Source organism: Cetorhinus maximus, chromosome 13, assembly GCF_964194155.1.
Source record: "Cetorhinus maximus chromosome 13, sCetMax3.hap1.1, whole genome shotgun sequence".
NCBI classification, from domain to species: domain Eukaryota; kingdom Metazoa; phylum Chordata; class Chondrichthyes; order Lamniformes; family Cetorhinidae; genus Cetorhinus; species Cetorhinus maximus.
Genome location: NC_135891.1, coordinates 9,946,459 through 10,018,547, shown reverse-complemented (window position 1 = coordinate 10,018,547; position 72,089 = coordinate 9,946,459). Strand labels below are relative to the sequence as shown.

At 43.6% G+C, this 72,089-nt stretch overlaps 1 protein-coding gene across 1 annotated transcript; it reads left to right on the top strand.

The window, feature by feature from the left end:
* The first annotated feature begins 12,179 nt into the window (after nt 1-12,179).
* Nucleotides 12,180-64,628, top strand: samhd1 (SAM domain and HD domain 1). Its single transcript, XM_078554879.1, has 15 exons — nt 12,180-12,324; nt 18,714-18,752; nt 20,660-20,820; nt 24,571-24,686; nt 27,746-27,816; nt 32,919-33,083; nt 34,785-34,885; nt 36,217-36,325; nt 46,075-46,166; nt 46,722-46,837; nt 53,788-53,927; nt 56,261-56,347; nt 61,004-61,108; nt 61,429-61,566; nt 63,274-64,628. The coding sequence occupies exons 2-15, from the start codon at nt 18,735-18,737 to the stop codon at nt 63,328-63,330; spliced, it is 1,476 nt and encodes a 491-aa protein (XP_078411005.1). The 5' UTR covers nt 12,180-12,324; nt 18,714-18,734; the 3' UTR covers nt 63,331-64,628.
* Nucleotides 64,629-72,089: the final 7,461 nt, after the last annotated feature.

Sequence of the window (72,089 nt, the reverse complement as noted above, 5' to 3'; positions counted from 1 at the left end):
AAGTAATGAAGTCTAAATCAGGGTTACGCTGCATGTATGTGAATGCACAGAGTATAGTTAATAAAATTGGGGAGTTACAGGCACAGATTGCCTTATGGGATTATGATATTGTGGCGATAATGGAGAACTGGCTTAAGGAAAGGCATTTCTGGATGTTAAATATTCCTGGTTACAAGGTGTTCAGAAAAGATAGGAAAGGGAAAAAAGCCAGAGGGGTCTTTGGTTAAGGAGAGTATTGCAGCACTAAAGAAAGAGGATGTGTTGGACAATTCAAAGACAGAGTTGATTTAGCTAGAATAAGGAATAAGAAGGGTGCAATTATATTTCTCGGTGTAATATATAGACCACCAGCTAGTGGGAAAGATTTAGAGGGACAAATCTGCAAGGAAATTACAGAGAGGAGTAAACATGATAGAGTGAATGGGGGACTTGAATTACCTGTATGTAGACTGGGATAGTGGTAGTGTAAGGGGCAGTAAGGGATAAATGTTCCTAGATTGTGCTCAGGAGAATTTCCTACAACAGTATGTGTCTAGTCCAACAAGAAAGGAGGCACTGCTAGACCTAGTTTTTGGGAATGAGGTGGGCCAAGTAGATCAAGTGACAGTGATCATTGTATCATAAGGTTTAGGATGACAGTGGACCATGACACTGGTCAATCCAGAGTAAGAATAATCAACTGGTGGAGAGTGGACTTCAATGGGGCAAGAACAGAGCTGGGCCAGATAGACTGGAACCAAAGGTTGGCGGGAAAAACAGTATCACAGAATCACATAGTGCAGAAGAGGCCCTTTAGCCCATCAAGTCGGCACCGACACATGAGAAACACCTGACCTACCTACCTAATCTCGTTTACCGGCACTTGGCCCATATCCTTGAATGTTATGATGTGCCAAATGCTCATCCAGGTACTTTTTAAAGGATGTGAGGCAACCCGCCTCCACCACCCTCCCAGGCAGCGCATTCCAGACCATCACCACCCTCTGGGTAAAAAAGTCTTTCCTCACATCCCCCCCTAAACTTCCTGCCCCTCACCTTGAGGTTATGTCCCCTCGTGACTGACCCTTGAACTAAGGGGAACAGCTGCTCCCTATCCACCCCGTCCATGCCCCTCATAATCTTGTACACCTTGATCAGGTCGCCCCTCAGTCTTCTCTGCTCCAACGAAAACAACCCAAGTCTATCCAACCTCTCTTCATAACTTAAATGTTTCATCCCAGGCATCATCCTGGTGAATCTCCTCTGCACCCCCTCCAGTGCAATCACATCCTCCCTATAATGTGGCGACCAGAGCTGCACACAGTACTCCAGCTGTGGCCTCACCAAGGTTCCATACGACTCCAGCATCACCTCCCTACTTTTGTAATCTATGCCTCGATTGATAAAGGCAAGTGTCCCATATGCCTTTTTCACCACCCCACTAACATGCCCCTCCGCCCTCAGAGATCTATGGACACACACGCCAAGGTCCCTTTGTTCCTCAGAACTTCCTACTGCCATGCCGTTCATTGAATACTTCTTTGTCAAATTACTCCTTCCAAAGTGTATCACCTCACACTTTTCAGGGTTAAATTCCATCTGCCATTTATCTGCCCATTTCACCATCCCATCGATATCTTTCTGTAGCCCAAGACACTCAACCTCACTGTTAACCACCCAGCCAATCTTTGTGTCATCCGCAAACTTACTAATCCTACCCCCCACATAGTCATCTATGTCGTTTATATAAATGACGAATAATAGGGGACCCAGCACAGATCCCTGTGGTACGTTACTGGACACTGGCTTCCAGTCACTAAAGCATCCTTCTGTCATCAACCTCTGCCTCCTACAACTAAGCCAATTTTGAATCCACCTTATCAAATTACCTTGTATCCCATATGCATTACCCTTCTTTATAAGTCTCCCATGTGGGACCTTGTCAAAGGCTTTACTGAAATCCAAATAAACTACATCAACTGCACTACCCTCATCTACACACCCGCTCACCTCCTCAAAAAATTCAATCAAATTTGTTAGGCATGACCTCCCTCTGACAAAGCCATGCTGACTATCCCTGATTAAACTTTGCCTCTCCAAGTGGAGATTGATTCTCTCCTTCAGAATTTTCTCCGATAGTTTCCCTACCACTGATGTGAGACTCACTGACCTGTAGTTCCCTGGCTTATCTCTACCACTGTAGCTGAACAATGGGCTACCTTCAAAGCGGAGGTGGTTTGGGCACAATCCAGATATGTTCCCTCAAAAGGGAAGGGTAGGACAAACAAATCCAGAGCCCCCTGGATGACAAAGGTGAAAGAAATTAAGTTAAAGAAGAACAATATGTGCTTATAACTGGTGTCATGTAGCAAAAACAGTTGAGAACCAAGCTGAATACAGAAGGTTCAGAAGGGATGTGAGAAAGCAGATAGGAGAAGCAAAGAGGGGTTATGAAAAAATACTCGCAGCTTACATAAAAGGAAATCCTAAAGTATCCTATAAGCACATCAATAGTAAAAGGGTGGTAAAAGGAGGAATTGGGCCAATTTGGGACCAAAAATGGGATTTACACATAGGCATGGCTGAGGTGTTAAATGAATACTTTGCATCTGTCTTTACCTACGAGGTAGACGCTGCCCAGGCCATGGTGACAGAGGAGAAAACTCAGTCACTAGAAGGGTTTAAAATTGAAAAGGAGGAGGTATTGGATAAGCTGTCGGTACTTAAAGTTGATAAGGCACTGGGACTGGATGAGATGCATCCAAGAATATTGAAGGAAGTGAGAGTGGAAATTGCAGAGGCACTGGCAATTTCAATGTTCCCTGGATTTAGCGGTGGTGCTGGAGGACTAGAGAATTGCAAACATTACGCCCTTGTTCAAAAAAGGTTATAAAGATCTGCCCTACAATTACAGACCAGTCAGTTTAATGTCGGTGGTGGGGAAACTTCTGGAAATAATTATTTGAGATAGAATTAATAGTCACATGGAAAAATGTGAATTGATTCAAAAGAGTCAGCATGGATTTGTTAAAGGAAAATCGTGTCTAACTAACTCGCTGTAGTTTTTTGAAGAGGTAACAGAGATGGTTGATGAGGGTAAGGGCGTTGATGTGGTGCATATGGACTTCCAAAAGGCGTTCGATACAGTGCCACACAACAGACTTGTGAGGAAAGCTATATGTCATAGTATGAAAGGGACAGTAGCAACTTGGCTACAAAATTGGCTGTGGGATGGGAAATAGAAAGTCATGGTTAATGGGTATTTTTTGGCCTGGAAGAAGGTTTGTAGTGGAGTGCCCCAGGTGTCGGTATTGGGACCCTTGCTCTTCCTGATATATATAAATCTTGGATCTTGGTGTGAAAGGGACAATTTCAAAGTTTTCAGATGACACAAACCTTGGGAGAATTGTAAACTGTGAGGAGGACAGTGTAGAATTCCAAAAGGACGTTGAACATTGGTGGAGTGGGCAGAGAAGTGGCAGATGAAGTTCAATGCGGAGAAGTGTGAGGTGATGCACTTCAATACAAATGGAGAGACAGTATAAAATAAAGGATACTATTCTAAAGGGTGTGCAGGAGCAGAGAGACCTGGGTGTATATGTACATAAGTCATTAAAGGTGGCAGGACAGGTAGAGAGAGCTGTTTCTAACCCATACAGTATTCTAGGCTTCATTAATAGGGGCATAGCATACAAGAGCAGGGAGGCTATGATGAGCTTATATAGGACACTGGTTAGACCTCATCTCGAGTATTGTGTGCAGTTCTGGGCATCACACTATAGGAAGGATGCAAATGCATTGGAGAGCGTGCAGAAGAGGTTTACCAGAATGGTTCCAGGGATCAGACACTTCAGTTATGAGGAAAGACTGGAGAAGTTGGGACTGTTTTCCTTGGAGAGGAGAAGGCTAATACGAGTCTTGATAGTTTTCAAAATCATGAGAGGTCTGGACAGAGTAGATAGGGAGAAACTGTTCCCGCTCGTGAACAGATCAAGAACCAGAGGGCACAGTTTTAAAGTGTTTTGCAAAAGAAGCAAATGCGAGGTGAGAAAAAGCTTTTTCACACAGTGAGTAGTTAGGGTTTGGAATGCACTGCCTGGAAGTGTGGTGGAGGCAGGTTCAATTGAGGCATTCAAGAGGGAATTGGATGATTATTTAAATACGAACAATGTGCAGGGTTACAGGGAAAAGGCAGGTGATTGGCTCTAAGCCAGTGCAGACACGATGAGCTGAATGGCCCCCTTCTACACCATAACAATTCTGTAATTCTGTGCTTGGCATGGCCAGAGACCTGAAAGTGTGCTTGGAAGGCGAAGCTTAAGTGTACGCGGAGCTCCAGGGGAAAGGAGTCTCAGAAGGCTAGATTGAAACCCTGGAGGTGGATCCTTGTTGAAGCCGTACGAGTGGGAGTGACATTTAGGGAGAATTGCGAGGTGAATTCTTCAAATGTGGAGATTGGAAACCCTTGTGAGAAAGGCAGAGTTTCAGTGAGGCTAGTTGGCTCACAGTATGACGAACGTCTGGCAGGGGGGGGTTGTTGAGGAATCCATCAAATCTGCTTGAGTCACATCTGTCATTTACTTTGGAGTGTGCTGTGTCTGACCACAGTTCACCGGTTGATTCACATGTACCACATACTCACCTTGAATATTAGAGTATAGAATTGATATTATAAGTTGTCTTATCTTTTTAAATCTGTGTGTGTGTCTGTAAAGAGATAGCTGGAATGAAGGAATAGCAAATATTTGAATAATTTTCTTGTTTGTATTGAGATCTTTCCAGCCTTTTTGTCCGGTGTAATATAATTCATTTTCTTGTTTAATAAATATTTTATTCTTTGTGCTAAAAGTTCATCAGCAGACTCCTGTGAATTTGTTCAGTAACTTTCCTCCACGGTTTCAAAAAAAAGTTAGGATCTATCAAGCCAGGTTTCACTTCAAGATATAACTTGTCGAGAATTAACATCAGCTGGGATCGTAACAATATTAACATATGAACTTGGAGCACGAGTAGGCTGTTCTGCCCCTTAGGCCTGCTCCGCCATTTGATAAGATCATAGCTGATCTGATTGTGTTCTCAACTCTACTTTCCTGTCTCCCAACTATACACTTTGAATCCTTTGTGAATCAAGAATCTATCTAACTCAACCTTAAAAATATTCAATGACCCAGCCTCCACTGCTCTCTGGAGAAGACAATTCCATAGACTAACAGCCCTCAGAGAAAAATTTCTCCTCATCTGCATTTTAAACGGGAGATCCCTTATTTTTAAACTGCGTCCCTTAGTTCTAGTCTCTCTCACAAGGGGAAACATCCTCTTGGCATTCACCCTGTCAAGTCCCCTCAGGATCTTATGTTTCAATAAGACCTCTCAATCTTCCAAACTCCATTAGATACAGGCCCAATCTGTCCAACCTTTCCTCATAAGATAACCCGTTCCCCCACCATCTCAGGTGTCAGTCGAATGAACCTTCTCTGAACTTCTTCTAATGCATTCATATCCTTTCTTAAGTAAGGAGACCAAAACTGTACACAGTGCTCTAGATATGGTCTCACCAATGCCCTGTATAATTATAACAAAGCTTCCCTACTTTTATACTTAATTCCCCTAGCAATAAACGCTAGCATTCCTTTTGCCTACCTGATCACTTGCTGTGGAGGCACAGTGAGCTGGAAAAGGATCCACAGCTCTCTGTGATTCCGCCTGAACCTGCACAAATTAACTCCAATGTGTCCCACTCTGTTTCATGTTGTCTGCACGCCCCCTACTCACATCATTTGCAGCTGGCTCAAGGGGGCAACTTCGTTACATTTGTTCGATTTTTTTCTCTCTCTATCTCTGATGGTTTCTGATAATCTTTGAAAGTGTGGGGTTTGAGTTCTGCATATTGGAGTAGGGAGTTGGGTCCCTTATCCTCCCTTTTAACCCTCAACAGCTTCAGTTGAAGAGTTCTAGAAGAGTAAGAGTCGACTTAATTGAAACCTTTAAGATCTTGAGGGGTCTTGACAGGGTGGATGTGGACAGATGTTTCCTCTTGTGGGAGAATCTAGAACTAGGAATCACTGTTTAAAAATAAGGAGTCGCTCATTTAAGACAGAGATAAGGAACGATTTTTTCTCTCAGAGGGTTGTGAGTCTTTGGAACTCTCTTCCTCAAAAGTTGGTGGAAGCAGAGTCTTTGAATATTTTTAAGGCAGAGGTAGATAGATTCTTGATTAACAAGGGGGTGAAAGGTTATCGGGGGTAGGCAGGAATGCGGGGTTGAGGTTACATTCATATCAGCCGTGATCTTATTGAATGGCAGAGCAGGCTCGAGGGGCCAAGGGGGCTACTCCTGCTCCTAATTTGTATGCTCATGCTGCACTTTGGGTCCTATCGAATAGAATAATGCAGTACGGTAGGAGGCCATTCAGCCCATTGAGTCCGCGCCAATTCTTTTGAAGAGAAATCCAGTCAATCCTACCACTCATCCCACACATGCCCCTTTTCCTATCATTTTAATCTCCAGGCACTTATCCAATTTCCTTTAGAACACTAGTTTGAATCTGTATGGGGGAGGGGGGGGGTTGCGGGAGGTGGCGGGGGGGGGGGGGGGGAGGATGTGGTTGGGGAGGGGGAGTGCATTCCAAATCCTGACCACTCTTCATGTAAAAGATTTTCCTCATGTCACCTTTGGTTCTTTTACCAATCAACTTTAATGAAGTTAAATCTGGGCCATCTGATTATAGATCCTTCAGCCACTGGAAACAGTTTCTATTTTTCTTATCTAAACCCTTTGCCATTTTATAGACGCCATCAAATCCCCTCAGGCTTCTTGACTTTAAGGAGAACAACACAAACTTCTCCCTAATCCTTCATCCTTGGAGTCATTCCAGTAAATCTCTTCTGAAACCCACTACAAAGCCTTCACACCCTTCAGGTGCCCAGAATTAGGAACCATGGTCACCGTAGGGGTCAAACTGTTTTATAAAGGTTCAGCAAAACTTCTTGGCTTTTGTGCTCTATGCCTCTATTTATAAAGTCCGTCGAAAGCTCAGGTTTCAGTATGATGACAACCACAACTTTGTCAGACAATTGCATACAACTTGGTTGTTCATTTAATGCAACCAGCTCTGATTCTTTGAACCTGGCCCTATGCAATATCTGGACAGCAACGCCCAAAATACCTGAACCTCACAAGAACCGCAAACAACAATGAAAATATTTTGAATTAACAGTGAGACATTCAATTGGTGCATGACTTCTGGTTTCACTTCCAAGTTTAAAAATGGCAAAACCTTCCAGTAAATTAGAATCAACCAATTCACTTGCGACAATGTCCTATTTCTACCCACATAAGAGAGTTTTTTTAACAGAAAAATTGCTTTGCATTGATTGATAAATATTTTCTCATTTTAAATTGAAACTTACCACACTTACGAATGCCCAGCATGGAAAAGATAATAAAAGAGCAAAGTCCTGCAGATGCTGGAAATCTGAAATATAGATAGAAAATGCTGGAAATACTCAGCACGCCAGGCAGCATCTGTGGAGAGAGAAACAGTCAATGCTTCAGGTTTACGATCTGCACTAGTTCTGACAAAGGGTCACTGAACCCTGTTTCTTTCTGCACAGATAACGCTGGACGTGCTGGGCATTTCCAACACGTACTGTTTCTACTGGAGCAATAACAACCCCTTTTGCCAGCTCCCCAAAAAGGCAATCAGACTTCCTGTGAGCATCTCATTTCCCTTCAGCAAGAAACCCAACAGCAGTTGCCTGAGATCTGGTTTGGAATGTGGAATGAGACAGGATTAATTAATGATCTCATAGTTAAGGAGTCTCATGGTAAGAGGGATCATAACATGTCAGAATTTCACATTCAGTTTGAGGGTGAGAAATGTGGATCTGAAACTAGAATCTTAAACTTAAAAAAAGGCAATTGCATGGGTATGAAGACAGAGTTGACTAAATTGGACTAGAAAAATAGATTAAAAAGTGCTGCACTTACCAATTGGTCAATTACCGCCCCATCAGTCTACCCTTGATCATCAATAAAGTGATGGAAGGGGTCATCAACAGTGCTATCAAGCAGCACTTACTTAGCAATAAACTGCTCACTGATGCTCAGTTTTGGTTCAGCCACGATCACCCAGCTCCTGACCCCATTACTGTCTTAGTTCAGACATGGACAAAAGGGCTGAACTGCCGGGGTGAGATGAGAATGGCTGTCCTTGACGTCAAGGCAGAATTTGACCGAGTGTGACATCAAGGAGCCCAAGCAAATTTGGAGTCAATGAAAATTGGGGGAAAGCTCTCTGCTTGTTGGAGCCATACCCAGCACAAAGGAAGATGGTTGTGGTTGTTGGAGGTCAGTCATCTCAGTTCTAGGACATCACTGCAGGAGTTCCTCAGGGTAGTGTCCTTGGCCCAACCATCTTCAGCAACAATCTAACTTCCATCAAAAGGTAAGAAATGGGGATGTTTGCTGATGATTGCACAATGTTCAGCACCATTCATGACTCCTCAGATACTGAAGCAGTCCATGTCCAAATGCAGTAAGACCTGGATAATATCCAGGCTTGGGATGACAAGTGGAAAGTAACACTAGCATCACACAAGTGCCAGGCAATGACCATCTCCAACAAGAGAGAATCTAACAATTGCCCCTTAACATTCAATGGCATTACTATCACTGAATCCTCTGCTATCAAATTCCTGGGGGCTACCATTGACCAGAAACTGAACTGGACTAGCATATAAATACTATGGCTACAAGAGCAGGTCAGAGGCTAGGAATCCTGCGGCAAGTCACTCATCTCCTGACTCCCCAAAGCCTGTCCTCCATCTACAAGGCACAAGTCAGGAGTGTGATGGAATACTCTCCACTTGCCTGGATGAGTGCAGCTCCAACAACACTCAAGAAGCTTGACACCGTCCAGGACAAAGCAGCCTGCTTGATTGGCACCCCATCCACAAACATTCACTCCCTCCACCATCAACGCACAGTAGCAGCAGTGTGTACCATCTACAAGGTGCACTGCAGGAGCTCACCAAGGCTCCTTCGACAGCACCTTCCAAACGCATGATGGTTACCATCTGGAAGGACAAGGGCAGCAGACTTATGGGAACACCACCACCTGCAAGTTTCCCTCAAAGCCATTCACCATCCTGACTTGGAAATGTATTGCCGTTCCTTCACTGTCGCTGGGTCAAAATCCTGGAACTCCTTCCCTAACCGCACTGTGGGTGTACCTACACCACATGGACTGCAGCAGTTCAGGTAGGCAGCTCACCATCACCTTCTCAAGGGCAATTAGAAATGGGCAATAAATGCTGGCCTAGCCAGCGATGCTCACATCCCATGAATGAATAAAAAAGGAGGGATAGAGAAAAGAAAGATTTACAGTGCAGAGAGCACAGAGAAAAGAAACGGTGTTTCACATGGGTTCCAGCATCCAGAGTCAAAGTTCAATGAGGTTTTCCTTCACAGAGGTTGCTGAGCTGAAAACCAATGCTGGATAATTCACTTTTCTGGTGCTGGTGACTTCGCATGATGAGATAAGCCATGTATAGATGAATCACTTCTGTAGGCAATGGTACAGAATTTCTAGTAGAAGCCGTGTAGATGGGGCCAAGGTGTCCAATCTGGCCAGAGCTCCTTGTCTGTGAGGCTGCTAGTTAGATGGTAAAATGGCAGGCTGACTTAAGGCAATATTACTGGTTCCACAACCTAAGGGGCCCATGTCACATGACTCACCCTCTCCACTCTGGATTTGACAAGGGATGTGTATCCCTCATCTGGGTCCTCCAGGTTGTAGAATGTTTAAACCATTAAGAATTGAAAGGGAGGTTGCAGGGCCCTTTATCTTAGCAGACAAGTTGACCCTGTTGGCCAGCCTGGTTTATGAAATGCAGATGGCCTTGGTATAGTTCTCTTTGAATTTGGTCTGTGCAGCCCACAATGTGTCGCTAGTGTCTATTCAGAGATAATGACCTGTGAGTTTCCCTGATACTGCTAGTTGGCTCCTTTAATTTGAGGGTCACAGACAGACATAGATTAGTGTTAAATTTTTAGAGATAGCAATGAGCATATCTCTATATATTTTTAAAAGAAAAATATGCAGGGTGAAGTCTTAGTCCCTCACAATAAAAACAAACAATTTCGCAGGTGGTGCAGGAGCAGAGGGACCTAGGGGGTATATTTACACAAATTGCTGAAGGTGGCAGAGCTGGTTGAGAAAATGGTTAATGAGGTATATGGGATCCTGGGATTTATAAGTAGAGGCGTAGAGTACAAAATCAAAGGAGGCTATGGTGAACCTTTATAAAACACTGGTTTGGCTGCAACTGGAGTATTGTGTCCAATTCTGGACAGCACGCTTTTAGAAGATTGTAAAGGGATTGAAAAGGGGGCAGAAAAAAATTACAAGAATGGTTCCATGAGGAACTTACATGGATAAATGGGCAAAGTTTGGGCTTTTTTTTAATTTATGGGATGTGGGCATCACTAGCAAGGATAACATTTATTGCCCATCCCCAGAGGGTATTTAAGAGCTGTGGGTCTGGAGTCACACATAGGCAAGGACAGCAGGTTTCCTTCCAGTGAACTAGATGGGTTTTTCCAACAATTGCCAATGGTTTCCATTAGACCTTTAATGCCAGATTTTTATTGAATTGAAATTCCACCATTTGCCATGGTGGGATTTGAACCCTAGCCCCCAGAGCCTTACTCTGGGTCTCTGGATTACTTGTCCAGCAAAAATGCCAGTACGCCATCATCTCCCCATGTGTATATATGTATATATATGTTCTCCTTTGAGGCGATTGAAAGAATGCTTGATCGAGGTGTTCAAAATCAACATGATTTTGATCTTTTGAATGGCACCTTTGCAGTATGGAGTATAGCCTCAGGAATTGCAAAGTAGGTTTACACCAGGGAGATTGTCCTACACAAGCTTGAATTGTTTTGCTCTCTCTTTGTGTAAATAGCATACTATTTATGTCACGATGATTACATGTTTAAGTGGGTGAGTTAATGGCAGGGGAAGGGCCACCTGATGCAATGCAAGATGGCTTCGTTCTCCCTTTCTTCCATTGGAGTTTATTTTATTTATTTTAAACTGAATGGTTCACCAGAGTCAATAGGATAAAACTGCTCCCATTGCCAGAAAGGTCATGAACAAGAGGACACCAAATTTAAGGTGATTGGAAAAGAACTGGAGGTGACATGGAGAAAAACTATTTTTTACCACGGCAAATGGTTAGGATCTGGAAGGCACCACCTGAGAGTGTGGTGGAGGCAGGTTCAAACGTGGCTTTCCCCACAGAATTGGATAATTATCTGGAGAGAAAAGATTTGCAGGGCTCCAGGGAAAAGGCAGGGAGTGGGACCAGCTGAGATAGGCTATCAGTGATCTGCAACGGACATGTTGGGCTATAACCATTCGACGTTTCTATTTTATTATATTATGAAAGTTTAATCAGTTGATGCACTGCCTGACCAGGAAATTCAATAATAACTTTCAAAATACAATTAGAAGGGGGGAATATTTGCAGGAATGTGGTGAGAGGACAGAGGACTGGGACTGATTGGATAGCTTTTACAAATGACTTCCTTCTGTGTTGATATGATTCTATAAAATAGTTTACAACAACAACTTGAAATTATCGAAGCCCCTTTAATGTTGTAAAGCGCCTCAAGCAGCTTCACAAGAGCTTTGGTGAGTAACATTTGGGACCAGAGGAGCTACCAGGACAGGTGATCAAAGTTTGAGTCACAAAGGTCGATTCAAAGTGAAACTAGATATGTACATGGGGGCAAAGGAATAGAAGCATATCTGAAGAAGGATCATAGAGACTCCAAACATTTAACCTCTTTCTCTCTCCACAGATGCTGACAGACCTGCTGAGTTTCTTCAGCATTTTCTGTTTTGAAGTCAGATTTCCAGCATCCGCAGTATTTTGCTTATGTCTAGATAGGGTTGGATGGAGTAGGATGAGATGAGGCTCGTGTGGAGCATTAACACTGGCAGGAACCTCTTGGGCCGAATGGCCTCTTACAGTAACTGCTGTGACAGTAACCCCAGGGCCGGGTGGCCTTGAAACAGGGCTGGGCTCCGGGTCTGATTGACAGAGAGAATGGACACGGTCCATCCAATCAGCGGCCAGAGGCGGGCCGATTTTTGCCGGATAACTTGGCAATTGCTGAGCTGTCAGAGCGCAGAGAGCTGTCAGCGGAGAGTGAGTGAGTGAGAGAGGGAGAGCCAAGCTTCACCGCGTTCACAGAGCTCCAGGACCATCCAGTTACCAGGACTGGGATGTGAAGGAAATCTGCTGCTTAAAGAGTTGGCGAAGGTGTACCGAGGTAAGTAGGGAATAATAGAACGCTGCAACACAAAAGTAGCCCATTCGGTCCATCACGTCCGTGCTGGCTCTTTGAAAGAGCTCTCAAATTAGCCCCATTCCCTTGCTCATTCCACATAAACTTGCCAATTTGCTCCCTGCACTTGTGTAAAGCAACCTGCATTGAGAAGTGGTGTGGGGGGGACACTTCCTCTGAGATGTACCTAATCCCATTGCTATTTAATTCTGGTGAATTAATCACATCCAAATTAAGGATTATGTTTGATTAATGTTTTATGAGCCTTGTTTCAGAAATATCCCAGGAAAGTGTGTGAGAGATCCTCTTGGATCATTTTTGGAATCCTGAATAATTTTAGTTTCTCTACAGATGGTCCAAATCTGCATTCTGACTGGATTTAGCCTGTTTAATTTATTTAATTCTTTTCATGGGATGTGGGCTTCGCTGGCTGGGCCAGCATTTATTGCCCATCCCAGCATTTATTGCCCATCCCTAGTTGCCCTTGAGAAGGTGGTGGTGAGCTGCCTTCTTGAACCGCTGCAGTCCCTGTGGTGTAGGTACACCCACAGTGCTGTTAGGAAGGGAGTTCCAGGATTTTGACCCAGCGACAGTGAAGGAACGGCGATATATTCCCAAGTCAGGATGGTGAATGGCTTGGAGAGGAACTTCCAGGTGGTGGCGTTTCCATCTATCTGCTGTCCTTGCCCTTCTAGATGGCATTAGTCGTGGGTTTGGAAGGTGCTGTCAAAGGAGGCTTGGTGAATTCCTGCAGTGCAGTTTGTAGATGGTACACATTGATGCCACTGTGCATTGATGGTGGAAGGAGTGAGCGTTTATGGTGGTTAATGGGGTGCTGATCAAGCGGGGGGCTTTGCCCTGGATGGTGTCAAGCTTCTTGAGTGTTGTGGGAGCTGCCCTCAACCAAGCAAGTGGAGAGCATTCCATCACACTTCTGACTTGTGCCTTGTAGATGGTGGACAGGCTTTGGGGAGTCAGGAGGTGCGTTACTCACTGCGTATCTCCCAGCCTATGACCTGCTTTTATAGCCACAGTTAATAGCATTAGTAACACATTAGATGTGCTATGTTTGTTGTAGACTCTTAACTTGGGTGACACAAAGGATGCTTTTCTTTGGCTCTTTTCACATGGAAATCCTGTAAATCTAGCAGGCATGTTTTGTGTAAATTTTAAAGGACTGACAAATTACCAAAACACACTGGGCTGAATTGTTGTTGTGTGATTATACAGGAAAAACCAGACAAATTATTTATTTAAATAAGTGCAACATAAAGATAATATTTTGTAGTTAGGCAACCGTGGTCATTCAATGACATCATTGGATGTCTCAAGCTGATATGATAAACTTGTATGGACTTTAACCGGTCCACATCTAGATTAGTGTGAATTGTTCTGGTCTCCCTATTATATAAATGGTTTAGAGGCATTGGAGAAGATGCAAAACAGATGTATGAGGATCATACCTTAACTGAGAGGTTACACCTCATTAGGAAAGATTGAACAAGCTATGGCTTTTTTCTCTATAAAAAGAGAAGACTGAAGGGTGACCTGATAGAGGTCTTTAAAGTTATGGGCTTAATTTTCACCAAGTCAGGGAGCCCTTTAAAAATGGTGGGTGGGTCCCAATTCCAGGATTCCTGACCCCATTCCTGAGCTGCCTGATTTTCAGGAGTCCCTTTAAAGGGTGCAGGCTGGTCCCTGTCAAGAGCCCGCACCTGTTACTCCTGACCTGGCTGGCTCCATTACGGAGATAGGCATGTGCGCAATATTCATGGAGTCAGGCCAGGTTCCTAAAGGGTCATGGTTCATGGCCCCTCAGAAGAGTCATGAACGCTAATTTATATGAGGTGACCTTTTTAAAGGTGAATTTAGAAGGTCCTCCTCATGCTTCCTATGACAAGTTATGACCCTATCCACCCCCATGGCCCCCATATCCTCAAGGCCAAGCTATGGCACTTCCATGCCCTTTGACCCACTATACACTGTATAGAAACAATGGACCCTATGGTGACAGTAGGACATTTTAAAAAAGGTTTTCCAAAAGTAACTAATTCATAACTTCCCACTAGGTTAAAAAAAGGCATTTCACTACAAGGCAATAAAAGTGTCAATCATCCAGACTCTTTAAAGTATCAATAACAAGAAACACAAGCCTTCTCTTGAAACCACTTAACCTTGTATAAATAAACATTGTGAAATTGACTGCAGAGCTCAGAGAGCCAGAGCTGTCAATCAAACAATGTTTTCCCTGGGATGCAGCTGTTTCAACAATAGTAATGGGTGTCTGGCATCTCAGCCAAGCATACATAATGTACCACAAGTACAGAATTTACAGCAAGTACCCACTCAAAACTTAAGCTCATAGAATTCTAGGCTGACACATCATTGCAGAATTTTGGGAGTACTGCATTGTTGTAATGACACATATTGTTGGTAATGTTAGATCAAGGTCCTTCTTGCTCTACTGCTTTAGGCGGATGTTAAAGATCCTATGGCACTATGGCAAGAGGAGAACAGATTCTGTGGTCATTTACACTGAAACCAAAACAAATGGGCCATTCATCACATTGCCGTTAATGAATGCAGTAATGTTAAGGTTACAACACAGATTACAGACCATTTGGTCCAAACAGTCCGTGCTTAGTCTCCACACAAACAGTAACCCTAATTCCATGTGTCTGCTCTATTCCCATTCCCCTTTGTACCTCTTTTCTTCAACCAACTTGTTATGACCACGGCTGAAGTTATTTGCTGTGAAAACCAAATCCGAGAGGGAAACTTGGTTTATGGGCCATACCTTTTTTCTTTGTATTCTGAAAACAAGAAGAAGATGTACCAATCTCAGCAGTAAGAGGCCCATTATCACTTTTGGGATTTTACAAATTAGAAGTAAAAGTTTCATAAACAAGGATAAAAGAACACATAAACACACAAGGTTACGGTTAAACAATTAAAATTAGTCTTACAAAACATTTCCTAAAAAGACTGTCTACTTGGTCAGACCAACAAGTAAACATCTCCAGGCAACACTCCCTTATGGATGTTAACTATAAAAAAATCCAGTAATATTACACAAGGAAAACTGCTGTAGCTTCAATAAAGGCATTTCACGTGACCTCTACCCTCTTCCACTCTGCCGTGGAATCCACTTCAGAATAAAACTGCTTGTTTCAACCCAAGACTTTTCTGGCTTGACTGGATGGTTGGTTCAAACAGCATTCTCTCCCAGCCCAGAGCTCCAGCTATAGCCCAACAGCTCAAACAGCTTTAGCTACCTCTATCCTAAGCTCTTCACAGCAACTCTAAAATACTTTTCTTCTCCCTTTCATCTCACGTTCCATTGTTGTCACACCTCTTTGAGTTTGAAATTCTTCCAAATATAAAATATTTTATGTCTCTATCTTGTCTTTGCTTTTGGGTCAATAAAATATCATATCTCCACTACTATTTACCTAAGGAGTTCCTACAAGATGCAAACATGTTTATTGTTACCTTTGACTCCCCTTTGATATTCAAACAAACTCTCAAACTTATCTAAAAATGCAAATATTAGGTCTAACCGTTTTACTTGTACCTCAAACTTAATACCTATATCCTTTTCATGTTTTAAACCCCCCAGACAAGATGATACTTATTAATCTTTGTCCAGCTTAGTTAGATCATACACACACATACAAACACCCAGCCTTCTTTACAAAATATTCCCCTGAAATATTTCTAAAATAACATCCATTCTCACAACCTGCCTAACTACTTTTTGCCTATTGACATGGCCTCTGCTTCAATCACTAAATATCTGCAAAAAGAACAAATTGTTTCTTGTGCTCACAATTAAATATCTTCCATGTGCTGTTCTATTTCTATCCCCTTAGGCAAGGTAAACAATGTCCTTTCCACCTGTTCTCTGCTATTCCTTCGCGACTTTAAATACCCCTGTCAAAGTGCAGTGAAACAAAAACAGCCCCAGTCCCTATTTACATTCCCTGATGTAAATCTCCTGAGTGACTGCTAAATTATTAGCCAGCAAGCATTATTTCATTCCGAAACTGAACTTGTTTTGTTTTCAGCATGCACGGTCTTTTATTGTGTTTATTCCTGCTTTTCTGACTCTAGGTGATCAGAAAGAGTTTCTCATTTTCCCTCTATATGTTAGAGGGATTTTATACTTCTCAGTGTAATATTTGTAAAAGAGAAACCAATGATGCAGCAGTTATTACATGTATTGTAATAAATTTGAACATATAAGTAAGGATATTATGCTTCAGTTATACAGGGCATTGGTGAGACCACACCCCAAATATCGTGTGCAGTTTTGGTCTCCTTATTTAAGGAAGGATATAAATGTGTTGGAGGTGGTTCAGAGGAGGTTTACTAGATTGATACCTGGAATGAGCGGGTTGTCTTCTTGAGGATAGGTTGGACAGGCTGGCCTTGTTTCCACTGAATAGTGAGGGGTGACTTGATTGAAGTGTATAAGATCCTGAACATTTTGACAAGGTGGACGTGGAAAGGGTGTTTCCTCTTGTGGGTAAGTCTAGATTTGGGGACACTGTTTTAAAATTAGGGGTCGCACTTATAGTACAGAGATGAGGAGAATTTTTTTCCTCAGAGGATTGTTCCTTAGAAGATGGTGGAGGTGGGGTCATTGAATATTTTTAAGGCAGAGGTAGGTAGATTCTTGTTAGTCAAGGGAATCAAAGGTTGTCAGGGTTAGATGGGAATGTGGAAATTGAAACACCAGAAGATCAGCCATGATCTTATTGAATGGCGGAGCAGGCTCGAGGGGCCGAAAAGCCTACTTCTGCTCCTGTTTTGTATATTTGTAAATTTAAAGTCACTATATCTGACATAATTAGTAACAATTATGACATTTAAAAAAATTCCTTCATGGGATGTGGGTGTCGCTCGCTAGGCCAGCAATTTTATTGCCCATCCCTAATCACCCTTGAGAAGGTGGTGGTGAGCCATGTTTTTGAACCGCTGCAGTCCATGTGGTGTAGGTACACCCACAGTGCTGTCAGGGAGGGAGTTCCAGGATTTTGACCCAGCGACAGTGAATGAACGGCGATATATTTCCAAGTCAGGATGGTGAGTGACTTGGAGGGGAACTTGCTGGTGGTGTCGTTCCCATGCATCTGTGGCCCTTGACCTTCCAGGTGGTCGAGGTTGTGGGTTTGGAAGGGGCTGTTGAAGGAGCCTTGGTGAGCTGCTCTTTTACTGTTGCTGATGCAACCTTTGAAATGTGAAGACAACAAGATTTCTAACTGTAATTTCAACTTTAGATTTAGACATTTCTTTTTTCCTAATTTTAACGAAGCAGAAATAGAACTATAGACTGGCAATAATAATAAATTGCAATCTTAATGCTAAATAATACTAAAAGGAATTATAATGATTATATCTCAAACGTTCCCAGCACATTCCCACAGACATCTCAAAGAAACATCCCTTTCGAAAGCTTTAAGCCTTATTGTGTTCTTCCCTCTCTTCCAGCAGCAAAAATTACTTTTCACAATAATCTATGTTTCTGCATCTGCCAGATGTCAACAAACAGTCCACCAGTAGGGGATAAAAGTAGAATACTGCAGATGCTGGAAATCTGAAGTGAAAACAGAAAATGCTGGAAAAACTCAGCAGGTCTGGCAGCACCTGTGGAGAGAGAAACAGAGTTAACGTTTTGAGTCCGTATGGCTCTGGAGAAGAATCATACAGGTTTGAAACGCTAACTCTGTTTCTCTCTCTACAGATGCTGCCAGACCTGCTGAGTTTTTCCAGCATTTTCTGTTTTTACCACAAGTAGGGGATGTTTGCAGAATAGGAACTCTCATCGCAAACTTAATCATTGAATTCCTGCAATGCCAAATCCTTCTACATACCCTCATAAGTCAATATTTTTAAACAGACCCCCATTTCCCCCTTGTCTTAGTGGTATTTCATACTTCTCAAGATAGCGCTTTTAAAAGAGAAGCCAATCTCCGGACAGGAGGTGAGGGTTGAGAGAGTTTCCTTTTGGCCATTATCTCTTTCGATCCATCTGTCTGGGGTGTAAACCACTTCGATGAAAACAGGCTCAAGGGGCAGAATGGCCTCTCTCTACGAAGGGATGAAAGTGCAATATCCATTCTCTTGTGGCTGAGATATTTTCTAATATAGTGAGCATAGATTTTACTCTCTCCTGTCAGTCACAGGGGCAGTGTAGTTTGAGGGTTGGGAGAAGGACAGGGAAAGTGGACAATATTTGTGGACAATTTAATCAATTCCAAATGAATGTTTTATAGGGCATATTTTGCCAAGTATCAGCTTCTCCTCTTTCATAAGCAAGAATTGGTTATGAGATGACTTCTGAAGTTCCTGTTTTGTTTTCTTCTTTCCAGCACTCATAGCGAACAATCAAAATGTATCCTGTCACAAAGGTAGGAGCTGAATGGGAAATTGAATAATCTCTGGGTATCAGTTGTCAATTGCTCTGTCTGGCTCACAGTAATGTTGAGAGTTTGGAATAGGTTGCCAGTTGGAAAAAAACAAGAAATGATGGAGGAGGAGGTGGGGGTTCTGGTAAGACCTTCTCAGGTTTTAACTATAGATTAAGAATCAAAACCTGATGTAGTATTAACCTTCAAGAAAGTTAGATAGCCTGTTAAACAGAGAACTGACTGGAGTGGCAGTTATCTGTTAATCATACTATTGCACAGCATCTTTCTGTTGCTGCACTCTGTTGAGGAAGAAGGTAGTCCAATGATTTCATGATCTGTGTCTGCATATTGCCAAGTAAGTAGTGATCACATGTGTGATCAAATACATAACTCGCTAAATGTTGCGACGTAGGTGAACAAGACCAGAATAAGAACAAACCTGTGCACTGGGATTCATTTGTGATTCAATTGGAAAGTAAGGTTAAACTTGCATAAAACCTTGGTTAGACCCCACTCAGAATATGGTGCGCAATTTGGGTTTCTAAATTACAAAAGAAATATAGAGGCATTGGTGAAAATGGAAAAAAGATTTACAAGGATGGTACGATCAGTAAGGGGCGCACACGGCAACTACGTGAGACTAAGACGGAGGCTGAGTGAGTAGCAAGTTAGGTTCATGTGGTAAGTTCTGGTAAGACCTTTTCAGGTTTTAACTATAGATTAAAAATCAAAATCTGACTTAGTACTAATCTTCAAGTAAGTTAGATAGCCTGATAAACAGAGGACTGACTGGAGTGGTAGTTATCTGTCAATCACCTGAAAGCAGTTGGTTCAGGTGGTGTTAATTACTTGTAGCAGGAAGCTAAACTATAGTGACTCATCAGAAGATCTATATAAGAGACAAGTTTTCAAACCATACAATCAGTAAAGGGTGCGCAAGGAGACTGGCGACTACGCTGGAATCTCTGGATTTTTACCTGAGCCACATGCAAATTGGCATAGAGTACATAAAATTAGGGAGATGAATATATGGTTCAAAGACTGGTTTGGGAGAAGTGGGTTCTTGTTTATGGGGCACTTGCACCAGTACTGGGGAAGGTGGGGGCTGTACTGTTGGGTCTACACCTGAACCGTGCTGGGATGAGTGTTCTTGCGAATTGCATAATTAGGGAAGTAGAGAGGTCTTTAAACTAAACAAGGGTGAAGAGGGTTGGGGGGAGGGGTGAGGGATCAAGCTTGGAGAGATGTCACAAATCAAGGGAACATATTTCTTATGTTCATATGTTCGTATACTAGAACTGAGACGTTGTACCTATCAGAAAAGATTGAACAGACAGGAGCTTTTTTTTGAATAGAAAAGATATGGTTGGGAGGTGACCTGGTAGAGGCTTTTAAAAGTATGAAATGGTTCGATAAGAAGGTGTTCCCACTTGTGTAGGATCCAAAAAATAGGAGGCATGAAATGGGATAGTCACAGCTAAATCCAGTAGGGAATTCAGAAGAAACTTCTTTACCCAAAGCATGTGAAAGATTCTACCACAAGAACTTGTTAAACCAAATAGCTTGGATGCATTTAAGGAGAAACTAGTAGATGAGGGAGAAGAGAATAGAAGGTTATGCTGATAGGGTTAGAGGAAAAGGAATGGGTGCACGCCTGCCTGGAGCATAAAAGCAGCATCGATCGGTTGGGCTGAATGACCTGAGTCTGTGCTCCTGACTGGATGTAACTCCATGTTTTGTTATTGTACTGTGTTGGGAGCTGGTGTGTACCAATAATTTCATAATTGTGTGCCCGCAAATGACTCACTAATTCATTGTGATGAACAGTGTGTGGAATGTAATGAACATGTTCACTTTTGTAACCACGTTCATGTGATGTGGGAAGATACCCTTCAATTTTTCTGTAGGTTTTTAATGATCCAATCCATGGACACATTGAGCTGCACCCACTCCTCGTCCGGATCATTGACACGCCACAGTTCCAGAGGCTTCGCTTCATCAAGCAGCTGGGTGGGGTGTACTTTGTATATCCTGGGGCTTCACACAACAGATTTGAACACTCCATAGGGTAAGGATTTGGGAAGGAATTCCGAATATTTAATTTTGGAAGAAGATTGGGGTCATTTCTTTTAAAATTTTTAGGTCATCAACCTGAAATATTAACTCTGGTTTCCTCTCTCCACAAATGCTGCTTCACCTGCTGAGCATTTCCAGTGTTTTCAGTTTGTAGGTCTTATCTTGCTTTGTATACCTTGATGTCAAACTTTGCTTTTCAAGGCTCCTGTGAAGCAGCTTGGGATCTTTTATTATGTTTAGGTGCTATATATGTTTTTTTTCATCACGTTGGTGTTTGTAGGATTTTGCTATGCAAAAATGGGTTGTTGAGTTTTGTATACTCCGACAATTAAGATTCCTCAAAAGTAATTTTTTAGTTGTGAAGCGATTTGGAACATGGTGAATATGTGAAAAGCTCAATATATTAATACACGTTTTTTTCTTACCAACATCTCATAAAGGGATTTGGTTGCAGGTTTATTATTTTGATTCTGATGGATTAAAACTGCAGTTCTGTAAAGATAGATCTAGGTCTACACTTCAAGGGCTTCACAAGAATATTTTTTTTATGTGAATGGCACTGGCAAGGCCAGTGTTCGTTGCCCATCCCTAATTGCCCTTGAACTGAGTGGCTTGTTAGGCCACTTCAGAGGGCAGTTAAGAGTTAACCACATTGCCTTGGGTCTGGAGTCACATGTAGGCCAGATCAGGGTAAGGACAGCTGTTATGACCGATGTAGTTGGTAAAGCGAAGTTATTTAAAAATCCCAGAGGGAAACCTTAAACAACTGTCATAACCTATAATTTTAAGTGTTATGTTTGAGATGCGACTCTAAATTCAGGAATCAGACCACCAGTTCTTGAGGTTTTACGTTAAACTAAGTTAAACATTTTATTAATTTACACGGGTTAAAATATATGTACACATGGCTACAAATTACTATTATCATAACTTTAAACAAATTCCCAAACTAATCCCCATTAAGGCAACAGCAACCTATAGACTTAACCAGACACCAGCAAAGCATTTTCACCTTACGAATTCAAAATGAGGTTATTTTCACTTTGGTTCCTGTGGAGTCAGTTGGAGGCTTACAGCTGCCTTTTGATCTCACATTGCCTCTGCTCTGCATACCCGAAAACTACTGAAGTTAAACCTACCACCACTCATTGTATCACCAGCCTCTTTGAACTCCACCTTTTAACAATGAAACCTCTTTCACAGTGCCAATTTTATTAGTGATCTAAAAGTATTGCTTGGTAGCTGCTAGGTAGGCATCAGTTTTCACCCCACTTCTTGAATGCTCTATTCAACAAAATGCAAATGCGCACTTTCACTCTTACATATCAAAACTAGTACACATCAAAGCACCCAGACTAGCTGTCTTTAATCCAATTAATGCACACCAACAGACTAAATCTCTATCTGATAAGAAAAATATTTTCCAATAATATTATATACGTTAATAGCTTCATGATGCCAGCAGACATGTTAGTCAATCAGATGGGTTTTTTTAATGGCAATCCAATAGTTTCATGGTTGCTATTTACTAAGGCTAGCTTTTTAAGCCAGATTTATTTATTTACTGAATTTAAACTCCCCAGCTGCTATGGTGGGATTTGAATCTGAGCCCCTGGATGACTAGTCCAGTAACATTACCATTATGCTACTGCCCCACTGTACATTAAACTGTCAGATCAGATGTGATGGTTTCACACACAGCCACTTTCAAGCTGACTGGACTATAAACAGTGTTTGAACATACATGTCTCAGCCGCAAAAAAAAATGAAGACTTTCATTTATATAGGGCCTTTCACCACCTCAGGATGTCCTAAAGCAATCTGCAGCCAACGGAGTACCTTTGAAATTAATTACTTTTGAAAGTTCTGATGTTGGAATTGCAACAGCTAATTTGCAATCAGCAAGTCACACTCAAATAGCAATGCGGCAATCAGTTCTGATGTTGATTAAGGGATAAATATCGTCCAGGGGACTGAAACATTGAAAGATAGAAACGTGGAATGATCTATGGTACAGAAGGAGGCCATTCAGCCCATCATGTCAGTGTTGGCCAAGAAAGAGCTATCTAGCCTAATCCCACCTTCCAGCTCTTGGTCCATAGCCTTGTAGCTTATAACATATCCAATTGTTTTTGCAAATTTCATGAAGGTTTCTGCCTCTACCATCTTTTCAGGCAGGGAGTTCCAGACTGCCAACACCTGTTGAGTGGGAAAAAAAATACTCCTCAAATCCCCTCTAATCAAATTACTTTAAATCAATGCCTCATTGTTATTGACCTCTCTGCTTTTAGAAATATTGTAGGTTCTTCCTGTCCACTTTATTTCGGCGCCTTATAATTATACTTCAACTAAGCTTCCCTCCAGTCTTCTCTTTTCCAAAGGAAACCCCAGCCTATCCAATGTTTCTTCTTAGCTAAAATTCTCCAATCCTGACAACATCCTCTGACCGGCTTCTCTCTCTCTCTCTCTCTCCCCCTCTCTCTCAATCGAAGCAACTCACTCATTTGCCTGGCTTTTTCACATCTCTCCCTCTCTCACTCATTCTCACCAGGATTGCCTTACTTCCCAGGTACTCTTTCTCTTTCACCATCAAAATAATTCACTTTTCTGGCCTGCCTCACCTCTCTTTTTTTATTGTTTCACGGGATGTGGGCGTCGCTGGAAAGGCCAGGACTCGTTGCCCATCCCTAATTGCCCTTGCACTCAGTGGCTTGCTTGGCCATTTCAGAGGGCAGTTAAGAGTCAACCAGATTGCTGTGGGTCTGGAGTCACATGTAGGCCAGACCAGGTAAGGATGGCAGATTTTCCTTCCCTAAAGGACATAGCTCTTAGTCTCTCACCTGCACTAGCTCACATCTCTGCCTCCCTATAACACTCTTACTTGGCCTTCCTTACTTCTTTCTTTTTCTCCCTCTCTCTAACTCACCTCCCTCACACTCTCTTGCTTGGCTTGACTCAAATCTTTCTCTCACTTTTTTCTTTCATTCTCTTGCCTGGAACCCCTTACCAAATCTCTCTTTCACCTTCCCAATAACTCTCTCAATTGGACTGCCTCACATTTTCCATTCTCTCTCTCTCTCAAACATTCTTCACTATCTTGGTTTGGCCTTCCTCACCCCTCTCTTGCTGTGACTCTCAGTAACTCTCTCATCTGCCCTACATTACTTTCCCCCTTGTCTCACATTTCACTTTGAAATAGTGTCATAGGGCCTGCTAAATCCACCTGATAAAGCAAGCAGAGCCTCAGTGCAATGTCTCATCTGAAGGATGGCACCTTTAACAGTGCAACACTCCTTCGGGATTGGCACTTAGATTTATGCGCACGGGTCTCTGGATTGGGACTTGAACCCACAATCTTCTGACTCAGGTGAGAGTGCTACTCACTGAGGCCCGATCAATACAGCTGAGTAATTGCACAATGCGGGTGGGGACCTGGGATTCACTGCCTGAGAGGGTGGTGGAGGCAGAAACCCTCCATGCAGTTAAAAAAACACTTGGATATGCACTTGAAGTGCTGTTAATCTACAGGGCTACGGACTGAGAGTTGGAAAGTGGGATTCGGCTGGATAGCTCTTTTTTGACCAACAGACATGATGGGCTGAATGGCCTCCTTCTGTACTCTCAAATGTTCTATATGTCTATGTTTGCAAGAAATTGGGTGTTACTGTATTAGGAACTCCATGACAGTTGCTGTCTAAAGAATTGGGTGTCCTTATTTAAACTCTCTGTTTTGCCCCTGCAGTGTGGGATATCTGGCAGGCCAGTTGGTAAAAGGTCTCAAAGAGCGGCAACAGGAACTGGGGATTAATCAGAACGATATATTATGTGTGCAGATTGCAGGACTTTGCCACGATCTGGGTGAGTGAGCAGATCTGAAGGAGCTGGTAGAGCGGGATCCTTTTTTCAAAAAAATTTGTTCCTGGGATGTGAGCATTGCAAGCTAGGGCAGCATTTACTGCCATTGAGAAGGTAGGGGTGAGCTGCCTTCTTTAACCATTGCAGTCCATGTGGTGTAGGTTCACTCACAGTGCTTTCTGTAATGATCTGATGCATCTGTGTGGTTTGCTAGGTGATTTCAGAGGACCATTAAGAGTCAACTATATTACTGTGGATCTGAAATCCTTTCCCAGTATGGCCTACTTGTGATGACAGATCACCTAGCAAACCACACAGATGCATCAGATCGTTACAGAAAGCACTGTGAGTGAATCTACACCACATGGACTGCAATGGTTAAAGAAGGTGGCTCACCCCCTACCTTCTCAATGGCAATAAATTCTGCCCTAGCTAGCAATGCTCACATGCTCCTGAGGGACATCAGTGAATCAGATAGGTTTTTATGGCAATCTATTAGTTTCATGATTATTCTTAACGAGAGTAGCATTTTATTCCAGATTTATTAATTGAATTGAAGATCCCCCCAGCTGCCGTGGTGGGATTTAAACTCATGTTCTAGAGCATTAGTCCAGGCCTTTGGATTATTAGTGCAGTGCATTACCATAATGCTATAGTCCTCTTTGTGTGTGTAATTTAAAAAAAAAGTAAGATTATAACGTTGACTTGCTTTAAGACTTGGGCTCAAAACGAACAGGGATGCATCTTTCTTATCCAAAGTGCTCAATGGGTGAAGGCATCACCCAGCGTAACAGTAAAGTCTACAGTTCGATGGATTCCAGGTTCGATTCCCAGTCTTACTTAACAAGGGTTGTAGTTAGACACTCCAGCGATCCTGAACAAAATTCTTCCAGGGTTTGTGACTATCCACACTATTGGCAGAATGTTCACACATCAAGTGAGGGTAGGATGGGACTCAGCTGTGACGCTCTCTCCATTACCAAATATCCCATCAGGACTGACTATAATGTCTCGTACATGAAGAACAGCCACAAGTGTGAAGTTATTGTAGGTCACCAATTCCTACAGTGTCCCAGTAAGAATTATTAGTTTTAGGAAATGAAGAGGGAGAAGAGATGTTGAATGAAATCACTGTCCACTCCTATCAAGTCACTACGGTGACTGCTTACTGTGACAACTGTATGGTTTTGTAGAGCATTGTGAAATGCTGATTGTTGGGACATTTTAGGCTTGTTACAAGACACATGGGGCGACTTCATTGATAGCTGGAGAATGCTGCATGATTCCTTGACAGCCAGTACAGACACGATCAGCCAAATGGCTTCCTTGCATAAATTTCTGCAAATTTCTATAAATCTAAACCATTACTAACTTTAAAGTTAGCAAAATATCACAGGTTATTAACCTTTAGGTCCATCCCCTCTCCCACCACTAGTTGGATGGATGTTCCAGTCTACACTTAGGCCTGAACTTTTGCTCCTGGTTCAGGAGTGCAGAGCCAGGACAATTCCCAGCTCCGTAAACCTGACTCAGGAGGAAGTGCCCTGGAAGGTTGGATTTTCATTTCTGTTTGAGTGGGTGGTGGTGGGGGGGGTGGGGGGGGGGGTGCGGGTTTTATGGGACCCATGGCTGGTGACTCTGGATGAGTGCGGGCACTGCCAGGTCCAAAGGTGGACTGGGCGGAAGACCTGCCTCAGTGCTCCAGCACTGTGTTGAAGTTAAAATAAACAACCCTCAGCCCTCATACCCCCTGACCTCCTACCCATCCTCCATTGCTCCTCATACCTTCATACAGCTACCCCATGTGATAAGGAAAGTTTGTGAAATCAGTCATGCAGCACTAATCCTGTAATGATAGGCTTATGTCAACAGAGTGAAATCACAAGCACTGATTTCTTTTAACAGTGCACACAGTTTTTTTTCAAATTTTATAGGGCAGGAGTTTTAAATGCCTTGATAGTTTAACAGCTCCATTTCCCAGCTCCTTTTGACAGGTCTCTTTGACAGCTCAAATGAGCTCAACAGTTCCAGTGAGCTTATGCACTTTTTGCACACATTCACGCCTAATTTTAACAATCCTAAGAGCCCCTTTCCTCTCCCAAAGGGGGAATGACTTCACCAAAAGGTGCTTTGGGATCATATCCAGAAGGGGACCTTATTTCTCCAAAAGGGTACCCTCCTTCTCCAAAGTACTCTAGAGCTTTAGACCTCATAAAGAGCACAAGTCGTGTTTTGGACATCCCACTAGTGAAAACCAGATCCGCCTGAGGCCGCTGCACTTTAACATGTGCAGTTGCCTCCGTGAACCACGGATGTGCACATTAGAACCCACCCCCATTCCCCCCCCACCCCACCCCCACAACCTCCATGAAAATGGTATGTCCCATGTTTGGCTGCGGGACTTCCAGATTCTGGCCTCCTGAGCCTGATTTGTAATGATGGAGAGGCTCTCCATCATTATGAAAATTCAGGCCTTAGTGTCTGCCCCTTGCTTGAAGCTACTCTAGCACTTGGCCACAGATTCCTGATACTAGAGCAAGGGGGTCACAATCTCAGGATACGGGGTAGGCCATTTAGGACTGAAATGAGGAGAAACTTCTTCACTCAGAAGGTGGTGAACGTGTGGGATTCTCAACCGCAGGAGGCTGTGGAGGCCAAGTCACTGAATATATTTAAGATGGAAATAGTTAGATTTCGAGACTCTAAAGGCGCCATGGGGCATGGGGAGAGTGCGGGAGTATAACGTTGAGATAGAGGATCAGCCATGATCATACTGAATGGTGGAACAGGCTCGAAGGTCCAAATGACCTACTCCTGCTCCTATTTAATATGTTTCTATGTGTGAAAAGTATGAAGTTGGAACAGTTGAAATAGGAATGAAGTTCAAATTTAGATCTTCCACTTAGCAGTAGCAACATTCCTATATAACTAGGACTAAATCAGTATAAAGTTTAGCCAAAGAGATACCTCAGATTATTAACTTTTGAAGTTTTACAAGGTACCACATAATTAACTTTCTAAACTACCAACCTTGACGCATGTAACATGTTTTATTTTCTCAGGTCATGGGCCATTTTCCCACTTGTATGATGGAGTATTTATCCCTCGTGTTCGACCAGATGTGAAATGGAAGGTAATGCTACCTGTAGAGTCTGAGTGATGCAGAGTGTTACAAGGAACTATGGCATGAACTGGACTTCATTATCATATCAATGGTGAATTGAAGAGATCAATGGGGATTAGATCACTCATCCCAAACCCTGCTGCCCGTATATCAAATCACAAGTCCTGTTCACCCATCATCCCTGTGCTTGCTGACCTATATCTGTGCCCAGTCCAGCAACATGTCGATTTTAAAATTCTCACCCTTGTGCTCAAATCCCTCCATAGCCTCTCTTCTTCCTATCTCTGTAACCTCTTCCAGCCCCGGAAGGCTTCAATATCTCTTAGCTCTTCCAATTCCTGTCTCTTGCGCATCTCTAATTTCTTTCACTCCACCAATGGTGGCGATGCCTTCAGCCATTTGGCCACAAGCTCTGGAAATCTCTCCTCTCTGTCTGTTTCTCCTTCTTTAAGTTGCTCTTTACAACCAACTCTTTGATCATATGTACCTCGGTAATCCAATTTTGTTTGGTAATACTCCCAGGAACGTTTGAGAACTCTGGGTCTATACTCGATGGAGTTTAGAAGGATGAGGGGGGATCTGATTGAAACTTACAGAATACTGAAAGGCCTGGATAGAGTGAACGTGGGGAAGATGTTTTCATTAGTAGGAGAGACTAGGACCCGAGGGCACAGCCTCAGAGTAAAGGGAAGACCTTTTAGAACAGAGATGAGGAGAAACTTCTTTAGCCAGAGAGTGGTGAATCTATGGAATTCATTGCCACAGAAGGCTGTGGAGGCCAGGTCATTGAGTGTATTTAAGACCGAGATAGATAGGTTCTTGATTGGTAAGGGGATCAAAGGTTACGGGGAGAAGGCGGGAGAATGGGGTTGAGAAACTTATCAGCCATGATTGAATGGCGGAGCAGACTCGATGGGCCGAATGGCCTAATTTCTGCTCCTATGTCTTATGGTCTTATGGTCTTATGAAGCATCTTGGGACATTTTATTACATTAAAGGCCCAATATCAATGAAAGATGTGTGACTTAAAAATGTTTGATGCTGACACTGGTGCAAAAAGTAGGAAAACGTTGCAACCATGAGCACATTTCACATTTATCGGTTCAATGAAATGTGAATAAATTCTTAACAAAACCTATGGGGCTAGAAATTTGTTTGCATTTAATGACATTCCAGAGGCCAACCGCCATTTCCAGGGTGCGATGCACCTCGTGCTTTCTGCATGACCTGTGCTGCATTGCTGGAGGAGAGAGAACATATAGGAGAGTCCCCCTTGTATGCAATGAAAGATCTTGAATCAGCACTGCCCTGATGTGACACAACCAAATCAGTGGATGTGACACCAGGATTCCAAACTTGGGCAACACATGTGCAAGCAGCCTCTTTGTTGTTCACTCTGCAAACAACAAGCATGATGGGCCCTGCGCTTGCATGGGCCAGGCACCCAATTACAGGTAAGGTAACCTTTTGAATCATTTTCTATTGTCACCTGTCTGCACCGTTTTTAGAGATGTCGTGGTGAGTTTGTGGATTTGCCGGAGAGTGTTGTGGTATCCTCTCAGTACGGGGGTCGGTGGGGAAGGGGGACAGGGGAGGAAGAATAGGTTATCTATCCACACAGGTTGCAACCATCAGCCTCATCGTACTGTTCTCTAGGTTGCAACAGGGAATTGGGACAGCAGAGGCAGTGCCTCTGGGTCTGCAGGACAACAGGGAGTTGGGGCAGAGGCTGCAGAGAAATCAAACTCTGTCAAATTGGAGTTAAATTTTCCATGCCCATTGAAAATGTCTGGAAGGCCAGCCAATGCACCAAGCATCTTGATGTGCGTACCCATCAGCGCTCTCTCATACGCTGCCCCATTGAGCTCCTCATCTGCAACGGATCTCATCTGCGAACTCCTCCTCCAGCTAGCTGCCAAAACAAACCACCCTTCGCCCCTGGCCTGGCCACTCATGCCAAAATGACGATACACGCTGATCCCAACTCTCTACTGGGCTCCAAGTTAAGTGTAGTGCTGGTATCTGGGTAGGTTCTTTTTCAAACCTGTTCTGCCATCTAACGAGATTGAGGCTGATCTGTGATCTAACTCCACATACTCATCTTTGCTCTAAATCTCTTCATACCTTTGGTTGACAAAAATCTATCAATTTCAAACTTAATGTTACCAATTGATCGATCAACAATTACCTTTTGCGGAAGAGAGTTTCAAACTTCTACCATCCTTTGCATGTAGAAGTGTCTCCCAATTTGACGCTCGAAAGGCCTGGCTCTAATTTTTAGACTGTGACCTGTAGTCCTAAATTCCCCAACCAGCAGGAATAGTCTCTCTCTATCTACCCAACTGGTTCCCCATAATATCTTGAACACTTGATCAAATCACCCCTTAATCTTCTAAATTCCAGGGAGTGTTAAGGACAATTTAACCCTTGGGGTCCAGGCAACTTTCAGGTAGATATAGGCTGGAGTCCCTCTGAGGCCAATATATCTCTCTGCAGCTTCTTTGTGGCCTCCTCACAGCTTACATTCCCACCTGGCTTTGTATTCTCAGCAAACTTGGAAGAATTACTCTCCGTCTCTTCGTCTAAGTCAGTTATATTGTAAATAGCTGAAGTCCCAGCACGGATCCTTGCGGAACCCCACTAGTTATAGTCTGCCAATTTGAAAATATCCCATTTATCCCTATAGTCTTTTGTACTTCCTAGGGTTTTGTGACCAGAACTGCTCTCAGTACTCCAGGTGTGGTCTAAATAGGGCTTTGTACAGCTGAAGCACGACTTATACACCCCGCCCCCTGTATTCTGATCATCCGGAAATAAAGGGCAGCATTTCACTAGCTTTCTTGTGTCAGTCTTCACTGTGGAAAGCACAAATTACATACCAGAAATAGACAGTACTGAAGAAGCTAAGAGTGAGGAACTTAAAGTAATTAATATCAGCATAGAAAAAGGGGACTAAAAGTTGAGCAATCTCCAGGACTTGATGCTTACATGCTAGGGTTCTAAAAGAGATAGTGTCTGCCGGGTTATGATTTTCCAAAGCTCCCTAGATTTTAGAATGGTCCAAGTGGATTGTAACACTACTATTTAAGAAAGGAGGGAGAGAGAACTATAATGAACTATAGGCCACTTAGCCTGACATCAGTCACCTGGATAATGCTGGAACCTGTTATTAAGGAAGTTTTAACAAAGCACGTAGAAAATCACAGTATCAGATGCTGTCAACATGGTTTTACAAAAAGGAAGCTGTGTTTGGCAAATTAATCGAGGTTTTTTTGAAGTAAGGTAGACAAAGGGGAACCAGTAGTTGTGGAATACTTGGATTTACAAAAGAAACTACCAAGAGACAGGGTATTTTCAAGTTGGCAGGCTATAACTAGTGGAGTTCTGCGAGGGTCTGTGCTGGGACTTCAGCTATTTACAATATTACTGACTTAGATGAAGAGATTGAGAGTAAATTTTCCAAGTTTGTTGAAAATACAAAGCTAGGTGGGAATGTAAGCTGTGAGGAGGCCACTTGCTGCTTGCTACAGCCCCCATCCCCCACCCCTGTCGCCTTCACTCACCTCTGGCCCGAGATCCAGTGATGATCTTTGGCCTCGGGTGGGTGTCATACTGGCAGCAGCCACCGCCTTCCCGGTGGCGCTGCTGTTCAATAGAGCTGCTAGACTCTGATTGGCCAACAGCTCTGGATGGGCGCTCTTCCGCCCCAGGGTTCTTGATCCCAGGGACTGCCCGCTGCTGGCCTCTCAAGTGGCTGATTTGCACATGATGTGGTATGTTTTATCAAAAAGAGGCAATGGGGGCTCTCGCTGGCTCTCTAGCCAGTGGCTGAGACCCCCATTGCTTCCATAAGATTCTGCCCCGTGTGTTTGTGTAAAGAGCACTTATTTTAGCCACATACCCTAACCTGTCTTAGATTTTACTCTGCCTGCCTCTTGTTTTTCTCTCCTGGTTTAATTATTTTACAACTTTTCGTTTTCCCTTTCCTTGTAATGCCTCAAGCACAATTTCTGACTGTTACACTATTCCCTCCTCTTTCATTTGCTTTCAAACTATTTATACTGTCTTTTCCAGCTGAGCCCTCCTTCTCTCCCTCAGCTCCACATTTACAAGTTTCAAATCCTTGTGACTGCCCTATTTATCCTTTCTGCATGTACCCTGTTTCCAGCCCAGTTCAGGTGGAGCCCATCCGAGTGGCACAGTTGCTTCCTGTCCAATAAGTGCCTGTGTCCCATGAAATGGAACTCTTCTTCTTTCCCACACCACTCCTTCAGCTGTGTGTTCACTTCCTTCACCCGTTTTTCTCTAGGTCAATTTGCATGTGACTCGGGCAATAGTCCAGAAATTATAACTCGTGAGGTCCTGTTCTTTGATTTAGCCCTTAGTACCTGGAGGTAGTGACATAGTGGTATTGTCACTGGACTAGTAATCCAGAGTAATGCTCTGGGGACCAATCCCACCACCGCGGATGGTGAAATTTGAATTCAGTAAAAATCTGGAATTAAAAGTCTGATGATGACCATGAAACCATTGTTGATTGTTGTAAAATCCCATCTGGTTCACTAATGTCCTTTAGGGAAGGAAATCTGCTGTCCTCACCTGGTCTGGCCTACATGTGAATTCAGACCCACAGCAATGTCGTTGACTCTTAAATGTCCTCTGAACAAGGGCAATTAGGGATGGGTAATAAATGCTGGCCTAGGCAGTGACAGCCACATCCCATGAACGAATATAAAAAAAAATCTACAACCAAGACCTCTGGCTACTCACCCTGTGTTGTCGGTCCCAACATTGAACACAATGACTGGATCCTCCCCCTCCTTCTGATTCAAGCTGATTCAGGATGTCCCTCACCCTGATGCCAGTTGGCAACTTACGGTCTGGGATTCTTGATTGTGCTTGTGAAGGATGCTATCTGTCCCCAAGAATTGTTGAATCCACAATATTATGCTTCCCCTCCTTTACCAACATTCTGCCTGTCTTTTCCATGGTCTTTGCCCTTATGCTGATAGGTAGTAAGTGCATTGTATTGTTGGACAAGATCAGTTTCTGTGAATTTAATTTGTTGTTCATTGGCATAGATTGATGATCTTTGTTGTGTATTATAACAGCACGAGGATGCTTCGGTGACGATGTTTTATCACTTGATCTCATGCAATGGCCTGGAAGATGAGTTCAAGCACCATGGTCTAAATTTAGAAGATGACCTTTTATTTATCGAAGAGCAGATCAGAGGCCCAAAAATTGAGGCAACGAACCAAGGGCAGGGTTCAGAGGTAAGTGACAATGTTCAGCCAATAGAAAGGGAAGGAGGATGGTCTGTGCAAGGTAACTGCTTTAAAAGTAATAACGCATGCAGTGGTTATTTTTGTCTTGTGCACTAAATGATTCTGCTGTTGATATACTTTACAAATACTGTAGTGGAAAGGCTTGGATGATAAATGCAATTCATGGAACTGAGTGGTCCAGAAAGGCTGTAGGTTCAGTTCTTGTTCTGTGCTGAGTCTGGGATGAAGGGATTTGGGAAATGACAGTGAAGCTGTTAGAGTGTTGGAAAAACCCAACTGGCTCATTAATTTTGTTTAGAGAAGGAAGCCTGTTGTCCCTAGCTGATCTGTACCTAAACATGACTCTAGTCAACCACAAACATGGATCACTCTTAATTGCCCTCTGAATGATTCAGCAAGTTGGTTGCTCGTTACAAACTAATCTCTGCTGCAGGGGGAAGGATTAGCCAGATTCCAGCACTTATTTGCTATCCAAAAACTCTTATTTGGAAGTATGCATGTGTGATGCTGATTAAAAAAATGAACAGGCTTCGGTCTAATGCTCTCCACAGTTGAATAGTTTACTGATGCTCGTTGTCAAGGTGGAGGCTGCTTACTTGGCCAGTGCCTAGGGAACATGCCCCAGCATATATCTCCATAGTAAAAGCAAAATACTGCAGATGCTGGAAATCTGACACAAAAATAAAAATAGCCAGAAAAGCTCAGCAGGTCTGACAGCATCTGCGGAGAGGAACACAGTTAACGTTTCGAGTCCGTATGACTCTTCATCAGAACTAAGGAAATATAGAAATGAGGTGAAATATAAGCTGGTAGAGGGGGGTGGGACAGGTAGAGCTGGATAGAGGGCTAGCGATAGGTGGAGGCAAAGAAGAGATTGCCAAAGATGTCATAGACAAAAGAACAAAGAGGTGTTGACGGTGGTGATATTAGCTAAGGAATGTGCTAATGGTGACATTAAGGGTAGAAAGCAGGACGAGCAAGTGACAGATAGCCTTAGTGGGGGTGGAGTAGGGGAAAGGGATCGACATGGGCTAAAAGGGGGAGATAAAACAATGGATGGGAATACATTTAAAAATAATGGAAATAGGTGGGAAAAGAAAAATGTATTTAAAAAATATAAATAATTTAGAAATAATTAGAAAAAGGGGAATCCCCACCCCCTTTCTGATCCTCCTATGGCATCTTTTGGCAATCTACACCTATCACTGGCCCCCTATCCAGCTCTACCTGTCCCACCCACCCCCCTTAAACCAGCTTATATTTCATCTCATTTCTATTTTTCCTTGGTTCTGATGAAGAGTCATACGGACTCGAAACGTTAACTGTGTTCCTCTCCGCAGATGCTGTCAGACCTGCTGAGCTTTTCCAGCTATTTTTACTTTTGTTTTATATCTCTATAGTGTTAGGAGAGGCGATATAGGGGAAGAAACTGGTAAACCCTGGAGGACAGGAGTGCTGTACGGGGTTTGTAGCAATTAGTGGATGAGCTGCTATGCTACATCCTGACCCAGAACAGCATGGCAGAGCTCAGCTACTGGGTGAGGTGTTTCATTTCAGCAGCACTTGTTGTTCATAGTGTGAAGCTTGAAGATAAGGGGAATGAGAAAGAAGGGGCGACGAGATGCTTCTCAATATTGACTCTGTCCCGCGAGCTGCTTTTTGTATCTGACTTGTATCTTGTCTTTTCAGTGGCCGTACAAAGGCCGGCCCAAGGAGAAGGGCTTTCTGTATGAAATCGTCGCCAATAAGAGAAATGGGATTGATGTTGATAAATGGGATTATTTTGCCAGGTAAGCCTGCCCTCTCAATCTCCCCGGTCAGTTGGTGATGAACATCGCCTCAGTAATCCATTCCAGAAGAGCTCAGCAGGTGCATTACAAAGTTAAAGCAAGGGTGGCCGTTTCTGAGTTGTGATATTCTCTGTTTGAGGAGCGGCCCCAGACATTTGCATCAGACAGCACAAAAGGAGGCTGTTTAAACATTGTGCCTGTGCCAGCCCTCTGAAAGTACTACCAATTAGCCCCATTTCTCTGCTATTTCCACACACCTTGCACTTTTTGCCTATTTTATTATCTATCCAATATTCTTTTGAAAATGAATATTGAATGCGTTTTCATCACTCTTTCAGTTAATACATTCCAAACCACCAGACACACTGAGTTAAAAAAAATTCTCCTGATCTGACACTCCCAACCAGCTTTCTTAAATTAATTTACATCTGTCCCCTTTACTTACTGACCTTCGTGCCGGTGGATTATACCCAATATAGTTCACATAAAATATTTTTGTTCTAATTTTCTCCCTCCTTCTCCAAAAGGTGTTGACTCTCACTGAGGTGCGGTTTCAGTTGGCACTGGTAATTCTCCGGTGTTCACTCGAGTAGAGTGTGCGTGAATGTTGGAAGACTATTTGATCATATGAGGCATCACAGCTCAACTTGATGATGAATTCATTCGTTCAAAATGATGAAGTGGTTGAATATGATAGATATCGTGGGTTCAAGTCTCATCCCAAGATGAGCACAAAAATCAAGGGTCGCTCTAATGCAGCGCTGAGGGAGTGCTGACTTTCAGATGAGACTTTAAACTGGTGTCCAATCTGCCCCCTCACATGGATATAAAATATCCCATTGGCAATATTTTTTTGCTGAGCAGTGAAGTTATCCCCAGGTCCTAGCCACATTTATCCTTCAATCAACATCATAAAAACACGTTACTTTAATTACTCATTATCGCACTGTTGTTTTTGGGAGCTTCCTCCACATAAATTGGCTGCTGCATTTCCTACAACAGTGACTACACTTCAGAAGTACTACATTGGCTGTAAATTGCTTTGGGATGCGTTGAGGTCATGAAAGGCCCTATGTAAATGCAAGTCTTTCTTCAAACAGAGAAAATAATTTCTCTGGCGGGGAAATCCAGTACTTGGCAGCATAATGAAAACATAAACAGGTCATTTAGTTGTGAAATCAGGAAGCACTTTTTTCCCACTGGGCAGCTTATTGACAATTTTAAAGTACAACTCTCTTCGTATGCGGGTTGTGTGATGATTCAGCAGAATGTGTCACCATGTTAATTGAGATGATGTGAAGGCTGGGACTGATGATGTCTTGTTTCTGAAGGGACTGCTATCACCTGGGAATCCGGAACAACTTTGACTCTACACGTTTCCTCAAGTTTGCTCGAGTTTGTGATGCTGATGGAACAAAGCTGATTTGCACTCGAGATAAGGTGCCGCATGTTGTGAGATAGAATGGAGAGACCAGATTAGATTGTCGTTTTTTAAAAATAACATTCTGATTTACACCACCTTATCTCAGGCACACTAAAACTTGTAATACTGACATCAGTTAATTCAATGCAACAATTTTCAATTATTTTCCTCCCTCTACCTGCCTCTCGGAACCTCCTGGAAGGCATTTTTTAAATCATTCATTGGTTGTGGGCACCGCTGGCTAGGCCAGCATTTATTGCCCATCCCTAATTGCCCTTGAGAATATGGTGGCGAGCTGCCTTCTTGAACCGCTGCAGTCCATGACCCATCATAGAAATTTACAGCATAAGGAATAATGAGCTACAATTAATGTTATTGGTACTGAATTCCAACAATTTGCTGTTAGCTTGCTTCTGTAAGTATCTATCAGTGAATAAGACTATCTGACAGAATAAAAGTAAAATGCTGCGGATGTGAGAAATCTGAAATTAAAAAGAAAGTGTTGGATATACTCAGCAGGTCTGTGGAGAGAGAAACAGAGTTAACGTTTTGTGGCAAACATAATGATAAAGTGACTCCAGACAGTAGAAATGTGATGGGTTTTCTGCTGTAGAGAGGGGGTAGGGAAGGAAGAACAAAAAGGAAGGTCTGGGATAGGGTGGGAGGGATTAAATGACAAAGATGTCACGGAACAAAAGGTAGTGTCATTGGTAACAGTTATAACAAAGAAACAAAGCATTGGTCCAGAGTGAGTATGAATGCCCTCCATAGCTTCCCACCTCACTGACCCCCAACCCTGAACAGCCCGCTTGTACCTATGTCTAAAAATCCACAAACAGGACTGTCCTGATAGACCCATGTTTCAGCCTGTTCACGCCCCAGTGAGCTTATTTCTTCCTATCCTGACTCTATTTCTTCCTCCCCTTGTTCAGCCTCGTCCCACCTATATCCATGTTTCTGATGCTTCTGATTTCAGCAACTTACAGTTTCTTGCCCCTAACTTCCTCCTCTTCACTGTGGATGTTCAATCTCTCCACACCTCTGTCCCCTACCAGGATGGTCTGAAGGCACTCTGCTTCTTCCTTGAACAGAGGACCGAAATTTCCCCATTCACCCCCACCTCCCTCGCCTGGCTGAACCTGTTCCCGCTTTGAACAATTTCTCCTTTAACTTGTCTCACTTCCTCCAAATACAATGTGTGGCTGTGGGTGCCCACATGGGCCCTAGTTATGCCTGTCTTTTTGTGGGGTGTGTGGAATATTCCTTGTTCCAGTCCTAATCAGGCCCCTTCCACAACTCTTCCTGGTATGTTGGTGGCTCTATTGGTGCCATTTTCTGCTCTCACCCAGACATGGAAAGCCTCATCAACTTTGCTTCCAATTTCCACCTATCTTCCGCTTTCACATAGTCCGTCTCCAGCAATTCCCTTCCTCAAATTCTCTGTTTTCATTTCTGGGAATAAGCTATAAACTAACATTCATTATAAGCTTGCTAACTCCCACAGCCATCTTGACTACACTTCCTCACACCCTACACCTTGTAAGGATTCCATCCATTCCATTCTCCCACCTTGTCTGCGTTGCATCTGTTCTCTTGATGCAACCTTCCACAACAGTGCTTCTGACATGTCTTCCTTTTCCCTCAACAGAGGATTCACCCCCACTGTGGTCGACAGGGCTCCCAACCATATCTGACTCATTCCCCACACTTCTGCTCTCATCCCTTTTCCTCCCTCCCAGAACCGGGAGTGTGTTCCCCTTGTCTTCACTTTCCACCCCACCACACTCTCTATTCAAAGAATCATCCTCTGCCATTTCTGCCAACTCCAGCATGATGCCACCACGTCTTCCTCTCCCCTCCCCTGTCGGCATTCTGACGGGACTGTTCCCTCCGAGACACCGCAACTCAATCACCCCCAGCACCTCGTCCTCTTCCCACAGCACCTTCCCATGCAAACACAGGAGATGTGACACCTGACCTTTTGCCTCCTCTTTCCTCACCATTCAAGGCCCCAAACATTCCTTCCACGTGAAGCAGCAGATTTATTTGTACTTCTTTCAATTTAGTGTAGTGTATTAGCTGCTCACAATGCGGTCTTCTCTGCTCTGAGGAGATCAAACACAGATTGGGTGGCTGCTATGCAGAGCACCTTGACTCGGTTCACAAGCATGACCCTAAGCCTCCAGTCGCTTGCCATTTTAATTCTCCACCTTGCTCTCATGCTCACATTTCTCTCCTTGGCCTGTTGCAGTGTTCCAGTGAAGCTTAACCCACGGTTGAGGAACAGCACCTTATCTTCTGATTCACAGTCTTCTGGGCTCAACATTGAGTTTAACAACTTGAGACCATGATATTATCCTCCATTTTTGATTCTATTTTTTTCTTTTTTGCCATGTATCAGTTTGAATCTTGCTTTTCATGTTTTTGTGTTTGGACAGAGCTGTTCAGCTTATATTTCACCCCTCTCCTAATATTACTCAGTTCTGTTGAAGGGTCATAAGGACTCGAAACATCAAATCTTTTCTTCTCCGCCGATGCTGCCAGACCTGCTGAGTTTTTCCAGGTAATTCTGTTTTTGTTCTGTTCATTATTCTGCCATTCACATTCACTCTGGACCAATGCTTTGTTTCTTTACTACAGTCATTACCACTCCCTTTGCCTTTTGTTCCATGACATCTTTGTCATTTAATCTCTGTGTTATGGACAGGAGGGGGATTAATTTAAACAGCCCTGATTTCTCTTGTCACTACCCATTTGTAAACAGAAAGCTGCTTTTTTGGTTTTTGACTTCAACCTCTACAAGTGGTGGCTTATTTTCTCCAGCCCTTCAGTTCTGGAGTAATGCAACCCTCTATTAATAACCCCACATTAACTAAAGATAAGACAAAACAGGAGAGTTGGTTTATTTTACACAGGCACATAAAACACAGGAAGGGGTTTTGCAACGTTCACCCCTTTTTGCATTCACGCAATAAAAGAGGGATAAGGAAAAGAAAGGATTTCAGAGCAAAGACCATCATAAAAATAAGAATTATGGTTTCACACAAGTCCAGAGTCTAGAATTAACGTCCAAGGAATGTTCTTTTAGGTGGCTTTGTCTGGCAGAATTCCTGGTGTTGGTCCTAGGAACTCGGTTGCCAGTTGAGTCCGTTAAAGATACAGCAAAGTATTCTTGTACTACACCTAATAATTATTAGATATTTATACTATATCTATTATATTATATTGATATCTATTATATAATATTTATATCTAATAATTATAATATTTAAAAAAATATATTTTTTCTTTTCCCACATTCCTATTATTATTTTTAAGATTCATTTCCATCCATTGTTTTATCTCTACCTTTTAGCCCATTTCGATCCCCGCTCTCCTCACCCAACCCCCCCACACACTAGGGCCATTTGTCACTTACTCATCCTGCCTTCTACCCTTAAGGTCACCATTAGCACCTCCTTTAGCTAATATCACCAGAGCCAACACCCCTTTGTCCTTTTGTCTATGATATCTTTGGCAATCTCTCCTTTGCCTCCACCTCTCACTGGCCCTTTATCCAGCTCCACCTGTCCCACCCCCCCCTGAAACAGCTTATATTTCACCTCATTTTTATTCCTCTTTAGTTCTGATGAAGAGTCATACGGACTCGAAACGTTAACTGTGTTGCTCTCCACGGATGCTGTCAGACCTACTGAGTTTTTCCAGCAATTTTTGTTTTTGTTTCAGATTTCCAGCATCCACAGTATTTTGCTTTTATCAAAGTATTCTTTGTACCCTGGTATCAGTTCACTGTTTTGGCAAAATACAGGGTTATTTCTGGAAATCAGACTTGGAGAGAGATGGAGATCAAAGACAGGCTGCTAGCCTGGAGTCCGGTTCTCTTCAGAGGTTAAACTGCAATTGAAGGTAAAACTCAAGAGCTGTATAGTTCAAGAAATTCACACAGCTCAAGTCTCGGTCATGTGTCAGGATGGTTTCAGGTCGAGTGATTCAGCTAACGAGGCACCATTGTTAAAACCCATTGTGTTTTGAGCAGGTAACGGTGGAACGGTGGGTTAGCATAACATTGAAGATTAGGAGTCACAAATAGCTCTTTTTTTTTTATTCATTCATGGGATGTGGGCTTCACTGGCTGGGCCAGCATTTATTGCCCATCCCTAGTTGCTCTTGAAAAGGTGGTGATGAACTGCCTTCCTGAGTCACTGCAGCCACAAATGGAGTAGGTACACCCACAGTGGTGTTAGGAAGAGAGTTCCAGGATTTTGACCCAGTGACAGTGAAGGAACAGTGATATATTCCCAAGTCAGGATGGTGTGTGACTTGGAGGGGAACTTCCAGGCGGTGGTGTTCCCATCTGTCTGATGCCCTTGTCCTTCTGGATGGTAGTGGTCATGGGTTTGGAAGGTGTTGTCAAAGGAGCCTTGGTGAATTCCTGCAGTGCATTTTGTAGATGGTACACACTGCTGCTGCTGTGTGTCGGTGGTGGAGGGAGTGAATGTTTGTGGATGTGGTGCAAATCAAGCGGGCTGCTTTATCCTGGACAATGTCAAGCTTCTTGAGTGTTGTGGGAGCTGCACTCATCCAGGCAAGTAGGGAGTATTCCATCACACTCCTGACTTGTGCCTTGTTGATGGTGGACAGGCTTTGGGGAGTCAGGAGGGGAGTTACTCATCGCAGGATTCCTAGCCTCTGACCTGCTCTTATAGCTACAGTAATTTATATGGCTAGTCCAGTTCAGTTTCTGGTCAATGGTAACCCCCAGGATGTTGATAGCGGGGGATTCAATGATGGTATTGCCATTGAAAGTCAAGGGGCAATGGTTAGATTCTCTCTTGTTGGAGATGGTCAATGCCTGGCACTTGTGTGGTGCAAATGTTACTTGCCACTTGTCACCCTAAGTCTGGATATTGTCCAGGTCTTATTGCATTTGGACATGGACTGCTTCAGTATCTGAGGAGTCGTGAATGTTGCTGAACATTGTGCAATCATCAGTGAACGTCTTCACTTCTCAGCTTATGATAGAAGGAAGATTATTGATGAAGCAGCTGAAGATGGTTGGGTCGAGGGCACTACCCTGAGGAACTCCTGCAGTGATGCCCTGGAGCTGAGATGACTGATCTCCAACAACCACAACCATCTTCCTTTGTGCTAGGCATGACTCCAACCAGTGGAGAGATTTCCCCTGATTCCCATTACCTCCAGTTTTGCTAGGACCCCTTGATGCCACACTTGGTCAAATGCTGCCTCGATGTCAAGGGCAGTCACTCTCACCTCAGGAGTTCCGCTCTTTTGTCAAGTTTGAACCAAGGCTGTAATAAGGTCAGGAGCTGAGTGGCCCTGGTGGAACCCAAACTTAGCATAATTGAGCAGGTTAGTGCTAAGCAAGTGCTGCTTGATAGCACTGTTGATGACCACTTCCTTTATTTTACTGATGATCAAGAGTAGAATGATGAGGTGGTAATTGGCTGGGTTGGATTCGCCCTGATTTTTGTGTACAGGGCATAACTGAGTAATTTTCCACATAGCCGGGTAAATGCCAGTGTTGTAGCTGTGCTGGAAGAGCTTGGCTAGGGGCGCAGCAAGTTCTGGAGCATAAATCTACAATACTATTGCTGGAATATTGTCAGGGCCCATACCCTTTGCACTATCCAGTGCCTTCAGCCATTTCTTGATATCACGTGGAGTGAATCGAATTGGCTGAAGACTGGCATCTGTGATGCTGGGGACCTCCGGAGGAGGCTGAGATGGATCATCCACTCGGCACTTCTGGCTGAAGATTGTAGCAAATGCCTCAGCCTTACCTTTTGCACTGATGTGCTGGGCTCCCCCATCATTGAGGATGGGGATATATGTGGAGCCTCCTCCTCCAGTGTGTTGTTTATTTGTCCTCCACCATTCACGACTGGATGTGGCAGGACTGCAGAGCTTAGATCTGATCCGTTGGTTGTGGAATCGCTTAGCTCTGTCTATCGCTTGCACCTTCATCTACAGCTGACTAGTGCAGCCTTTTTGTCTACGAATCCTTTGTGTTGGCTTGGCTTGGAAGTTTATACAATACAAGTCACATTCCAGGACGATGGTGAGTTAGCCTTTGTCCTTTGGAACAGCTTAGAATCTTCTAGAACTACAAGCAGGTGATCAGCTGCAGCCATTTTATTGAACCCAGCAATTACAATTACATATTATATATATATTTTTTCTTCCTGTCTCCTGGACAGGATGCATCTCCTACCCTCTACCCCAACCCAGACCTTCCCTTTTGTTATTCCTCCATTTTCCACCTTTCAACTGCATAAAACCCATAACATTTCTTGCATTCTTCAGTCCTGAAGAAGTGTCATATTCAACTTGAAATGTTAAACCCACCTGGACGTTTAGTCCATGATGAAAGTGTTTGCTGTGAGTTGTATTGATCAACTGTTGAAGTGACATTAGCGTATCTCCACCAAGTCCTGGTCACCCACTCATCCCTGTGCTTGCTGACCTACATTGGCTCCCAGTCTGAAATTCTCATCCTTGCTTTCAAATCCCTTTGTGACCTTGCCCGTCCCTATATCAGTAACCCCCTCCAACCCCACAATCCTTCAACACTTCAGCACTTCTCTGATTCTGGCCTTTTAATCCCCCCAACTTTAATCACTCCGTCATATTGGCAGCCATTCCTTCAGCTGCCTAGTCCCTGAGCTGTGGAATCCCGTGGGAGCAGTGTGTCCCATCTGCAGGATGCACCTGATACAGCAAGTGGCCAATGCTCCTTCAAAGGCACCTTCCTAACCGGTGATCTCCAACACCTAGAAAAACAAGGGTGGCAGATGCATGGATACACCATCACCCGCAAGTTACACCCCACCCTGACTTGGAAATAAATCGCCATTCCTTCACTGTCACAGAATTACAGAGCGCAGAAGTGGCCCTTCGGCCCATCGAGTCTGCATCGACATGTGAGAAACACCTAATCCTACCTACCTAATCTCATTTACCAGCACTTGGCCCATAGCCTTGAATGTTATGACGTACCAAGTGCTCATCCAGGTACTTTTTAAAGGATGTGAGGCAACCCACCTCCACCACCCTCCCAGGCAGCGCATTCCAGACCGTCACCACCCTCTGGGTAAAAAAGTTTTTCCTCACATTCCCCCCTAAACCTCCTGCCTCTCACCTTGAATTTATGTCCCCTTGTGACTGACCCTTCAACTAAGGGGAACAGTTCCCTATCCACCCTGTCCATGCCCCTCATAATCTTGTACACCTCGATCAGGCCACCCCTCAGTCATCTCTGCTCCAACAAAAACAACCCAAGTCTATCCAACCTCTCTACATAACTTAAATGTTTCATCCCAGGCAACATCCTGGTGAATCTCCTCTGCATGCCCTCCAGTGCAATCACATCCTTCCTATAATGTGGCGACCAGAACTGCACACAGTACTCCAGCTGTGGCCTCACCAAGGTTCTATACAACTCCAACATGACCTCCCTGCTTTTGTAATCTATGCCTTGATTGATAAAGGCAAGTGTCCCATATGCCTTTTTCACCACCCCAGTAACAGGCCCCTCCTCCTTCAGAGATCTATGGACACACACGCCAAGGTCCCTTTGTTCCTCAGAACTTCCTACTGTCATGCCGTTCATTGAATACTTCCTTGTTAAATTACTCCTCCCAAAGTGTATCACCTCACACTTTTCAGGGTTAAATGCCATCTTCCACTTATCTGCCCATTTGACCATCCCCTCTATATCTTCCTGTAGCCCAAGACATTCAACCTCACTGTTAAACACCCAGCCAATCTTTGTGTCATCCGCAAACTTACTAATCCTACCCCCCACATAGTCATCTATGTCGTTTATATAAATGATAAATAATAGGGGACCCAGCACAGATCCCTGTGGTACGCCACTGGACACTGGCTTCCAGTCACTAAAGCACCCTTCTGTCATCACCCTCTGTCTCCTACAACGAAGCCAATTTTGAATCCACCTTACCAAATTACCCTGTATCCCATATGCATTTGACTTCTTTTAAGTCTCCCATATGGGACCTTGTCAAAGGCTTTGCTGAAATCCCACTACATCAACTGCACTACCCTCATCTACACACCTGGTCACCTCCTCAAAAAAATTCAGTCAAATTTGTTAGGCATGACCTCCCTCTGACAAAGCCATGCTGACTATTCCTGATCAAACCTTGCCTCTCCAAGTGGAGATAGATTTTCTCCTTCAGAAATTTCTCCAATAGTTTCCCTACCACTGACATGAGACTCACTGACCTGTAGTTCCTGGCTTATCTCTACAACCCTTCTTAAATAGCGGAACCACATTAGCTGTTTTCCAGTCCTCTGGCACCTCCTCCGTGGCCAGAGAGGAATTTAAAATTCAGGTCAGAGCCCCTGCGATCTCCTCCCTTGCCTCCCTCAGCAGTCTGGGACACAAATCATCCAGACCTGGAGATTTGTCCACTTTTAAGTCTGCGAACACCTCCAATACCTTGTCACTCCCTATATCAATTTGCTCAAGAACCTCGCAGTCTCTCTCCCCGAGTTCGATACCTTCATCCTCATTCTCTTGGGTGAAGATGGATGTGAAGTATTCGTTCAACACTCTATTGATGTCCTCTGGCTCCACCCATAGATTGCCCCCTTGGTCCCTAATGGGCCCTACTCTTTCCCTGGTTATCCTCTTCCTATTGATATGCTTGTAGAATATCTTGGGATTTTCCCTACTTTTATCAGCCAGAGCTTTCTCATATCCCCTCTTTGCTCTCCTAACTGCTTTCTTAAGCTCCACCCTGCACTTTCTGTACTCCACTAATGCCTCCGCTGATTTGCTTCCCTTGTACCTGCTAAAAGCCTCTCTTTTCCTTCTCATCGTATCCTGAATATCTCTGGCCATCCATGGTTATCTGGGATTGTTACTCCTTCCTATCACCCTAGAGGGAACATGTTGAGACTGTACCCTCCCCATTTCCTTTTTGAACGCCCCCCACTGCTCCTCTGTAGATTTCCCCACTAGTAGCTGTTCCCAGCCTACCTTGGCCAGATCCTGCCTTATTTTACTAAAATCTCCTCTCCCCCAATCCAAAACATTTTTTGCAACTTTTCTATTTTTTTGTCCATAACAAGCTTAAATTGTACCACTGGGTCAAAATTCTGGAATTCCCTCCTTAACAGCGCTGTGGGTGTACCTACACCACATGGACTGCAGTGGCTCAAGAAGGCAGCTCACCACCACCTTCTCAAGGGCAATTAGGGATGGGCAATAAATGCTGGCCTTGCCAATGATGCCCACATCTCATGACATTCGCAGTGCAAGAAGCCACAAGACTGAATGCTGGTGTCTTACTGGAGATACCTGGACTTCCCAGCCTTGAATGGAAGAGTCCAGGTGGTGACTTTATACAGGTGTATTCATCGTAAATGGTATGGAAATGATAAATGCTGAATGTGACTTTAAGTTAAATTGCAACAGTTAGACAAGGGGACACAAATATGAGTAAAAAGCCAATTTAGGACCGATCTCATTGATCAACAGATGGAGTGGACTCTGGGATAGATTAGTAGAAGGGAAACCCCTGAAATCATTGTGAATTTGTGATGTGGGGAGGTTCAGGTGGTAGACTTTAATTCATTCTGAATGTGTTGAATTGTCTTGTGCCCCTATTTAAACTGATTTACACGCTGGTAAGCCCTGCTCCAGGATGCCTGTCCAAAAACTTTGCTGCTGGTGCACAGTGTGATGACCAGGGGTTTATTCCCATTTCCTGTCTTGCAGGAGGCTGGTGACCTGTATGACATGTTTCACACACGTTACACTATGCATCGTCGCGCCTATCAGCATTCTGTGGTCAACAACATCGAGAGTATGTGAGTATTGCTGCAGTGCTTCTCCGGGACTTATTTTTCTTTAAAATGTTCTCCCTTTTGCTCTCTATTATCTCAGCTCAAATGCTCTCCTTTTCTCCTGAAGGAACTCATGCTGAAACACATGTCCCTATTTCTGTAGTCCTCTCGCACCTTATCTCTAAATGTGAACCCATGACAGTGAGGGGCGGCAGTCGATTGACACTCCCCAAAGAGACATCAAACTCAAGCCCGTCTGGCCCTCACTGACGGTGACATGTTTACATTGCAGCAACAGCTGTTGGCCAAGATTAGGAACTCTGGCTGATTTGTACTTTCTTTAATCTTCCCCTCCCTATGCTAAGGACTCTGAGGCCAATAACAAGACCATTCCTGCTGTGGTTGATCAGCTGTGCAAACTCCGGACAGACCAGTGATCAACCCAGGGCTTCAGTCTGCCCCCCCCCCCATCATAGTGAATGTACCCACTGAGCCATTGGATCCCTGTGCAAACAATTTAAAAGGTCTCCTGTTTGGAAAACCTTGCTGACACATTTCTGAAAATATTTAATCCTTCAGGATCACAGAGGCATTGGTGCTGGCAGATCCACACATCAAGATAAGCGGTACAGGTGGGAAGCTTTATACAATCTCCACAGCATTTGATGACATGGAAGCTTATACCAAACTGACAGGTGAGTGTTTTGTGCGATTCAGTCAGGTATAGTTTTCTTTGAATTCTTGTGTAAGGTTAAGGTTCAGGAGTCACAGATTACCAAAAAAGGGGGTCGAGTTCATAGGTGATTTTAAAGTACTTTATTAAATTGTCTACGAAGGAGTAACATTCTTAACGTGATACATAAGCTAAATAGACAGTAAAAGCATACGACTTGTAACAACGGAGAGCAGTTTACCGACCCCAGAGAGCTGTTGAGTACATGAGGCCGATTTCTGCACCTAGAGGCTGAAGTCTCTTGCCTGTTCTGTTTGCAGCCTTTGCTTCATCTTCCTGAGCTGACCAAGGTGTCAAGAAGATCTTTCCCAGTCTCCTTCTGCCTTAGGAGGACTGGCTTCTTTCCCTCCGTGCACCCTTCATTATACTTTATTTCTTCAACCATTTGTTTGACCCCATCTGGCCAGTGACCAAAGGACAGGTACCCAAGGTGACATCCCCTCCCCCTGTCCACCACTTTGGCTTGAGTCCATCTTTCAGCTTATCTCATGTTGGGTGCTTTTAGTTAACTCTTGCCAGACACTAGTATAAATAAGAGGGCCTGCAAGGGGATGAGCGATTAATGCTGGCCCAGGCAACGATGCCCACATCCCGTGAAAGAATAAATATAACTAAAAGTGGTACACGACTCCCTGTTACCTATTCAGGAATGTCTACTGTGTCTAGTGGTCTCTATATGGTCCTCTTAGAAACATCATTTTCCTTGGCTATTATCTTAGTTTTAACTCAGTCCCTGACTGCTAGGGACTGTTTATGTGGTTTCTTTCAACTTGAGAGAAAAGAAACAACTTTCTACCAGTTAGTCTCATATTATGCCTGGGTAATTCTAGAAGAATTCTATAATATTCTGAAAAATTCCATTTCTTACACTAGAATCTTACAACACAAGAGGCCATTCAGCCCATCATGCTTAGATTGGTCCTTTGAAAGAGCTGTTCAATTAGTACCACTCTCCCGCTCTTTTCCCACAGCCCCACACAATGTTTCCTTTCCATGTTTATGTTCCCTTCCCTTTTGAAAGTTATTATTAATTCTAGTTCCTCCGCTCTTTGAGGAACTGCCTTCTAGATCATCATAACAAGCTGTGTGTAAACAAAACAAAAACTCCTCATTTCCATCTGGTTGTTTTGCCAATTTAATCTGTCGCGCCTGGTTACCAAACCTCCTGCCAGTGTAACCAGTTCCTCCTTATTTACACTATCAAAACCTCTCATGATTTTGAGCACATCAGCCAAATCCCCCCCCCTTAACCTGCTTTGCTCTAAGGAGAAAACTCCCAGCTTCTCCAATCTCTCCACATGACTGAAGTCTCTCAGTGCTGGTACCACTCTAGTAAATCTGCTCTGCATCCTTCCCAAGGCCTCGATATCCTTGTGTGGTTCCCAGGATTGGACAAGATACTCCAGCTGAGGCCCAAATAAGATTCCGCTTCCTTGCTTTTTTCCCCCTTCCTGCAACTCCCTTCTGGAAAATCGTGAGATGAGAAACCGTTAACCGATGGGAAGAACCAGAACATGTTCTAGATTTTTGGTGAAGGGTCATTGTCCTAAAACGTTAACTCTGTTTCTCTCCTCACAGATGCTGCCTGGCCCGGTGACTATTTCCAGCATTTTCTGTTTCTATTCTAGACTTCTTTTTGGCTCTCAATTAAAAAAAATATTATTTTATTACTGCAGCTGGCTATAGACACAAAGAGGGGGCTTAATAGCGTGTGAGGCTAAGAGACGTTGCTGCTAGTCTGCAGCACTTAAAAGCAGTCCATCCTTCTTAAAACAAAGCTGCCCTGATTCATAGGAAGCTGCTGTTAAATACCACTGATGGAACTGTGAGCCAGGGAGGTGGAACACCAGGGCAGAGAAAGGGCCCTGCTGTTCACCCAATATCTCAGTGCTGCAGTGAAAGCTCGGGCTGAGGTCAAGAGATCCATGCTTGCTGCCATGCAGCTCAGGCTACTGTCATCATGGCTGTGGATCTCAGTGCTGAATGGGGCCTGTGGACTCTGACAGCAGTCCAGCAACCTACCCTGCAACAGGATTGTTGAAGTGCCGCACTGGAGAAGTGTCAGTGCTTCCATGGTACACAAACCACCTGCTCTCTCTCAGGGTCACAGTCCAGCCCGCTGCTGCCCTTACCAAGGTGGGGAAGTCTGAAGCCAGGGCGCCTTAAGGCCTAGGTCCACTCAAGGTCATGTTGCAAGGCCATCATGCCTCAGTGAAAGTCCGAAACCTTCGATCAGGCATACTGCAGCTACTGGGGTAACACTGTGTAGCAGCATTAGGACAGGCAAAGGCATCTGCAAGATGGGCGCTTCAGAAAGGCAAAAGGGCAAATGGTTTATTTTTGCTTGTATAATTGAATGTATGGTTAGTGAGAAGGCTTTTGTGGGTGGCCTTTATTGTTGGACGATTGCCAAGAGGTCACTGTGACGGGGTATCTCAGATGGATGTGGTTCATGGTGGTCCGAGGAAGTAGTTTAATTGAAACTGGAGTCTGAGCAAATGGTCCCTGACAACCCATCAGAGTGAAGGGGTTCAGGATGTTCCCTCCCATCCTGCTCCTGTCCTACATCCTCCTGAGTGGCCTCTGGATTCCTGGTGGCAATGACTGTGCCCTCATGGTGACAGTTTTACAGAGGACGCAGCAAACCACCATGAACCTGGATACCTGCACTGGCGTGTACTGGAGGGCTCCAACTGAGCACTCCAGGCAGATGAAGCATTGCTCCAGCACCCCAAATGTCTGCTCCATGTTGTTCCTGGTGGCTTCATGACTCCTAGTGTACTCCCTTGATAGAGCAGCAGAGGGGGCATCATGATCTGTGTGTACCAGCCTTTGTCGCACTCTCTGGTTCTTCCTGAAGGTCCAAAGATACTGGGATTGGCTTACTGCTTCAGAATAAACAGTCATGGCTGCTGCTAGGGTATTGGGCTTCCATCACCTCTCGATGCTCCAATGGATGTCATATTGGGAGATGTTTGAGATGTTCCCGGCTCCTGTCTGCAAAGATATGGACAGATGAATGTTCAGTGTGACACCTACCTTCATGGTCACTGGCAGGGCTGTCCTCGCCCCGGTGTGAGGTTCCAGGTAGTGTTGTAGAAGGTGTCACATATCAGTGACCAGCTCCTTGTTCAATCTGTGTCACCTCAGGCACTGCTCCTGGGCCATGGGTAGGAAGGAAAGGTGTTCTTGTAAAACCGTCTGTGGAGAGCCATCCTCCTCTTCTCCCAGTCTTGTGATGCAGTGGATAGTGTCCCTGCCTCTGAGCCAGAAGCTCCAGGTTTCAGTCCTATGCTGGGACTTGATGTCCAAGGAAGATGCATTCATAATGTGGCCAAACAGGTTGATTATCAACCTGTAAGTACTCCCAGTACACCTATGATAGGCAGTAAGAGTGGGAGACTCTCCTGGTCAGCCAGAACCATGTGGTGGCTGCAGCACAACAGCCTCTCCATGTTAAAAGACACCATGCGCAGGTTCTTGCCATGGACTGTACTCTGTGGCAAGCATCCTCTTTGTTTTGAGGGGCTACCAGTCATTTCATCCTCCCCCTCCTCATTCTTCACAGAGATTCCCCTCCCTGCAGTCTGTGTTCCATTTAATGGTTATCTTGCACTGCTACCATAGCCCCTATACCTTAGTCATCAAGTCCTGATGCCTCCTTGATTTTAGTCAGCATATCTTCAAAAAATACCCCAAAAATACACCACTTGGAGGAAGCACTGAGGGTGGCAAGGGCGCAGGATGTACTCTGGGTGGGGGACTTCAATGTCCACCACCAAGAGTGGCTCGGTAGCACCACTTCTGACCGAGCTGGCTGAGTCCTAAAGGACATAGCTGCTAGACTGCGTCTGCGGCAGGTGGTGAGGGAATCAAGAAGAGGGAGAAACATACTTGACCTCATCCTCAGCAATCTGCCTGCAGCAGATGCATCTGTCCATGACAGTATCGGTAGGAGTGACCATCGCATAGTCCTGTGGAGACGAAGACCCGCCCTCACATTGAGGATACCCTCCATTGTGTTGTGTGGCACTACCACCGTGCTAAATGGGATAGGGCTTGAACAGATCTAGCAACTCAAAACTGGGCATCCATGAGGTGCTGTGGGCCATCAGCAGCGGCAGAATTTCACTCAACCAGAATCTGTAACCTCATGGCCTGGCATATCCCCCACTCTACCATTACCACCAAGCCAGGGGATCAACCTTGGTTTAATGCAGAGTGCAGGAGGGTATGCCAGGAGCAGCACCAGGCATACCTAAAAGTAAGGCGTCAGCCTGGTGAAGCTACATCACAGGACTACTTGTGTGCCAAACAGCATAAGCAGCAAGTGATAGACAGAGCTAAGCGATCTCAACCAATGAGTCAGATCTAAGCTCTGCATTCCTGCCACACCCAGTCATGAATGGTGGTGGACAATTAAACAACTCACTGGAGGAGGAGGCTCCACAAATATCTCCATCCTCAATGATGGGGGAACCCAGCACATCAGTGTAAAAGATAAGACTGAAGCATTTGCTACAATCTTCGGCGAGAAGTGCTGAGTGGATGATCCATCTTGGCCTCCTCCAGTGGCCCGCAGCATCACAGATGCCAGTCTTCAGCCAATTCAATTCACTCCACGAGATATCAAGAAACATTTGAAGGTACTGTATACTGCAAAGGCTATAGGCCCTGACCATACTCCAGCAATAGTCCTGAATACTTGTGCTCCAGGACTTTCCGTGCCCCTAGCCAAGCTGTTCCAGTACAGCTACAACACTGACATTTCCCGGCAATGTGGAAATTGCTCAGTAATATACTGTACACAAAAAGCAGGACAAATCCAACCCGGCCAATTACCGCCCATCAGTCTACTGTCGATCACCAGCAAAGTGATGGAATGGGTCATCAACAGTGCTATTAAGCGGCACTTGCTTAGCAATAACCTGCTCAATGACACTCAGTTTGTGTTCCACCAGGATCACTCAGCTCCTGACCTCACTATAGCCTTGGCTCAAACATGGACAAAAGAGTTGAACTCCAGAGGTGAGGTGAGAGTGACTGCCCTTGACATCAAGGCAGCATTTAAAAATGGCAAACCTAGCAAAACTGGGGTCAATGGGAATCAGGGAAAAACTCAGCTGGTTGGAGTCCTACCTAGCACAAAGGAAGATGGTTGTGGTTGTTGGAGGTCAGTCATTTCAGCTCCAGGACATCACCGCAGGAGTTCCTCAGGGTAGTGTCCTCGGCCCAACCATCTTCAGCTGCTTCATCAATGACCTTCCTTCCATCATAAGGGGGGATGTTCACTGATAATTGCATAATGTTCAGCACCATCCGTAACTCTACAGATACTGAAGCAGTCCATGTCCAAATGCATCCACATCTGGACAATATCCAGGCTCGGGCTGATATGTGGCAAGTAACATTTGTGCCCCACAAGTGCCAGGCAATGACCATCTCCAACAACAGAGAATCTTACCATCACCCCTTGAAATTCAAAGGCATTACCATCACTGAATCTCCCCACTATCAACATCCTGGAGGTTACCATTCACCAGAAACTGAATTGGACATTTTTTTTCCCTTTCATGGGATGTGGGCATCACCAGAAAGGCCAACATTTGTTTCCCATCTCTAATTGCCCTTGAATTGACATTGCAGTGGGTTTGGAGTCACATATATGCCAGATTTCCTTCCTTCAAGGATATTAGTGAGCCAGATGGGCTTTTACAACAATTGATGACAGATTCATAATCACCATTACTGAGACTAGCTTTATTAATTGAATTTAAATTCCACCAGTTGCCATGGTGGGATTTGAACCCACGCCCTCAGAGTATTAGCCTGGTTCTCTGGATTACTAGTCCAGCAACATTACCACTACACTACCATCTCCCCACCATATAGCCATGTAAATACTGTGGCTACAAGAGCAGGTCAGAGGCTGGGAATCCTGCAGCAAGTAATTAATCTCCTATCTCCCCAAAGCCTGTCCACCATCTACAAGGCACAAGTCAGGAGTGTGATGGAATATTCTCCACTTGCCTGGATGAGTGCAGCTCCCACAACACTCAAGAAGCTGGACACCATCCAGGACAAAACAGCAGGCTTGATTGGCAGCTCATTCACAAAATTCGCTCCTTTTACCGTCTATGCACAGTAGCAGCAATGTGTACCATCTACAAGATACACAGCAGGGACTCACCACAGCTCCTTAGACAGCACCTTCCAAGCTCACAACTGCTACCATCTAGAAGGACAAGGGCAGCAGATAGATGGGAACACCACCATCTGCAAGTTCCCCTCCAAGCCACTCACCATCCTGACATGGAAATATATCGCTGTTCCTTCACTCTCGTTGGGTCAAAATCCTGGAACTCCCTCCCTAACAGCACTGTGGGTGTACCTACACCACATGGACTGCAGTGGTTCAAGAAGGCAGCTCACCACCACCTTCTCAAGGGCAATTAGGGATGGGCAATAACTTGTGACGCCCACATCCCATGAATGAATAAAAAAAAAAATCCCCTTGACCTAAGCAGAAGGAAGTCAAAAGCATCTCACCTGATAGTTGGTGCTGGCCCATTTAAATAGTGCTACTGGAGTGGGGGTTGGGGCAGGGGTGCCCCTTGTGCTGTTAAGCATAGCTGGGACTGAACAGCACTGGCGTTGAGTGCAAATGCTCAGGTAAAGTTTGTTGAATCAGCATCACATCAGTCGGAATGACTGTCAGAGATCTTGGTAGCACCTCTTCTGCGCCTTCTGGGTACCACACGACACACTTACACTCATGCCCTTCCCCGGAAACATGGTTGGTATGACTGTAAACCCTTTGGGCCTTCTGTAACACTGGCACCAGCAGCACTATGGAGCCCAATTTCACAGCCTATCCTTTAGTTGATTGGAGCTTGGATTGTTTTTTTCCAGATAATATATTTCAGCAGATCCTGAATTCGTCTGAATGCGAACTGCAAGAGGCACGGGCAATCCTCAACAATATCATTTGCCGCAAGCTGTATAAACAAATTGGGCATATTCGTCCTGAAGGAGAAATGGCAGTTAAAAAGGTAAGCATTACACAGAACTATACACTATTTACAAACATGTCATCCAGTTCAACTGGTCTATGCTGGTGTTTTATGCTTGGTCTCCCTCTATTCTACTCTCACCCACCCTGCCCCTGCAACCCAGTATTCTGCGTTCCGAACCCTCACTCTCTGGGTGGAAGTTGCAAAAATGGAAGATCATTTTCCCGAACACTGTAACTGGCAACTCAGGAGCAATGGTCCTTCTCACGCAATAGTTTTTATTTCTGCCTTACCTAGCCTTAAATCTTTCTAATCTTTTTTGTTGTTTATTTATAAATTATGTTATTCATCTCACCATGCATCAAATATTTTGCTTGCAGCTTGTTTGCTGACACTGAGACATGTAAATACAATGACTCACACAAGCAGTGGACAAATGCCATCTGGGTAAACATTATATGAGGTGGTGTCACATTGTTGAATGTCATGTGACCAAATGTTACATGATGAAATCTCCAGGAATATTTCAAAACAGAATTGGAAACCCTTCACTACTCCCTTCTCCCTTATATAAATATCAAAACTCCCTTTTAGGCGCATTATTGCTGCCAACTTCAACCACTCCATCTGGCAGCAAACTTCACATTCTTATCACTTTTTATGTAAGGAAAGTCTCCTAAATTCTTTATCTAATCTGTCACTGCCTATCTTAGACTTACTCTCCCTTGTTTTGGTCTGATCCACAGACATTCTATCAATCATTGTTAAGACCTTTACCAAGTTTCCTCTCATTGTTTCAATTTCCCAATGTGGGTGATTCTTCCTCCTTTTCCAGTGGGAGAATATTTACCATTTCACCCTCCCGGCTCCATGCTGTTTTGCGTAGAGGTGAGCAGTTGCTTTCAGATATCTAGTCACCTCTGCAGTGAACCCTGGGGACATTACCTATGGGAATGGAGCCAGTTTCCATATGCTTCCTGATGATATCCAACCAGACTTCTCCCCCTAAAATACAAGTCTATAACTGTGCTGTCCAAATGCTGAACAGGTATCAGGAGGACAATAAGCCAGAAATTTCTCCAGCTCAACATCAACAAGACTGAAGAAATCCTGCTTGCAGTAACTGTGCAACATGACCACCTACTTCCATCTTTGGAGCATTGGCTGCCAATGTTCCTAACTCATTCCCAGTGCTGCTCATCCGTGCCTTTCTCACCTTCCAGCTTGATTTTTTAAAAATTCATTCATGGGATGTGGGTGTCACTGGCTAGGCCAGCATTTATTGGCCATCCCTAACTGCCCTCATTCAGAGGGCATTTAAGAGTCAACCACATTTCTGTGGGCTTGGAGTCACATGTAGGCCAGACCAGGTAAGGACAGCAGATTTCTTTCACTAAAGGGTGATGGTTTCATGAAGGTAATCATCAGATTTAATTCCAGATTTTTATTGAATTCAAATTTCACCATCTGCCTTAGTAGGATTCAATCCCAGCTCCCCAGAACATTATTCTGGGTCTCTGGGACATGAGTGAGTGACAATACAACTATGCCAAGGCCTTCTGGTTTCTCCAAAACTGCCCTTATTGACCTCATGAATTTTGATTACCATTAACTTCTAATTTGTCTGCAGTTTTGCAGCCTGATTCCTATTCTACACTGAATCTGCAGCAACATCCTTCTGTTTGCTCTCCATCATAGCCCTCTCATAAACAGCGAATCCTCCTTTTTTTCAATTGCATCAAGTCCCGTTCACCCTTCCACCCCCCCCCCCGCCCCGTTCTCACTGATCTAAATTCACTCCCTGTCCAGCAACACTTCAAATTCAAAATTCTCACCCTTGCGTTCAAATTCCTTTAACCCTCCCTACCTCTGTCGTCTCCTCCAGTGCTACAACACTCCAAGATGCCTGGCCAACTCCAATTCAAGCCTCTTGTGCATCCCCAGTTTCCTTCACCACTGCCTTTAGTTGCCTGGGTGATAAGGCCTAGGTTTCCCTCTCATACATCTGTCTCTCTGTATCTCTCTCTTCCTTTACAATGTTTCTTAAAACCTGGCATTTTGACCAAGCTTTTTGACTAAGCTTTTGGCCATCTATCCTAATATCTGCCTTTGTGGCTTGTCAAAGCTTGTTCGATGACACTCCTGTGACATTGTACTGTGTTAAATGCAGCTTGTTACTTGGTTCAGGCACTCCATGGATGAAATTTCTGAACTATTGCAGTAACCCTAGATAAACTTCTATAACATTACCTTCATATCGTTTAATCTTTTTGCTAACAACCCACTGTGACAAATATTTTGATGCAAAGTTACTTTCTTTTTGAATAGAACCAATTTTAGGACAAACTGTTGTAATCTGCTTTTATTTTTAGGAAGAAGTCAATGACCTGGCTGCTGAGGTGGCTGCCTCATCGGAAGTTTCAGGTGTCCAATTTGATCCAGGAGATTTCACAGTAAATGCAAGTATTGGATGGTTAAGGATGCATTAGGATTCTTCCCTTCCATCCCCTCACTTCCCTCAAGAAAACTGGCATTGTGTATGGACACAGTTGCTAAGTGACCGTAGCTGGGATCTGAACGTACAAGGGTACTTGACATTTTGGAAGGGCAGGAGGAAAGGAAAAAGAGGTGGAATAGCTCTGCTCATAAAGGGTGACATAAGAAATGGTCTTGGTTCGGAACGTCAAGATGTAGAATCACTTTGGGTGGAGATAAGTAATAGCAAAGGAAAGAAGTTGCAGATAAGAGTAATTTATAGGCTCCCTAACAGCAGCTATACTGTAGGACAAAGTATAAATAAAGAAATAATGGGGACTTATAAGAAAAGAACTGGAATAATCATGTGTGATTTTAATCTTCATATAGATTGGACAAATCAAATTGACAAAGGTAGCCTGGTGGATGAGTTCATAGAAGGTACCCAGGAGTTTCTTAGAACAATACATTCTGGAACTAACCAGGGCACTGACTATTTTAGACCTGGTAATGTGCGATGAGACAGGATTAATTAGTGACCCAATAGAAAATAATCCTCCAGGTAGGAGTGATCATAACGTGATAGAATTTCACATTCAGTTTGAGGGTGAGAAATGTGAATCTGAAACTAAAGTCTTAAACTTAAATAAAGGCAATTACAAGGGTGTGAAGAGTGTTGGCTAAAGTGGACTGGGAAAATTGGTTAAAGGGTAAGATGGTAGTTGAGCTGTGGCAGGCATTTAAGGAAATATTTCATAACTCTCAACAAAGAGTGAATGTCTTTTGGAAATCCAGGTATATTACATCTGACTTCCCTTTATCTATCCCACTAGCTACATTCTCAAAAAACTCTAATACATTTTTCAAAACAGGATTTCCCTTTAGTGAAACCATGCTTTTCTAAGTACATGGTTAAGACTTCCCTAACAATAGATTCCACCATTTTCCCAATAGCTGATTCTAGGCTGACTGGCCAGTAGTTAACTGTTTTTTCTCTCCCATCTTTCTTGAAAAGTGGCGTAACATTTACTAACTTCCAATCTAATGGGAACATTCCAAAATCTAAGGAATTTTGGAAAATCATCGAAAGCACATCCACTATCTTTGCTGCTATCTCTTTAGAACCCTACAGTGCAAGCCATCGGGTCTGGGGTATTTGTTGGATTTTGGCCCCTTAGGTTTCACCAATGCTTTTTCTGTGCTGATGTTAATTTCCTTAATTTCCTCACTCTTTTTAGTCCCTAGGTTAACATTTACTTCTGGTATGAAACTTGTGTCTTCTACTGTGAAGACAGACACAAAATATTTGTTCAATGCCTCTGCTATTTCCTCATTCCCCATGATAATTCCCCCTGCCTCTGCTTCTAAAGGACTGATGTTTATTTTAGCTACTCTCTTCTTCTTTATATCGGGAGCAAAGGAACATAGGAACAGGAGTAGGCCATTCAGCCCATCAAGCCTGCTCCGCCATTCAATACGATCATGGCTGATCATCCACTTCAATGTCTTTTTCCCACACACTCCCCATATCCCTTTGTCATTGGTATTTAGAAATCTGTCGATCTCTACTTTAAACATACACAGTGACTGAGCTTCCACAGCCCTGTAGGGTAGAGAATTCCAAAGATTCACAATCCTCTGAACAAAAAAATTTCTCCTCATCTTGGTCTGAAGTGGCTTTCCCCTTATTTTGAAACTGTGTCCACTGGTTCTAGACTTCCCCAACCAGGGGAAACATCTTACCTGCATCTTCCTCGCCTACCCCGTGATTGGCTGTGTGCTGCCATTTTACCTGGGTGGGCCAATTTTGCCCATTTTGAAATTGTGCCCCCTGGTTCTAGACTCCCCAACCTGGGGAAACATCTTGCCTGCATCTACTCTGTCTATCCCTTTAAGTATTTTGTAGGTTTCAATGAGGTCACCGCTCATTCTTTGAAACTCTAGAGAATACAAGTCCAGTTTGCCCAATCTTTCTTCATAGGACAATCCTGCCATCCTGGGAACTAGCCTAGTGAACCTTTGTTGCACTCCCTCTATGGTAATCATATCTTTCCTAAGGTAAGGGGTCCAAAACTGCACATAGTACTCCAGGTGTGGTCTAACTAAGGTTCTATACAATTATAGCAGGATTTCAGTATTCCTGCACCCAAAACCCTCTTTTGATAAAGGCCAACATGCCATTAATCTTCCTAATGGCTTGCTGCACCTGCATGTTAGCCTTCTGTGACTTATTGACGACGTCACCCAGGTCCTTTTGTACATCTGCACTTTCTAATCTATTACCATTTAAGAAATACTCTGTACAAACCTGTTCCTCCTAACAAAGTGGATCACTTCACATTTTTCCACATTATACTTATAAAAGCTCTTGCAATCGGTGTTTATATTCTTGGCTAGCTTATTCTCATATTCTACTTTTGCCAACATGACTCACTATTTTCTTTCCTTTGTTACGATCCGGTTAGGGACGAGTAATTATTTGTTTAAAGTAGACAAAGTTTGAAATCTCAGTTGCCACACCAGGAGAATAAAGGAAGAAGGTTCCACAGTTTTAAAGAAATAAAATAAACTTTACTATAAAAAGTCAGAAAAGTAAAACAATTGACGATATTTATCTTATTCTCTAACATTCAGAATTAACTGAGGTAAATATGAATTAACAGGCAAACTATGGTTGAACACATCACACTGCACATTATATGGCAGCCAGCTAACAAGGCAGAATCCATGGATTTCTTAACAACTTATCCAGACATCAGTGTCCACTGTGAGCCACAAAATCTCATTAACCCTGTCACCCACATGAGGGATTTTTGATTGTTCACTTTCAAAGATCTAGCCTCTGAATTCCCTCAGCCACTCCAATTCCTGACTCAATGGCTGCTCATCTCCCAGTGGTTCAATTTTTTCTCCTGAGACTGTGTTGCCCCCAGATTCCTGAGACTTCACTCCAGCATCTGATTACTGGCGCAATTCAGCTCTTTAACAGACAGATAACTTCTGAGTTGGCAATGGCCCTAGATTTCGCTGAGCCCCAATATCCCCAGCTGCACCAAGACATCAATGGCTCCCAGGGCTTCCTCTAAGCCCTACCTCTCCCAGTAACATGGAGCCTGTGACCTTTCGCCACCTACTCAGCTCCCCAGGATTTCCTTCTGAGTCCTAATTCTAAGGAGCAATCAAATGGCTCCTGGCACTTCTGAATCCCAACTACGCAGAGCCAGCTAACAGCAACAATTTCGCTGCCTGGATCCTCTCCTTCTGCTCCCAGCAGACACACCAAATAAATTGAAACAAGAGAACCTTCTTAAGCTCCATCCACCTGTATGACAACATAGTCTTGTAGGGGTCATTGAATGCTTTTAAGCTAATTTAGCTCCAACTCCCAAAACAAAACATCTCCCTGGCCTGCACTTCTTTGCAAGCAGTATAGCCATCAAGTCTCCAGCACCTCAACAAAGTAAGCCCACCTGCTGTTTTATCATCTTGCCTTTCTAGCTGTTAACTTCTTAAGTCAACATGGCCTCAGCCTCTTAAGTGTAATAGACTCCAAGCTGCTTTAGTTGCATTTATCCCATTTTCTACAGTTAAACTCTAATCTTCCCAGAACTAAAACTTACCTCCAAAATATGAACGTGAACCATGAACTAGGTATTCATCACACCTTAAGCCAATTTTTTTAATCCAAGCTGACACTGACACTCCTATTCCATAAGCCTCAATTTTGTTAACCAGCCTTTTATGTGGTACTTTTACAAGCTTTTCTTCAATCCCTATCGACATCATCTATTGCTTCCCCTTGATCAACTATTGCTGCTACGTCATAAAAAATTCAAGTTTATTAGTCAACCTTTTACAAAACCATGCTGGCTCTCCTTTATTAACTCAACCCTGTCCAAATGCCTGTTGATTTTTTTCTTGATCATTGCTTCTAAAACTTTACCCAGCACTGATGTCGAAACAACTGGCTGGTAGTTGCTAGGAATGTCCCTACACCCTTTATTGAATAAGAGTGTCACATTTGCCTCTCTTCAATCTTCTGGCACTTCCCCTATATCTAGGGAAGATTGGAAGATTATGGAAAGCCCTTACATTATTTCCAATCCAACTTCCTTTAGTTATTGGGGATGCAAACCATCTGGATCTGGCGATTTATTCACTCTAACCACTTTTCAAGTACATCCTTTCTATCTATTTTCACCCCATCCATTACCTCTAACACCTTCGCTTCTATCGATATTTTATCGGTTCCTTTTCCCTAGTAAATACTGATACAAAGTACTCATTAGGTATTCTAGCCTTGCCCTGCACCTCTCAGCATACATCATCCTTTGTCCCTTATCTGCTTCGATCATGAGGTGCACTTTCTCGATAACTCACATCATCAATATTTCCCCTAAGGAAAAACAGGGCTTCAGTTGGTCCTAGCCATCAGGAGGTTACCATTATAGGACTGGTACTCAATAGTGCAGCTTAGTCTAATGGCCTTGGTTGTGGTTCGATGGGTAATGCTCTTGTCTCTGAGTCTGAAGGTTGTGGGTTCACAGCTCACTCCAGAAATGTGAGCAGTCTGTTTGTGAAGCAATGACACTGGCAGTATTCTGGATTAGAACATTCAACCTCCGGTTCTGCTTATTTAGGTTGTTTCTTTGGACTACGGGATGAAGGAGCAAAATCCCATTGACAGTGTCTGGTTCTATCACAAGGACAACCCCAATCGGGCAGTGAAAATCTCTAAAGACCAGGTAAGTTCAACACCTAAAGCAACAAATCCTACTCCTAATGTAGCTTTCAAAACTCTCTGCAGTCAGGGGGACAGCGGTGTGGCTGACTCCCATTGCTGCTAGTGAGCAGCCATTTCCAGGATGTTCTTGTTCTTGATTTTCACCTCAGTAGCCTCTGCCTCTTGAGGTGTTGTGTAGCTCCACAAAGCAGAAAGTTAACAGATCCTTAACTCACCGTAATGTTGTCCTGTAACCCACCCCATTGTACCAGAAAGTTCATCCTTGTCAGTTTGTTGCTAATGTATGTGATTATCAACTTTCCCTCTCACGTACCCAACCAGGTGTCTCGGTTGCTGCCGGAGAGGTTTACAGAGCAGCTGATCCAAGTGTACTGCAAGAAGACCGATAAGCAGAGTGTGGAAGCGGCCAAGAAGCACTTTGACCAATGGTGCATCAACAGGGAATTTACTAAACCCAGGGTAGGGAAGCGGAGACCACACTGGAATGTTGTCGTTTCTCATTCTTTCCATGCCTGCATTATTCCTATTGAACCTCACTGTGGCAGTTGCTAGGGGCTGCCTTGTCATGGCTTTGTCCACTATTTGCTCACTACAATGCAACACTTCTGCTATCAATCTGATGAGAGCTGTGCCTCAGCTGTGAGTCAGAGGGTCATGGGTTGAAATCTCACTCCTGAAACTTGAGTGCGTAACTTAGGCTGATGCTACTGTGTGTCGGATGGTGTTAAACTGCGGCAGAAAAAGTTCTGCTAATAAAGGAAGTTCACACAACAATAATAGTTTGCATTTATCCAGCACCTTTAACATTGATAAACATCCCAAATTGCTTTACAATGAATATACTCAGACAAAAATAGACACCAAACCAAAGAAGGCTTTCTGCTTTCTACCCTTAATGTCACCATTAGCATATTCCTTAGTCAATATCACCACCCTCAACACCCCTTTGTCCTTTTGTCTATGATATCTTTGGCAATCTCTTCTTTGCCTCCACCTATCACTGGCCCTCTATCCAGCTCCACCTGTCCCACCCTCCTCAAGCAGCTTATATTTCACCTATTTTTCTTTCGTTCTGATTAAGAGTCATTAGGACTCGAAACATTAACCCTGTCTTCCTCTCCACAGATGCTGTCAGACCTGCTGAGTTTTTCCAGCTACTTTTGTTTTTGTTTTTAAGGCTTTCTTATGATGGGCAACCAAAAGCTCAGTCAAAGAGTTGTGTTTTAAGGGGTCGGAGGTGATGGGGCAAGTGGGCTTAGACAGGGAATTTCAGAGCCTAGGACCAAGACAGCTGAAGCCTTGGTTGCCAATGGTAGAAATGGTGGGTGTGGGGTTGGTGGGGTGAGGGGTGGAAACAGGGATGTACAATGCATCTACAATTTTGTTAAATATAGCCTGGGGAGGAAATCTTCTGCAGCTGTCACTGAATTGTTGAATTCATCCATTACTATTTCATGGGGAACTGGCTGTTCCTTCTGAAGGAATTTTTGAAGTCTGTGGGAACAGAGTACATGGCAGTCGGTGTTTCTGTGCCCTGTGAGTCCTTGGACAGAACCATACTAAATGACTTAGGCCCAGGGCCTCGTTGCTGTGTGTGGGTGGCAAAAACTAAGTAATAAGAGACAGTAATACCAAAAAACAACATACTGCGGATGCTGACAATCTAAAATACCAGCTGAAAATGTAGAAAATACTCAGCAGGATTGGCAGCAGCTGTGGAGGCAGAAATAGAGTTAACATTTCAGGTTGATGACATGTCACTGTTGCAATGGAGGAAACGTGGCAGCCTAATTTACGCACAGCAAGCTCCCATAAACAGCAATACAACAACCGGATCATTTGTTTATAATGATGCTGATTGAGGGATAAATATTGAACGGCAATCCAGAGAGAACTCCCCTGCTCCTCTTCAGAATAGTGTCATGGGATCTTTAAATTAAGACTTAAGTGCAAGGGCAGAGGAGGCCTCGGATTAACGTTTCATTTAAAAGGTGACATCTCCGACAGGGGGGACTGTCAGCCTGGATTTTGTTCTCACGCTGGAAGGATGAATAAATGCAAAATTATTCTAAGACACTTTAAGGTGTGAAAATTAAGCAAGATGGTAATAATTTTCCCTTCTCAAAAAGCAGTTGCTAATAGTTCCATTTTCTTACCTATCTACAGGATGGTGCTAATGCTGCTCCGGAGCACAATCCCGAGCAAATGCGGCTGGGACACTAATGATTCTAATCCCAAAGATGAGCCCTAGTTCCATCGCTGTGCCAGTAGTCGTGGGCCCAACGTGAAGCTTTCAAGTAGAGAGAATGGGAATTTCCTGTGAAACTGGGAGACCTGCAATGGTGCTGCATTCATGTAGGGCCACTTGGGCACTTCAGTACACAGTAGACAGCTCTGATCATTTTTTCATTTAAAAGAAGAAAAATAATCTTTATACAAATGAACTTATCTATATATATATCTATATATTTTACCGCATAGTGAAGGGAAAAGGTTGGTACTCAGGGTTTTATAATAAGTCTAAGATAAGAACAGCTGATTTTGCACTGTTTTTGTTCCTGAGTGACAGACACAAATGGGGCTTGTAATTTGCCTCACTCCTGCTGAACTGAGAATTATAATTACTAATTAATTAATATAACTCGGTATGTGGTGACATCTCTTTACAGTGACTAAATTCATAAGTTTAAGTGTATGAAGGAGAGAAGAATAGAAGGTTATGCTTATAGGATTAGATGAAGGAAACTTGTGTGGAGAATAAACACCAGAACAAAGCAGTTGGGCTGAATGGCCTGTTTCTGTCTGTAAATTCTATATAATTTCGCTCCCCTCAGCACTGTCAAATAAGTGTTGAAAATCTTTTTAGCTGCATTGGTAAAACATGATTTCAAATGGGAGAAAGGAGGAATGGTTCCTGTTGAGCAGCAAATGCATAATCTGTGCATTCCAGTGACGTCAGACCAGGTTTGAACACCAGATTAGTCCAAGTGATAAGATTCTGTGACCTAGAACCGGGCCTGGTTTTGAGAAATTGAGTGCAATTTATGCCTGCGTTTCCAGGTTGAATTTGAGGATTAAGTTTCCGCCCAAACTCATTTGCCTAATGTCAAATGTAAAATTTCCGCATCAATCAGTGCAAAATAATCCGATCCAATTTAAATTTATTAATGCGCAAGTTTTTTAAGCTGAACAGTTCAAAAACTGTATTCGTTAATTGATTGACTGGAATTAGTTTTAAATGAATAATGTAAAGTTTTATGAGGAGTGCATTTATTTCTGGTCTCTCTTACCTCTACCTGTCCTCCTTGCCGTCAACAATGGAGTTGACAGAGAGCTGTTTGCCCTTTCCAATATCTTCGAATCATAACTTGCTTGATGCACTTTACTGAAGCTTTTTAATTAATTGCGAGAGGTTTCAATTTTGCACTTTCTTAAAGTTTAAAGTTTATAAGTTTTGAACATGTTGTACATTTTTTGAACATGTACTTCTCTGAATAAATTTTACCACACTTGTTTCTAAATGGTCAGATTTTTAATACAAATGTGCTTTGCAAAATGCAAACAAGAAACAAATTTCTATTAATTAAACAATCGTAGCGAGTGTCTTATGATTTTTAAAATAAGTGTCCTAGTTTCCTGTTTTATGTACAGGGGGAGGTGAAAACATGAGGCGGAGCTCATTATGCAAAGTTATGCATTGCGAGCCATGCTCCAATAGCTTTTCCCTATCAAGTGGCTGCCCCCTGTACAGACTCAGCACCCCCAGAGGGGTCATACGGACTCAAAACATCAACTCTGTTTCTCTCTCCACAGATGCTGTCAGACCAGCTGAGTTTTTCCAACATTTTCTGTTTTTGTTTCAGATTTCCAGCGTCTGCAGTGTTTTGCTTTCAGCTTTTTGCTTTTAACCCTCAGATTTACTTCCTGGCTTGACTGGCTCCTCTCTCAGGATGCCCATGTTGTTACAATCTCCATTGAGGTTGACAACCCTTTGAAGACAATAATTTCCCAGCGACCAATGGAAAGAATCACGGGATAAGATTTCATGTTTTAACACTTTTACTGTAACAAACATAGATCAAATACTACCTAACAGGTAACTAATACGCCAACTTAGAGAAAAGGTACTCTTGCATTAATTAATTAACTCAATCGCAATACGCCATATGATATGTTTTTACACCACTTTTGGCAGATGGGTAGCAACACAAGATTAGGTCTCAAGGCACTCCCAGCTTCTGGCAGGTTCACTTCTCCCTGCCACACCATGTAGAATCTTCCAGTGTCTTTGGAAATTGGTTCACTTAGATGGAATAATCCAGAACAGAGTTCCACTACCAATGTCCACCTTGGAAACTCCTTGTTCCTTAAATCTCAAAGTCCTGTCAGTCCTGCCTTTTCATTTTGGACAGAAAACCAACTTTTACAAGTGTTCTGCTCAACCTTTAACACAAAGACAGTTTGCCTTGCTCTTTACAGCAGTTGCTTGTACACCTTATAGAGGCTGCTTCTCCCCATAACAGTAAATCTTTTTTTTCCCCCTGTCTGTTGCTGTGTCTCTTTGGCTTTACAAAAATCACTGCCCCGCTTTTGTGTCAAGGTGTGAAACCTGCCACTTGAGTTTCAATAGTTTCAGTTATAGATCACATGGGCCTGTCTCCAGACAGGGTTAGGCAGGCATGATTACCACAAGCAGGCAGGTATGATCACCACAACCCATGCAACCCCAGCTAGGATATTCTGCTTTCACCCTAAAGAGGCATTTTAAAATAAAACCATCTTATAAAGTTTCACAATCATAATACTTCCCTCTTAAAAATAAGAAAAGCATTACCATAGTAATGATTTTTCCAGAACACTATCAAAATATAACAACTTGCAACAATGTAAACATCTTAACAACTAATGTATTACATACTGTACAGGTAACATTCACTCTCCTTCTGTCATATTTCACCATTAAACATCCTGTCTTGGCAATGTTATAAGACTTAAGCTGTAACAACCAATTGCAATTAACAATTAGGATTTAAACTCCAGCTTATGTGAGTTCTTAGATGACCAACTTCCTGTAAATGAGAGTTTCTTTTTCTACTGGTCGATTCACTTCCTTTCAATCTCCACAAAAGATCTCCTTTTACATTTTGTGTGGCCTGAGCAGCTTTTCTATGTCCTTGGCTAAAAGATTGTAACGTGGTTTATCATGGGTCATGTTACTTTTTAAAATCAGTATTGGATTGTGCATAGTCTGGGCCATGGGATCATATTTGTGACAGGCCCAATTTACCATTTGCTCTCTCTGGTTATTGGCATGCCATCTGGCTTCTGAATACTGACAACTGTAAATTGAAATTCAAGGAGTGAGTCCTGTTATATTGCTTCATACTCCCTGGATTCAGCAATTTCCTTTGTTCTTCTTTAAAGTCAGATGTTAAATTGTCATCAGGGTTTTCCATTTTTAAGACAAACTCTGAAATACTCTGTTCAAGTCTTAATCCTGATTTCCAATTTTATCCATGTCTACATACTCCTTAATGTCCATGTCCATGAAGAAAGCCTTCACCAGCCACACATCTGAATAGTCCTGCATTAATTGAATTCACCTCATCCTGTTTATGGGTATATGGTTATGTTGATGCTCAGCCAAGGAAGTTTGATACTTCTTTTTAGTCAGTTCATAACTTTTTTCTCTTTGCTTTGTGTTCTCCCATTCAATTCAGTCATTGTCTGGTTCTTTTCTAGTAAGAACAATGGCCTGGATTTTACATCCCGTGGGCGGGCACGCACCTGACCCGATCAGGTGTAAAATACTGCACCATGACATTGGGCAAAAGTCCCAACATCATCGCGTGATACTTCGGTCAGTGGACGTGTGTGAGAGTTGGCACCTTGCCTGCTGACAATTAAGAGGTCTATTAAGGCCTCTAATCAACTAATGTAAACCTATTTTTTGCTGTCCGTCCAACCTTACGGTAGTAGGCGGTGAATCAGCCAGGCAGCCTTTTGATTTTTTAGCAAACCTCATCCACGGGAGGGATGAGGTTTCCATAATTAAATAAAAAATAAATATACATTTTTGGGCAGAATTTTTATTCTGCTGATATTATGACACAACTGATGGTAAAGGCTGAGTTGTTCAAATCCCAGAGGGAAACCTGAAACAACTGTCACAACCCAGTTTTGCAATTTGTATGTTTTGAGATGCAGGCTTTGAATTCAATAGTAATAAGACCACCAAGTCTCAAGAGGTTTTTTTTTATAAAACTAAATTAAACATTTATTAGTACAAGAAAGATTGTAAGCACATACATATGTCTACAAAATTACTACTATAATAACTACAAAAATCCCCAAATTAATCTGACTCTCCAGTTAGTCCCCTGGTAAGGCAACAGTAAAACACAGAGATTTAAACAGACCCCTGGCAAAGCACACCCTGGGCAATCGCATTCAAAATTAGTTTCTTTCAGCTCTGGGTCCTTGCAGACAGACTTGATGCTCACAGGCTGGAGGCTTTAGATCTTTAGATCTTAGAATCCCTCCTCCTTTTACCAACAGCCTTCTTTTCCTTTATGCATATTTTCCTCTTTGAATGCAAATTCTCATTGTCACTAGGTTTTGTTTTAACTTTAAATCTTCTAACAATAAAGCCCTTTCATAATACCCACTTTACTGGTAAGCTTTAAAACATAATAAACACATTGGGCAGAATTTTGTCCTTGATGGGTGGGCGGGCCTGACCAACTTGGCAGTGCGTGGGCAGCCGATCGCCACCGCCAAAATGGGCCCCGCCGCCATTTTAAGTTGGCGGGCCAATTAAGGCCCGGCTGACGGGAAGCACTATGCGCTTCCTGTGCGGGCGGTGGGGGGGGGGAATTCCCCAACTGCCAGAATGCGCACTTTCACACATCTCTATGAGGCAAAGTGCTGCCTCAGAGAGAACCGCTGAAACTCCGTGAAACTCTAAAAATAGAAAAAGTAAAAAATCATTAACATGTCCCCCTCATGTGAAAACGTCACACGAGATGGGACACGTTAGTGAAGAACACAAACACTTTATTAAAAGTTTTTAAACGCGATATCAAACCTCATCCCGCCGCTGGATGAGGTTTGTAAAAAAAAATCACCTACCCGCCTGCCCGTTGGGCCCGTGCGCCGACCCGAAGTCCGCACGGGCCCCTCAAAATCCTGGTCGATTGGAGAGTTAATGGCCTTAACAAGGCCTTTAATTGATGGTGGGCGCGCGTCCTGCTGCATAGCGCGCCCGCGACTGAAATATCACGATGCCGCATGCTGATGTTGGGACGCTCGTGTGATGTCAGCGCGTGACATTTTAAGCGCTGGCATGCAGACTCCACCACCCGCACGCCAGCCAGATGATTCTGCCCATTGTTTCTGAGCTTCACCTGGTTGGGTGTAACATTTCACCCACTCTTTTGAATGGTCTATTTGAAACTGCAATTTCCCCCCTTTACACCTCACCTTCTATTTCCCTACGTTTATCTAATTACCATTTCAAACCTACTTCTCTCCTATACATCAAAGCCCCTATGCCAGCTGGCTTTAATCCAATTAAGACACACACACATAGACACAGACACCACTAAACTCTATTTTAAAATAACTTCCAATAACATTATAGACATTATTATATTTTCTTGACACTGTTGTTATTGTGAGTGAGCCCCATGTCGGGACCTTATTTTCAGATTTTAAAAATCTTTATTTTTGATTTTAAAATTGTTCAGCTCCCTCAGGCAGCCCCCCCTGCCTTCAGTGCGCGCTCCCCCCCCTGCGTACGGGCAGACTTTCGCGCTCGCACTCCTCCCGACTCCACCCTGGCAGCACTGAGATTCTCCTTAATTTGCCAGCCGGTGTGAAATCGAGGTTGGGGGCTGATCGCGGGTGGCGGACTGTTTCCCGGCCGGTCTTGGGGGCCCGCCCGCCCCACCCACCCGCCCCACCCACCCCATCCACCCACCCCATCCACCCCACCCACACGACGATCCGAAAACCCGGCTTCTTTATATTGAAGTTTTAATTTATGTTCCAGAACACCTATCCACCACACAGTTGTGGAGCTGATGCCCTATCTTCACCTCGAGGATACCCTCCATTGTGCTGGGTGACACTACCACTGCGCTAAATTGGATTGATTTTGAACAGATCCAGCAACCGAAAACTCAGCATCCATGAGGCGCTGTGGGCCATCAGTAGCAGCAGGCTTGTATTCAACCACAATCTATAACCTCATGGCCTGGCATATCCTCCACTCCACCATTACTATCAAGCCAGGGGATCAACCTTGATTCAATGAAGAGTGCAGGAGAGCATGTCAGGTGTAGCACCAGGCATACCTAAAGATGAGGTGTCAACCTGGTGAAGCCAGAACTCAGGACTACTTGCGTGCCAAACAGCATAAGCAATATGTGATCAACAGAGTGAAGCAATCCCACAACCCACGGATTAGATCTAAGCTCTGCAGTCCTGCCACGTCCAGTGGTGAATGGTGGTGGACAATGAAACAGCTAACAGGAGGAGGAGGCTCCACAAATATCCCCATGCTGAATGATGGGGGAGCCCAGCACATCAATGAAAAAGGTAAGGCTGAAGCATTTGCATTCACCTTCATCCAAAACTGCCAAGTGGATGATTCATCTTGGATTCTCATTGGTTGGAGTCATACCTAGCACAAAGGAAGATCGTTGTGGTCGTTCGAGGTCAGTCATCTCAGTCTTAGGACATCACTGCAGGAGTTCCTCAGGATAGTGGCCTAAGCCCAACCATCTTCAGCAGCTTCATCAATGACCTTTCCTCTATTATAAGGTCAGAAGTGCGGATTTTCGCTGATGATTGCACAACGTTCAGCACCATTCTCAACTCCTCAGATACTGAAGCAGTCCATGCCCATATGCAGCCATGCATATGGACCTAGACAACTTTCAGGCTTGGGCTGATAAATAGCAAGTATTTGTGCTACACAATTGCCAGGCAATTGTCAGTAAGAGAGATCTAACCATCCTCCCCTGGACATTCAATGGCATTACCATCATTGAATCCTCTACTATCAGCATGCTGGGGGTTACCGCAGACCAGAAACTGAATTGGACCAGCCATGCAAATACTATGACTAAAAAGCAGGTTAGAAGCTGAGAGTTCTGTAGCGGATATAATACCTCCTGACTGACCCAAATCAATCTACCGTCTACAAGGCACAAGTCAGACATGTGTTGGAATACTCCCCACTTGCCTGGATGAGTGCAGCTCCCACAACACTCAATAAGCTCAACAACATCCAGAACAAAGCAGCCACTTGATTTGCACCCCATCCGCCACCTTCAACATTCATTGCCTCCACCAGTGACGCACTGTGGCAGCAGTATGTACAAGATGCACTGCAGCAACTCACGAAAAATTGGCTTTCCTGCCTCACCAGACAAGAATGAGGACCCTTCATCTTTAACCAGAAAACCTCTACAATGGGGAGACATTGATGTAAGAATAAAAAGTGATGGTTTATTGAGCCATAGGGCAGAGCACCAGGTCATACATGCTCACTCAGAAACCTCCAGAGCTAGACTTACAGTTCCCAGTTGCCTGTGCTGTACAGTGATTCGTCAGTGCTGTCACATGATCAACACTCTTGCATTCTTTTAAAGGGACAGGGTTCCTCACTCTACCTCATCCTTTCCCCTTTACTTAAAAGTACAGCAAGCTAACAAGCTTAAAACACATTACCTATTTACACAATAACTATTTACAGGTTAAGTCTCTCAGGAGACCTTCTTTAATGGGTGTAGCGTCATAGCCCAACAACCTCGGCTGGTGTTTATGAGACCTCCTTTTCAGGGGCAGTTGCTCACTATGTCCCTCAGTGGATTTCACCATCAGTTACATTCAATCCTGCTGCCCCTCCCCTCCAAGCTGAAACAGGTAAAGAGCAACAAGCACAAAGCAATACAATGATGAGCTACATGATATATGAGGCGAAAGAAGAAAAGAAAAAAAAAACCTTTTGTTTTTCTTTCCATGGACTGTCAATAATTTTGCTTTTTCTTCCTGCGTGTCCTTTTCTTGGTGCACTGACTCGTATCTCTGTCTTCTCCTTCATTTCGCTACTGGCTGGACTAGACTCAGGCACGAACTGAGCGTGAATGAACTCAGTAGTTATGTTTTCCGACAGCTCCTCTGAGAATTCGGGGCTTTCTAGCTTTAAAACTTCAGGGCTTTTTATGCAGCTGCTGCTTCAGCTCTTCCAATTCTTTCCTATTCTCATTAATAGTTTCCTGGAGAATCGCATAACGTTGCCCCTTCTCAGCTAATTCGTTCCTTAACTCGGCCAGAGACAGGCTTAACTCTTCCGTTTCTTCTTCATACCTTTTTTGTGGCACAAGTTGGGAGCTGATTGAATTTTGTAGCGCACAAAAGTCCTTTGATAAATTTTCCATTTCCTTTCGAAGGAGGCTGACTTCAGCTTGAACCCAGTCCCGGTGTAACAGTTCTACAGGCTCCTCCCGTTGGGTCTTTGCATACTCATTTTTTTTTGCAGCAACACTTCTGGTTTCGAATTGGGAACTTAGCGGGCCCTCAAGATTTGTCTCTCCCAGCCAGTTCCTTTAAAGGAGACTCAGTGCCCTGCCTGACATTACAAATAGGGGTAATTTTGCAGACTGTTCCTCATACTGCATCTTGTCTTCACATACCCCTTTCACATTTATTTCTTCACTGTGTATGTCCTCAGCTTTGTGTCCAAAATTTCTAACTTCAAAGGGTGGATTCCTTTATTCCGATATCTAAATGTCTGCTCTCCAATGACAGACATCAACGCTCCCATATCAACCTCCATCTTAATGGGTTGTCCGTTAACTTTAATGACTGCTTGGATTGGCTCAGTTCTACCCTTTGAGGTTATATAATGAATGGATGTCCAATTCTATTTCTTCTGGCTCTTCCATGAGGCATATTTCACGATTTTTCCTTCT

What these genes read in the sequence shown, in the direction of transcription:
- samhd1 (XM_078554879.1), top strand. An exon ending in GACCAGATGTGAAATGGAAG is followed by an intron (nt 27,817 to 32,918) that starts GTAATGCTACCT and finishes GTATTATAACAG; the next exon opens with CACGAGGATGCTTCGGTGAC. An exon ending in ACCAAGGGCAGGGTTCAGAG is followed by an intron (nt 33,084 to 34,784) that starts GTAAGTGACAAT and finishes TTGTCTTTTCAG; the next exon opens with TGGCCGTACAAAGGCCGGCC.